A 72,089-nucleotide genomic window follows, 5' to 3' on the forward strand; every position below is an offset into this window, starting at 1 on the left:
CTGGAGTTGCCTGTGAGGGGCAGCCAAGATTCCAGGTAATCCATTCTGAAATCCTGCACCAGCAACGCTCTGGTAGTCTGTGACTGCATAAACTGACACCTTCACTAATTTTTGTGGAGGCAGCATCTGTGAAAAGAAAAACAAAACCTTTTCAGATCAGAAGTGAGAAAGAGGAGAAAATCAACACCTTTTCTTCCTGAGAAGATTGCGGAGATTTGGTAATTCAAGCAAACCAAACTGATGCTGATACTTTCCATGGTGCATCTGGAGAAGTTGGTAAGTTGGTGGATATTTGTGAATTTCCCTTACTCTTTGGAGGAAACAAATGTGTTGTTGTGCTTATTTTAGCCATAACTTCAATATGATTGGTTCAGGACATATTGTTGGTAATATTTATGCCTAGGACCTTGAACCATTTCTCGTTTCATCCCTAAAAATCTTACCTTCACCTTTCAACTGCTTATGTTTCTTTCAAAGGTTCAAAGGATCAAAGGTTCTTTATTAGTCACATACACCAATTGGTGTAGTGAAATGCATATTGCCATTGCAGCACATAAAAAAAATAATACAACATAACAATAATAAAGAAATTTAAACATAAAAAACGTCCCCCACAATGGTTCCCATTATGAGTGAAGGCGTAAAGTCCTGTCCCCATCCCCATGTCCACCCATAGTCGGGCCTATTGAGGCCTCCACAGTCGTCTTTACGGAGGCCCAATGTTCCAGGCCGTTTTCGCCGGATGATGGTGCTCCGGCGTCGGGAGAATCCTCTCAGCGGCATGGGTAACCTGGAACGGCCGCTTCCTTACCGGAGTCCACGGCTTCCGAAGCCGACAGGCCGCGCTTGTTGGAGCTCCACCTCTGGCGATCTCGGCGAGAGATCCCAGGCTCCCGATGTAAAGTTCAGCGCTGCCGCCCGCGACTGGCCGCTCCACAGACCTGCAGCTCCACGATGTTTCCTCGGCGGTCCCAGCGCGGCGACCCGGGCAAGGCATCGCCCGCTCCACAGTGGCGCTCCAGTTCTGTGCTGCCGCCGAAGCCGAGGTTCTGGCCGGTCCCCTCAGGAAACGCCGCTCCATGCCTGCTGGTAGGCCGCGAGGACGGGTCAAAGGTGCTGCCCGGACAAAAGCCGCCTCTCCGACCAGGTAGGGACCCTGAAAAGCAGTTTCCCCCTTCCCCCACCCCCACATAAAAAAGACTAGAACTCCGAAAAACAAAAACTCAACTAACTAAAAATTTAAAAAAGTGATGAAAAAACAGACTGCTGGGCAGCCATACCCATACAGGACGGCTATACCCCTATACCATATAGGCTTTCATAGCATGGTGACAATAATTATATGTAATATTCTAAGTGCTGTTTCACCAAAAATTTGATAATTTAACCTAACTTTCTTTATATTAAATTAAATCCACTAGAAATGAACAGTACCCCTTAATTGTTTTTTTTATGAACTTGCCAACTTTTCATAATGGATGTAATTGTACTGCAAAATTGCTTTGTTTCTTTGTCTCACCTGGACTGGCATCTAAATAATAGATGACTTGTCCATTTTTCCTATCAAATTACAGTTTTGTTCCAGCGTTGGCAAAAATGTAAAGAAAAATAATCCGGAATAGAACTAGACTTGAACAAGTGTTAATTAACTAGAGAAAATAAGAATATATTTGTTAAATACAATGGTATTCCAAAAAGGTGGAGAATTTTCATGAAGTAACAGTCTGTCAATGAGGGAAATGTAGTTGATGTAAACTGCTGTAAACCTCCGATAATCTGGCATGTGTGTGATTTTGATGGCAATGAATTGGCAGATTTTCTGGACTCTGGATGTTCTTCATATTAATAACCCAACGTTCAGGCATTCTAAATGAGAGGTTACTTGACATTCATCTTCATAATTATCTATGATGAACTTTATAAAGTCAATATCCTTGACATGGGCTCGGAGGGCATAAGGGCTTGTTTCTGTTCTGTATTTCTCCATGACAATGGATATGATATTTGTTCATTAAACAATATGCAAAATAAATGAACAATGCATTTACTTCAATCATTATGGGAACTTTTCATGCACAGACATACATATTTCCCACAATAACTGCAACAGTATCTACACTTCCATGCTACTTTTATTCGCACTGGTCTGAAATGAGATATTATGCTTTATTTTACAAATAGATAAATATAAATAAATGGGCATAAGAAAATCAAATGAAATTTGAAAAAAAAATCAAACTAACCATTTAGTAATTTTGAGAATCACGGGAAATACAGGATATGTTTCTGTTGTTATTTTCCAGTGGATAAGCAGAGGAAAATTATTCATCATTGCACATTGTATCATATAAAGTTTCCGCTATTTTCTGTTCCCAATGGTAAGGGATTTTAAAATTGAATGTATTTAACTGCCTTGCCTCCAGCATTCAAGTCGTGTTATGTCCAAATTTTGTTCAGTTTAAAGATACAATGCGGAAACATGCCCTTCGGCCCTTCGGCCCACCGAGACCACGCCGACCACCGATCCCCGCATATTAACACTATCCAACACACACTAGCGACAATTTACACATACACCAATCCAATTAACCTACGAACCTGTACATCTTTGGAGTGTTGGAGGAAACTGAAGTTCTCGGAGAAAAAACACGCAGTCACGGGGAAAACGTACAAACTCCGTACAGGCAGCACCCGCAGTCGGGATCAAACCCGGGTCTCTGTTGCTGTAAGGCAGCAACTCTACCACTACACCACATTGCACCAAATTGATGAATATCCTTGGTAAAAGAGTGAGGTAGAAAATAAATATGTATCCAACATTTTGATTTCCTGTGAATCCACATGGGTGAACTCTTATATTACGGAGATCATGAATCAACCACTAACTATTCCAGGAAAAAGGAGAACTGATTATTGACAGTGCAGATAATTTTATTGTTAAAAAGTAGACATTTTATTTATTATACCACTGCAGCAGATTATGATGTTAAAAACCTGGAACAAGTCCCAAATCTGAGCATGACACATCATTATTAACTGCATGTGCAAGAAGGAACTGGAGATACTGGTTTAAACTGAAGATAAACAAAAAGCTGGAGTAACTCAGCCGGACAGGCAGCATCTCTGGAGAGATGGAATGGGTGACGTTTCAGGTCGAGAAGGGTCTGAAGAAGGGTCTCGACACAAAACATCACCCACTCCTTCTCTGCAGAGATGCTGCCTATCCCGCTGAGTTACTCCAGCACTTTGTGTCTATTATTAACTACTGTTCACCTGTTAGTTAATGACCTGACAGGCTGTTGAATAATCATATGACACTCGTGGCATTGTTCAAGAACTCCCGAGTACAAATTATTGCCCTGGCAATACATTCATTATTACAAAGAGAACAAAAATTTTAATCACCGTGAATACACAACAGTTTAAACAATGAATATTGAGTTTACAATAAAACGTGTGTTTCTTCATGCATAAATGCAAGACAATTAATTATGTTCTAATTAGCATTTTCTTTCATGATTTTTGAAACGCTTGTTGCATTTTCTTTATCTAAATTAACAGATTGTGTTTGCTCCAAACCAGCAGACGCCTAAACCCTGACTTTTGATAAGCATTGTCCTTAATCGCTTGTGAGGGACCTCCATGTCGACTCTGAACTGATGCTAATGCTATTACTGATGAGATCAAAGTGCCTGCAGCCTATTGTGTTGCGGACTTCCTATCTTATCAGTTACATTTTGTCTTTCTCACATCTGTACAGGAGAGTGAAGCTTACCTTAAACAGCTGTGACACCCTTTGGAATCTGAATGGCAACTTAAACTCAACTTATTTTCTGGCCAAAGCACAATTTGTTTAACTTCCAATAGACACTCAGTTGTGACTTCTATGAAGACAATAAATTGTTTTTGAATGTCAATTGGATAACATGTTGGAGTAAGTGGTTATTCCCATTACTGCAACCAAACCAATTACTGGTCTATCTCCCTCATTGAACTGAACAAAAGTTTCCAATCGTTGACACTTCAAGTAGAATATCAGTACCACGCATTCCTAGTGACATTTAAAGACACTTTTGACTGCAAGCAGGTGTTTTCTAATATCATCAACCTCAGCAGTATCTGCTAGGTTTTGTGTCCAACTGTCATTTCAATTTTGTCAACGGGATGCCAGGAAATATGGTGGATAAAGTCAGTCAGCTATCTACTTTCCACCAAGAAAGCTATCTATTTTCCACCATGGGTGGCAAAATGGCACAGTGGGTAGAGCTGCTGCCTCACAACACCGGTAACCTGGATTCCATCCTGACCTCGGGTGCTATGTGCATGGAGTTTGCATGGTTCCCCTGTGGCCATCATAGATTTTCTCCGGGTACTCCGTTTTCCTTCCCACATCTGCAATACATATGGGTTTGTAGGTTAATTGGCATTTGTAATTGCCCCCAGTGTGTAGTGAATGGATGCAAAAGTGGGATAATGTAGAACTAGTGTGAACGGGTTGATGGAGGTTCAGAGTGAATTTGATGGGTTGACGGGCCTGTCCGTGCTGCATCTTTCAGTCAAGCAATGATTCAGTGACCAGACAAGCTGCAGTGGACGTGGGTGCTGTGTGAAGGGTATCAAAACAGAACAAAACTGTTATGTTGAAATATGCCTGTTATACTAAGTATGTCATGCTGTCTAACATAAATCTTATGTCATTTATATCTTCCATTCATTTTTACACTACTTTATTTATTGTTCCTGACCTCAGGAGTTACCCTTCCCTGCATTCAATTACTCTCAGAATTATTGAATAATTCATCACTCCACCTTTCACTCGTACACATTCCTGGTGTTAAAAATTGTATTTCTTAGTCTTGCGGAAGGGTGGTGGGGGACCAGGATACCCTGCTAACAGAGATGTCCTACTGAATTTAATGTCATAGAGCCATAGAATCATACTGCGTCAAAACAGGCCATTTGGCCCTTGAGTTTGTTAATGAAACCGAAAATCAATTTTTTCCAATCCCATTTTATTTTTCTCACATTTCCATAAACTCCTCGCTGATTCTACCACTCATTTCCACATCAGGGACAATTTACCCAAATTCTTGGGATATGGGGGAAAACCGATCACTTGGAGAAAGTCCATGAGAACACAAGGAGAACATCAAACCCCTACACAGAGAATACCAAAGGTTAAGATTGAGACTGATCACAGGAGCTGCGAGGCAGTACTCCAATAGTTCTTCCTCTGTGCCACCAGAAAGTGATATTTAAAAGTGTTTTTCTCTGTTTCTTTCTAGTAGCCTACCATATTGAGAAGATATCGTTTAAGTTGGAAAATCTGAACTGATACATCTCTTCTGTGGAGCAGAGAACAAAGGTAAAGTCATCAGGAGATTGAGGCCATTGCGATGAGATTGTGCATGTTGAAGTGATAGGCATTTACTACATTGATGTTTGTCAAGGACCATAGATCCTATGATTACAAAGGGATTATGAATATCCTAAGGTGAGGAAAAAACTTTATCAGGTTGATTGTGGAGACTCAATGGAAAGTGTGGACATTGGGTTAACCATTTAGCTGGGTTGGAGCAATATTGTGGAGATCTGAAGAGATCATGGGGTTGGTGGAGATTACAGTTTTGAGGAGCATTGTCATGGTCAGAATGGATTCTCAAAGAAATCATGGAGCCGAAGCAATTGAAGGGCAATTGTGTCAGGCCATTGTGGAGAGACTATGGCAGAGTGGGAGTGATGATGGGACTTTGCATTGTTGGGAAGCGGATATCTGTACAGAAGGAAACAGGTTTACATGGAGTGCTTGGGTGCTGTGGGTGAAACCCCCCTGCTTCGCTTGAACCACAAGCAGTGATGGAGACACACCTTTTAACTAATCCCACACTATCACAATTCAACATACAGGCTTCCTGAAGTTTTGGAAAACTGGACCAGAGTAAAAAATCTGAATGTATTCTACAATCTGAGGCCTGATTCTCATTTTGCATAATCAAATCTGAGCAAATGTGACATCCTTCTTCCAACCCCGCTCTGTTAAAATCAGTAATGGGTGTGTTCACGACAGGTGAATGACCCGGAATGTCTCAAAAGAACATTTCGACAGCGGTGTGACCCTCAGGCCAATCCTCTCATCGAGCGGGTGAAGTTCTTCTCACAAAACCATAATGAGGGTGAGACTATTGAATCATTTGTGTGTGCGATCAAAAAAGCTGCTGGAAGCTGTAGGTTTGGTGAGCTTCGGGATGAGATTATTAGAGACAGATTAATGTGCGGTCTTATTAACGACAAACTAAGAAGATAGCTTGTCCGTGACCCTGCCATAACTTTGGATAGGGCAGTCGCTGTCTGCGAAAATTACGAGCTGTCTGTCAGAATGCTAACAGAGGCGCAACATTCCACCATGGGAATTGTTAGTGTCCAGGCTTCTTTTCCAAGACGACCAAAGCAAGAGATAACAATGCAAGCACAGTTTGATATGCCTGTGACAAGATTTATTACAAAATGCACCAATTGCAGTGGTTCACATGTTGCAAGAAAGAAGAGTTGCCCCACTTTTGGCCAAATTTGCCATGGTTGCAAAAGGTGCAACTATTTCTGGAGATGTTGCAGACCTCTGCCCAGCAGAGAGAAGACAAAACAATCCGTGAATCTGCTACAGACGGAGCCTTTGTCTGAGTTATCTGATAGCAGCACTGATGATAAGCCTAAAGTGGATGGCGTGATTCTGCAAACACATTCCATTGTAAGACAAAATGTGCAAAATAGTGAGCCCATGGCCACTGTGAAGGTAAACAACAATGCGATTGAAATGAAGATCGACACTGGAGCGACATGTAATGTTTTGTCTAACGAGTAGTTTATTTATGTTCGGAATGCAGAGCAATTAAAAACTTGCAGTGCTACTCTCGTGGCCTATGGTGGAAGTGAACTTAACCTGGTGAGTATTGTAAAGCTGCAGTGCCATCTAGGGGTTCAATCATACAAGCTGGAGTTTGATGTCATCAACAGCAAGGTCATGCCACTTTTGGGCTATGACCTATGACCTGAAGGACTGGTTTCCTTCAGCAAGGCTGTGCATCTCTAACTCCCTGTGAAGGTTGTACCTATGGCGGCATCACCTGTAAAGAGTACTGCTGAGGGGCTGTACCGAACGCGTGCAGGACGGGTCTGCAAGCCTGTGATAAGATACAAAGACTTTGGCTAGAGGCAGATCCTGGACTCTAACTAACTATAACTGACATTACTCATATTGCATCCTCCGCCACTTTGCTCTAGATGATAGTTAACTTTATATCCTTATATATTATGTCTTTGCAACTTTTGTATTTAACCAATGGGAAAAGCCTAAGAAGGAGGATGTAGATCAATCACTATTGCTGATTTGATCCATGTCTGGTTTTGCTATTGCAGACCCAATCCATAATCCATGTCAGGTTTCCACTATGCCATCTTGTGGAAGGTGAGCAACCATGCTTTCAGTTTAAACTAAGACTTCAAGCCTAGAGTACCTATTTATATGGTTCCTGTATGTGTTCTCATTAAAGTACACATTATGAAGTTTTATGACGCAGTGTCAATAGTACTTTATACAATGGAGAGTCCGAGTGAACAGAACAACGGGAAAAGGAGAGGGCAGTGACAAACCACTAATGGTGTGGACACCTACGCAAAAGTAGAACATTTAAAATTCCCCTGAGCGTGTATATGGTTTTGCAGCAATAAGTTTTGTTACCCTTGATATAATTGTTAGTTTTCCTGGTCATGGAGTTGCACAGCACAGAAACAGATCATTTTCCCACCATGTCCATGCAACCTCTTTTGTCCCTCTATTCATATTCTTCTATCTTTGCCGATTCAGTACTTATATAAATATCTTTTAAAGAGTGGTTGTATCTGGTTCCACCATCTCCTCTGGTGGTGAGATTTTTTAGCTTTAAGATCATTTTGAATAAAGGCAGGATGGGCCCTGGAATTAAAATTCTAAATTGAGACAAGGTCAACTTTGAAGGTATTAGACAAGAACTTGCTCAAGTTGATTGGAGTAGGTTGTTTGCAGGAAAAGGAACATCTGGAAAGTGGGATGTTTTTATCTGTGTGCTGACAAGAGTTCAGGGCTTGCATGTTCCTGTTGAATGAATGAATGAATGAATGAATGAATGAATGAATGAATGAATGAATGAATGAATACGTTTATTGGCCAAGTATTCACATACAAGGAATTTGCCTTGGTGCTCCACCCACAAGTGACAACATGACATACAGTGACAGTTAAGAATGACATGTAAAACATTAAACATTAATAATAAAACATTATCAATTAAACATGTGAATTACATAAAATACCAGAGCAAAAGGAGGCTATAGATTTTTGGTTATTGAGTAGAGCAACAACTAGTGGAAAAAAACGCTGGTTTTATGTCTGGCTGTAGCAGCTTTGACAGTCCGATATCACCTTCCAGAGGGGTGATTCAAAGAGTATGTGGCTAGGGCTAGAATGGCAAGAAATGATCTTACCCACTCGCTTGCTGGCCCTTGCAGTGTACAGTTCGTCAATGGAGGAAAGGTTGCAGCCAATAACCTTCTCAGCTGATCGGACGATTCGCTGCAGCCTCCGGATGTCGTGCTTGGTGGCTGAGCATGATGGAGAAGGTGAGGACAGACTCTACAATGGCCGAATAGAATTCGACCATCATTGCCAGTGGCAGGTTGTGCTTCCTCAGCTGCCGCAGGAAGTACATCCTCTGTTGTGCCTTTTTGGCTGTGGAGTCGATGGTGGCCCCCCATTTAAGATCATTGGAGATGACGGTTCCCAGGAACTTAAAAGACTCCACAGATGTGACCGTGGTGTTGTTGATGGTTAGTGGGGTGAGGGGAGGGGGAACTCTCTAAAGTCTACAATCAATTCCACTGTCTTAAAAGCATTGAGCTTCAGGTTGTTGCAATAGCACCAGGACACCAGCTGTGTCACTTCCTTTCTGTAGGCAGATTCCACCCCATCCTGGATCAGTCCAATCAGGGTTGTGTCGTCCGCAAACTTGAGAAGCTTGGCAGAGGAGTCAGTGGAGGTGCAGTCATTGGTGTTGAGAGAGTAGAGGAGAGGGGCGAGTACGTAGCCTTGCAGCTAGACTTGAAGGTCAAGGCAGGTGGGCGTAAGGAAGCTTGGATGATGAGAGGAATTGGGGCTTCCATCAAGAATAAGAAGGAGTCCTGGGAAATGAGGCGTGTTACTATCATAACATTTCAGAGGTGCCAGAAGAGTGGAGGTTAGCAAATGCTGTGCCCCTATTTAAGAAGGGCTACCAGGACAAGCCTGGGAATATAAGAAGGTGAGTCCAACATCTGTGGTTTAAAAGTTACTAGAGATGTCTGAGGGATTATACAAGCATTTAGATAGGGCAGATTGGGGACAGTCAGCACAATTTTGTACATGGGAGATTGTCTCACAAATCAGATTGAGTTTTTTGAAGATGTAAGCAAAAAGGTTAATGGGGGCAGAGCTATAGACATTGTATATATGGATTTCAGCAAGGCATTTGACAAGGTTCCGCATGGTAGGCTGCTCTGGTAGATTACATTGCACAGGATCCATGGAGAGCTTGCTGATTGGATAAAAAAATAGCTTCATGGAAGGAAGCAGATGGAGATGGTGGAAGGCAGTTTTAAAGACTGGAGGCTTGTGACTAGTGATGTGCCTCAGGGTTAAGTGGTTGGCTCATTGCTTTTTGTCATCTACATCAATAGTCTGGATGAGAACATTGAAGGCATGACTAGTAGTTTTGCAGATGATATTGAAGTGGGTTGTACTGTAGATAGCAAATATAGTTATCAAAGGCTACAGCAGGATCTTGATCTGTTGGGTAAGTAGGCAGAGGAATGGATAATGGAGTTTAATGCAGATAAGATTCAAGATTCAAGATTCAAGAGGGTTTATTGTCATTACAGCCATATACACAGTACACAGTGCAATGAGATAACATTTCCCTCGAACCTCGGTGCTACATAGAACACAATTGGCCAACATGCTACATACAGTATATAGATGTACACATGGTGCAAAACCTTCCTTACTAAAGTGCAACAAAGTAAATAGAAAATGTACAAAACAGCAACGCAGGACAGTAGACAACAATGCAACAGAGTGCAATGCACACAAACCAAGCATGCCGAGGGTGCAGTGCAGAGCTTATATAGCAGCAGAGATGGGGGGGGGGGGGGGGGTCGGGGGTGTGTGTATTCAGATCAGTCCCTGAGCGTTGAGGAGTCGGATGGCCTGGGGGAAGAAGCTGTTGCATAGTCAGGATGTGAGGGATCGTATGCTTTGGTACCTTCTGCCAGATGGGAGGGGGGAGAAAAGTTTATGTGAGGGGTGGGTGGGGTCCTCCGCAATGCTGTTTTTTTTTGCGGATGCAGCTTGTGGTATAGATGTCTGAGATGGGGGGGAGAGAGACTCCGATGATCTTTTCGGCTGTTCTCACTAAGTGTGAGGTGTTGCACTTTGCGGTCTAACCAGGGCAGGCCAGTTAATGGCAGAGTCGCTGGGGAGTGTTGTAGAGCAGAGGGATCTAGGAATGCAGGTACATAATACCTTGAAAATGGTGTCACGGGTAGATAAGGTGGTCAAGAAAGTTTTTGACACATTGGCATTCATCAGTCAGTATAGAAGTTTGGATGTTCGCTACAGCTGTACAAGGTGCATGGTGCAGGTGTGGCCACATTTGGAGTATTGTTTTCAGTTTTGATCACCCCATTATAGGAAATATGTTGTACAGTTGGAAAGAGCACTGAGAAAATTTACGAGGATGTTGCCAGGACTCAAGGGCCTGAGCTACAAGGAAAGGTTGGGCAGGCTAGGATTGTACTCCTTGGAGCGTAGGAGGATGAGAGGCGTTCTTATATAGAGGGGAATAGATAGAGTAAATTCCTGAGGGGAATAGATAGAGTACATTTTTTCAGGGTAGGGTTTTTTACTTAGAGTAGGGGAATCAAGAACTAAAGGACATCGGTTTAAAATGAGAGGGGAAAGGTATAATAGGAATCTGAGGGGCAACTTTTTCACACAGAGAGTGGTGTGTATGGAGTGAGCTGATAGAGGATGTAGTTGAGTTTGAGGTTGAAACTATGACAACATTTAAAAGGCATTTGGACAGGTACATGGATAGGAAAGATTGAGAGGGCTTTGGGCCAAACACAGACAGGTAGGGCAAGTGCAGCTGGGGTACCTTGGTGGTCATGGTAAAGGAGGGCTGAAGGGCCTGGTTCTGTCTTGTATGTCTCTTTAATCAATGACTCAATCTAGATAGCTACCACAGTGCGTTAAAAAAAATGTTCACGTCAAATCCCCTTTAAAACTTGAGATACAAGATAATCCAGAAACTGGAAACTGGAGACTGGAGAATCTGGAAGCTGGAGCAAAAAATAAAATGGTGGAGGAACACAATCAGTTGAAGACCATCCATGGGGAGAACAATATTCCAAATATTTTGGGTTGAGGTCCCTTTAATATGCCTACCTTTCACCCCAGTCTCTGCCATGTTGATACCCTGGCCATGAAATAAAGAAATTGACTATCTATCATATTGATGTCTCTTATAATATATATTCCTCAATCAGGTTACCCCCTAAGCCTATCCAATCTCACCTCATATTTAATGCATTCCAATCAAAGCAACATCTTGGCAAATCTCCTCTGCACTCTCTCTCCAGTGCAATCATATCCTTGAATCAAAATGTCCCAGTTGGTCACTACAGATCATTTGCCCACATTAAAATATTAAAATCTCTGGTCCATTCCCGGGAATGGTTGATTACGTGGTCCATGTCCAATTTCTCTTGAACCTGGAAGTGGGTTTACTGCAGCAAACCAGCAAGCTGACTGTAATACCAGGTCAATGTTTTGTGAAAACATGAATTGAAAAGGCAGTGAAGATGGTTGTGAAAGATTGCAGCAGGCTCTGGATTGATTGGCCAGGTGGGCAGAGGAATGGTTGATGACATTTTATACAGAGAAGTGTGAGATGTTGCAGGTATACAAAAATGCTGGAGAAACTCAGCGGGTGCAGCAGCATCTATGGAGCGAAGGAAATAGGCGACGTTTCGGGCCGAAACCCTTCTTCAGACTGAGATGTTGCATTTTGGGATGTCAAACAAAGGCAGGACCTACACACTAAATGGTAGGCCTCTGGGTAGTGTTGTAGAGCAGAGGAATCTAGGAGTACTGGGGCATGGTTCCTTGAAGGTCGAGTTGCAGGTACATAAGGTGGTCAAAAAGGCTTTTGGCACTCTGGCCTTCATCAGTCAGAGTATTGAGTATAGAAGTCGGGAGGTGTCGTTGCAATTGTAGAAGACGTTGGTGAGACCGCATTTAGAATATGATGTTCAGTTCTTGGCACCATGTTATAGGAACGATATTGTCAAGCTTGAAAGGGTTCAGAAAAGATTTATGAGGATGTTGCCAGGACTAGAGGGTGTGAGCTATAGGGAGAGGTTGAGTAGGTTGGGTCTCTATTCCATGGAACGCAGGAGGATGAGGGGGAAAGTTATAGAGGTGTATAAAATCATGAGAGGAATAGATTGGGTAGATGCACAGAGTCTCTTGCACAGAGTAGGGGAATAGATGACCAGAGGACATAGGTCCAAGGTGAAGGGGAAATGATTTAATAGGAATCCGAAGGGTAACTTTTTCACACAAAGGGTGGTGGGTGTATAGAACAAGCTGCCAGAGGATGCCGTTGAGATTGGCTCTATCCCATTGTTTAAGAAACAGTTAGACAGATTAATGGATAGAACAGGTTTGGAGGGATATGGACCAAGCACAGGCAATTGGAAATAGTGTAGCTGGGACATTGTTGGCCGGTGTGGGCAAGTTGGGCCGAAGGGCCTGTTTCCACACTGTATCACTCTATGACTCTCTGACTCTATGACATGTCAGTTTATAAAATGGCCTCTTTGTTCTTCAAGTAGCTGAAAGCCACGTAGATTCAGCATCATTTGTGCCCTGAAATGGAAAGTGAACAAATTGTTGGCAAAAACGGCTGAGGTTTAGTTCCATTGCATCATGCTGGTATAGTTCAGTAGCATGAAGGATAAAATAATCCACCCTACTCAAACGTTTCAGCCCCAAGGTTTAATAATTCAAAGGTTGAGAAGGTCACAGCTGAAATTATCACGTGTGTCTGCTTTCTGATTGTCATTTCTTCAGCAACAATGTATTCTGCATTATGGTGGGAGAATAATGTAAAACAAAAACTTTGCTCTGCTCTCTGGTGAAGAGTGACAAAAACTGTTTAAACTTTTTTGTCATGGTTTTCATGTTGTGAGATGAAAACCATGAGACCCTGGCTGCAATGGGAATATCAATTTCACAGCAAGAAACATAAAATACACTGTTCACCACTGTCATCATCAGGTTGATAGTCTGACTGAACGGAAAACTGGTTTACATCACTGTTGCTGTTGACAACTCCAATGTCTTCCTGGGACAGTTGAATGTTAAACTCAGCTGACAGATTTCATTCTCTTAATATCTTATTGCTGTTACGATCACTTGTCAAACATTTTAACTGTATCTAGTGAACTGTCTAGCTAAGAAAAGCATTTCCATGTGGAAAAAAGGACTACTGTTAACTAATCTTTGCCCATCTCCATTTTCAGTCTCTTTTTCATTTCCTTCTTGTTGACATACTCCACAATATGACTGTCTCCTGTGGTAAAACATCTCAGAGAGTTATTCTGATCAGACCACTATACTATTACAGGGTAGGGAAAAAAAAACCCCATATACATACACATATCATGTTGTCCAAAATGAAGATGAATTACAAATGAACATTGCACTGGAGATTATTCACGGGGAACAATCTTCGGAGTCCAGTTGGAAGCAGAGAATCTCATATACCAGGAGTATTAATTAGGAATTTACCAGGATGTAGAATGTAATTATATTTTCCCATGAACACAAATCATTATTTTAGTTTAATATTGTCCAGATACACCAAAACCTCTAACATTATTTTAAAATGTATGTATTTTATATCCACTTAATTTCCTTACCTGTTCTTCTTCCAGATATGATGCTTTGTGCAGGGATATATCTCCACACAAAAAATAGTCATGCTGTGATACTGCTTACAATGAAGCATTCTTCATTGTTTAGTCTAACATCAAAGATATTTTATTTCCCAAATGTGAAGGTTGATACATATTTATACCATTAATCCATTGTGGTTTCTCATACCATAAAGGGGGCAGAGGCAGGGGCAGGGAGGAGAAAAAAATAGTTTCCTATGTTTGGTTGTTTTAATCTTCCATTCAGGTTGCCCCAGAATACTTTAAAGCCAATCAAATATTTTAAAGAGTAATTAGTGTTTGCAATATAGGAGACAGTGGGATTGCAGCATGTGAAAGCAATATTGTTTTATTTACTGCTTTGATCGATTCCTTTTTATTTTTTGAACAGAATAAAAATGGCTAATGATCAAATGAAGCACCATGGTTATTTGTAATATGTATTGATATGGAGATCCAGTGGTTGTAGTCTAAAATAAATGTTCAACTGATTACAACTCAAGATTATCAAATTCCCTTGTACATGGAAAAATGAATGATCATCTGCTTAATCATTTTGGTCTGATGTTGCATACGATCCTGCTTTACAAAAAGCACAATGGACAATTATATGTATTTCCTTAAAGTAATATGATTGAACAGCATTAAAACAAATTATTTAAAACAACTCTTTCCTAGACTTTCCTGATTAATCCCATTGCTTATTCTTTCTCACAATTGGCCAGCTGGGACTTACCAATGCGAGGCTGGCCGACTTCGGGGCTGTGGCGGCGTTGCGGCGGCGGTGACCCGACTTCGGGGCTGTGGCAGCGTTGCGGCAGCGGCGACCCGGCTTCGAAGCCTCGGAGGTCACAGGTTGGTGACCTGTTATCCGGAGCTCCCGCAACAACAGCTTCGTCCGCTGGACTGGAGGGTGGCAGCTTCGGCAGCTTCGACCGCCCCGTGCCGCGGAGTTTGAACCGGCCCGTTTGCGGAGCTCAGATTCAGCCACGGGACTTACTTGCCATCACCCGACGGGGTCACAACGTCGGATGCTTGGATCGCTTCAACGCAGAGGGAGAACAAGGAGGGGAGAGACAAGGACTTTAAGACTTTTGCCTTCCATCACAGTGAGGAGGGCCTGGTGGACTCACTGTGGTGGATGTTAAATCTGTGTTTATTGTGTGTTTTGTTATTTGATTCTATGTTATGACTGCAAGGCACGAAATTTTGTTCAGACTGAAAAGTCTGAATGACAATAAAGGATACTTGATACTTGATACTTGTATAATATTTCCTTCCATATAATCATCCAATTTCTTTTGAATATTGCCATTGAAATTGTTTCCAAGCTACAAACATACAAATATATATTAAAGTATAATGTTTCTCATTGTTTTACTAATCTTTTAATTTTGTTTTTTCTCGTTCTAGATCTTAAAACTGAGACTTGTTTCTTCTTCATTCGTTATTTTAAAAACATCTATAATTTTTTCTCTTAACTGCTCCTCTTTGACAAGAACAACTCCAGTGTTATTGGCCTCTCTGTATGCCAAGTGTACCTCAAACCTGATATATGTTCTGGTGAATCCCTTCTCTACCCTCTTAATGACATAGCTATCTTTCTTAATATAGCCAAACATAATTTTCCTTAAACAAATTTACACTGAGCTTTATTTATTAATCTGTGCTTGTCCAAATGTTCTATTACTTCTCTTGGAAATATTTTAATTCTGAAAATTTGGTTGAATTATCTAATCACTGTCAAACACTGTTTAATCCATTCATTTTAAGGATACAGGGGGGAAAAGGCCCTTTGACCCATCTAGTCCACACTAACCAGCGATCACCCGTTCATTAGTTCTACCCTACACACTACACACTAGGGACAATTTATAAAAAGCAATTAACCTACAAATCTGCATGTCTTTACTGCATTACTGGCTACGTGTAGATTCATTGATTAAGTGACTGAAGATTCACCGTAAGTATCAGTCCAGGGAAAGAAAAACAATAGAGAAACAGACTGAATGCAGCCTTGGTTCTTGCCCCTGCCCTATTTGGAGGGTTGCATTCAAAGTTAACCCCCAAATTATTATCTAATAAAGTGACGAGTAGTGGTCCTCCCACTTTGCAAACCAATTGGTCAAGCTACAAGAAGTTTCTGGAAGGTCACGACAGGTGTATAACTGCATTCCATCAGCAAGCCAGGACTGCAATAAGTCTATCTTAGTGGCCAGCAATGAAGAACCTCAACAGGACCCAGAAAAGCCAGCAAGGACCACAGCCAGCAAATACCAACTCTGAGAGCTTCAACCATGGGAGCAAAATCAGCACTGAAACCATTTGAGCCAGGAGACCAATCTTTGATACCTTGGGTGCCCGGAGCTCAGTGAAGACTTACATGGCCTAACCCAAATGTGCTGGATAGTGATTTGGGACTTGGATAGATAGTTAGAGCCTATGGTGTGTGTGATTAAATATGTTTGTGTGAATAAAAGTGTGTTTGCACCACGAGCTGACTTGTGTTCTTCTATTTGCCTCGAAAGTATAAACCCCCCGGATAATACACCCTTAAATAAATATTGGTTGAAGAGCTCTGAGGCAGAAGGAGCAACACTCTCTTCCAAGCTCCATATCATCCTAACGGTTCTACACCAACTTCTTAAAGACAATAAAGTAAGCAAGTAAGTAGTAAATGTTATTTATATAGCACGTTTAAATCAACTCGCGTTGAAACGAAAGTGCTTTTCATAGAAGAAAATATTAAGTTTACGTACATCCAAAGAAAAAGAAAAAAAAAAGAAAAATTACACAACACATTATGGAATTCAACATGAACGTCCCCCCACAACAGAATCAACATTTTCCACTGTGGGGAAAGGCATCAGAAAGTTCAGTCCTCTTCCTCTGTGATCACCCAAGGTCGGGGCCTATTTGTGGCCTCCACAGCCAGTCTGATGTTTTCAGGCCCTCTTGCCGGGAAGATGGAACTCCGGCGTCGGGTGAACACTCCTCAGAGGTTTGGAAATGTCTGGAGAGGCCACTTCCTCCCCGGAGACCGCGGCAGCCGAAGTCCTCAGGCCGTGCTGGTTGGAGCTCCGACTCTGGCGATCACGGTTCCCAGGTTCCGGGGTGTTTTAAATCCAGCGCTGCCCACGGCTGGATGCTCCGTAGCCACAGCTCCTCGGTTGTTGGAGTCGGCGGTCACAGCACTCCGGAGCTTACCGCAAGGCGACCCGGTAAGGAATCGCCCGCTCCGTGATGGTGTCCCAGAGCTGTGCCGCTGCCAAAGCTGTAGTCCTGGCCGTTCCCGACAGGAAACGTCACTCCAGTCCGATGGTAGGCCACGAGGAAGGGGCGAAGAAGCAGCTTGGAGGGAAGCTGCCTCTCCGACCAGGTAGGGACTAGGAAATAAAGTTTCCCCCTTCCCCTCCTCCCACCCACCACATAAAAGAAGACCTCCAACAAACATTTTGTTTTAACAGGACTAAAAATGAAAGTAAAAAAGGGTGAAAGGACGGACTGCAGGCAGAGCAGCCATCCTGCACTCGCGCCCCACTCCTGCAATCCGCCATCTTAAAGAAATAAAGAAACAACATTATATGTAAACAAGATCCTTAAACAGAGAAAACAAATAGATATGGTACAATACTTTATTCGTCACATATACTGAGGTAAAGTGACCTTCATTTTTGTATACGACACAAGGAACTGCAGATGCTGGAATTTTTGCATAGAATTCAAAGTGCAATCTTAACAAATACAATTTTAACTCTGATGTTTTCCGCTCTTCTTTGGTGAATTCAAATAACAATTATGCATTTAATACTTCATCAGTCTCTCTCCATCCACAGAATGTTTTCTTACTTTATTCCCTAACAGAGGACATCCTTCCTTTAACTGTGTTTTGCTATTAATTTCCAATTATCATACTTTCCATGTCATCTTTTTGATTTATCCCCTGAAGTTTGCTCATAATTTTTTTCACTTACTAATTCACATTTTTAGATCTCTTCTGAACATTTTACACCCAGCTTGGTTATTTATGAGGTTGTTTCCGATTGTAAGACAAAAGCATTTCCTTATCAGTTTGCACGCCTGGTTTCTCAGCTCTGCTATGGTCAGCATTATTCTTTTTTATCAGATATTCAAGTAAGTTTTAGTTTACCAAGGTTGCATTCTTTGCTGCTAACACATTCTTTTATATCTTCAAATATTCTGAGGAAAAAGAAAACCAAACACGTAGTCTAATATTAGCCAAGGTTCTATGTTCCCTGACCAAATAATTAATGGTATCAGCTACATTTAAAAACAAATCTAGTTTAGAAATATTGATAACATTCTCCAGATTGAAAAGCCTTCACTTTTTCTAGAGGTGAAGCCAATTAAGTCATGGTATAAAATTAAGAATTTTGGATCTTATTATATGAGGAAACATTTTAGAATAATCAAAATCATAATAAATTAACATCAAGAAGTTACTAGCAAGGAGGGTGATGGGTTGGCAGCAGAGATGAGATGTTGGTACAGCAGAAAGAATCTATTTCACTCAAGGTAAAATTAGTGATCTATTCCTTGTAGAAATTATGGCATGAAGTGGACTCTGGACAAGAAGCCCAGGATGTTGACCTCAAGATGACTGATGTCAATGATAATTCCACTGGCTAACAGACAGTTAAACAAAACAAAAAAATCACCTTGGGAGATTAGCTAAATTACATGATGCTCTAATCCTCTAAAAATGATGGACGAAATATTTACCCTTTTATCCCTCTTAATGTCATATTTTATATCGAAGTCACGTGAGTGACTACGTGAAGAGCCCGCCAGCCCGCATGCGCATCAATATGTCGACGCATGGCGCGAGAATTGGAGCAGTTCGAAACTGCTTCAGCAGGTAAGGGGAATATTTCTTTCAGGAACGGGCCGCTGCTCCGAAAATAGTGGCAACGGGCTCGGAGAAGCCGGCACAGCTTGTGCAGCTGCCGCAGTTGTCATTTTTCGGCTGACGGCGCGGCCGGGACAGCAACCGCCGCGGAGGCTCCATAGAGGAGCTGGTGGTTAATAATAGTGGCTGCTGGCGTGGCTGGGACATCGACCGCCGCGGAGGCTCAGCAGAAGCTGGCGGGTTAAAAGTAGCGGCTGCCGGCTCAGCCGGGACAGCGACCGCCGTGGAAGAATGGGGCTCTACAGGAGCAGGCGGCTGTTCGAAGCATCTGACAAGCAATGCCTATACAGACACCTCCGTTGGAGCTCCGAAAGGGAGCCAGCCAGAGGCCTGAGGAAGCAACACATGGTTCAGGGTTGCGTTCTATTCCTCCCCTAAGAAACTCCATTGAGGCTCCAGAAGGGAGCAAGGACTCGGAGTCACTAGCAGGCACAACCTGTCTAGTGAGTAAAATAAATAAATAAATAAATAAACAAACAAACAAATAAAGAAAGAAAAAAGAAATGAATGAATAAATAAATAAAATGATAAAAAGGAAATGTGCTCCTAGCTCAGGAGACACTTACAGGCTGTGTAAATCAGATGCCTGTGGGAGCAACACCTGGTTCTGGGTTGGAAAAAAAAGAGGCTGAAGGCTCGGCCGGTGCAGCTATAGCCAGCTGTTGATCCAGGCTTACAGCACTGGCAGGCGTGACCTGTCCAGTGAGCCTCGCTGAGACTCCGAAGGAGCAGCTGGCCAAACGAGCAGCCTGTCGATCCAGGCTAGGAGAAACTGGCAGCGCGATCTGCCAAAAAAGGCAGAAGGCTGTCGAATTAAGCTCAGAATACTAAGGCTCCGAAGGAACAGAAGGGGCCGAAAGGAGCGGCCTGGCTAACCAGGCTGAGAGTAAAACTGGTAGCGTGCACTGCACAGTAAGCTCCAGCAAGGCTCCAAAGAGGCTGTAGGCCGAAGGACCAGTCTGTCCTATGGGGTTCAAGATGTGTGCAGACTTGGTCTGCAATGGAACTTCGCTGAAGCTCCAACAAGGAGGGCGACCAGGGGTCAGAGACGCTGGCAGCTAAGGAATTTTGTTTCAGGAATGGGCTGCTACTCCGAAAATAGGTGCAGCAGGCCCGGAGAAGCAGGCACAGCCTGTGCAGCTATTGCCGTGGAGTCTCCGAAAAGGAGCAGGCAGCTAGAATCAATAGGCTGATGGCTCGGCCAGTACAGCTACCACCGTGGAGGCTCCGCAAAGGAGCAGGCGGCCGCATTCAATAAGCTGATGGCTCGGCCGGTGCAGCTACTGCTGTTAAGCTCCGAGTGAGAGCAGGTGGCCGGATTCAGTAGGCTGATGGCACGGCCGGTGCTGCTACCACAATTGAGGCTCACCTCCGTTTTTGGGCTCCAAGGGAGCAGGAGAGCTGACGGGTGCGGCCGTACAGGCACCTTCGTTGAGGCTCAAAAAGGGAGCCAGCCAGTTACCTATAGGAACCAACACCTGGCTCAGGGTTGCGTTATATTCCTCCCCTCTAGACTCCATTGAGGCTCAGAAGGGAGCAAGCCCGGACTCGGAGTCATTAGCAGGTGCGACCTGTCCAGTCAGTATATAACACAATTGTGCTCCTGACTCAGGAGGCACATACAGGCTGCTCCAGTCACATGCCTGTGGAAGCAACACCTGGCTCAGGGTTGCGTTATATCTCCCTCTCAGAAGAGGAGGAGCAATACCTGGCTCAGGTTTGCATTTCAATATCTCCCGCTCAGAAGTGGGAAGCAACACCTGGTTCAGGGTTGCGTTATTTTAGCTCCCACTCAGTAGAGGGGAGTGCTGGAGATTATTACATAGGTAACTCCAATTATGGGGATATCAACAAGGAATTCGAATCCCCTGAACTTATGGGGGATATGCTGCAGTTTAATCATATGAAGGAGTTCTGTCACTTGTCACATAATTTGCCATCCTTTCGCGGATAGAAGATCCACTGGAGAAGATCTGGCTAAGAGCATCAGTGATTTAACTTCTTATCAGCTAAGGAGGGGTATGCTGGATAGGGCTAGGAAATATGTCAGTCCAGACGAACTATCTGACATTGGAAGTTCCAAATGTCAATCTCACCATTTGGGATATCTCAGAGGTGATACGTGGGCAGAGAATTAAAATTTCAGCGTGTCCAAAAGACTGGTCACTGATGTCATTTTGGCCTTTGCAAGGGCAGTAGGTGGGTTCAGCTTTCTTTAGTGCAGAAGATGCATCAGCACTTCTATGTAATACGCAGTTGGGGCTAAATTGCCTTCGCAAAATGTGATAAGGCCTGAGGTAATTCCTAAAAAAGTTTGCTCATTTATGCAGGACCAGTAACATGCAGCCTGCAAAGTACCTCTTCAGAGAGGACTTATATTAGCAAGTTTAAGACTTGCAGGAAGAATTTTAGGCCTCTGCGGGGGTGGCAGAACCATCCTATGTGGCAGAACCATCCTATCCTTCAGTATTCCGGCGGGCATACCATCGCTATATATAACTAACTGCAGGAATCGTTACTCTGAGGCTGGTTGGAACAACGGGCCTACTCAATTCAGACCTAGCCAGGGGCCTTTTTTAGGCCAGGGCCATCGCGCTCACCTTGGTGAAGAGAATGTGTTGTGCACACTGGCGACTGAGATAGGTCGTTCCAGGCAGAGGACTGCAGCAGCAACTCCTGGTTCACAGTTGCATTATGATATTTTCCAATCTGAGGGTGATTCTGCCTGTGAGGAGTTGACAGGGAACTCATATTCCCACACCAAGTGGATGCTACGCTTCAATTCTAGTCGCATAAGAATCTGGTGTATGTTCTGATTCTGTCAGACACTGGAGGTTTGTAGGTTAATGCCATCAGTTGAGGCAAAATCAAAGTCGAAAGGCTTTAACCCCAGAACGTTTTGAGAATTCAGTGGACCAGTGGACGACATCGTCGAGAGCTCGCAGGTCACAGGTTGGTGACCTGTTTTTCCGGAGCTCCCGCAACTACTGCTGCATCCGCTGGACTGGAGGGCGGCATCTTCGGCAGCTTCTACCACCCCGGGCCACTGAGCTTGAGCCGGCCCGTTCGCGGAGCTCGGTTGAACCACGGGACTTACTCACCATCATCCGGCGGGGTCACAACAACGGAAGCCTGGGTCGCCTCAGCACAGAGGGAGAACAAGGAGGGAAGAGACAGAGACTTTAAGACTTTTGCCTCCATCACAGTGAGGAGGTGCCTGGTGAACTCACTGTGGTGGATGTTAATTTGTGTTTATTGTATGTTTTGTTATTTATTATTATATGTATGACTGCAGGCAACGAAATTTCGTTCAGACCGAAAGGTCTGAACGACAATAAAGGAATCCAATCCAATCCAATCCAATTCTCAGGGGAAGAAAAATGTAGCATGCCAAATCAAGTTAGGATTTGGCTAGTCTGATCATGTGTTTGGTTAACCAGTTTAACATGGATAATTGTCTTTCAGCAATTTAGCTGATTCAGAGGATTTAGGGCCTCAATCGGTCATGAAGATGCATACTTTTCCATATCTATGCATGAGAGGAACAGACATATCTGGTGTTTTTGATGACAAAGCCAGTGGCGGAAGGTTTAGGCTCTACCTAGGGGTTATATTCAGGCCTAGGCTATTTACAAAGATTCTAAAGCTAAATCTGCCCTACTCAGATCAAAAGGGCATCGTGTCATGGAGTTTATAGACGACATGCTTTTGTAGCTGATAAGACAGGTGTTTTTATCAGTCGATGCCTCTTACGATATTAATGATGAGGCGACATGAATTTTAATAGTGCCAATTTGGACTTTTCATTCAGGGTGTCCATTGTAAAAGGCGGCTGAAAGAAGCTCTTATTTACTCGAAGTCACGAGTGGTGGCTAGTTCAGCATATTTCTTGTGCAGCTAGCTCTGCACGGTTGTATGAGAAGTTTGTGAAGATGACACGTGAGCTACTTTTAAACAGATGTAGCAGAGGTTTGTGTTTGTTTCAGTTTGGGCTTGGAGAAGCGATTATGTTATAGCACAATTGACACTGCTTGTGCTCCTTTGTCATTCTCTCTAGTACCATAAGTGGGACAATAAATGATTGGTTATTCACCCACTGTTGACTAAAGTTATGCAAGGTATCTTTTATATGAACACTCCAAAGCCGAGACTCATAGTAGTGCGGAATGTGTATCAGTAAATTATTATGCAGATACTCATCTGTATTCCTAATGGGAGCAGTATCTTTTAAGTTGATTATGCTTTTAGCAACTGATTTCAGCACAAAAAACACAGTCTTTACTCAATCTCCGGCTCGGTCTCTGGGTCATAACTGACATGAGGGTAGCTTGTTATGGGAATTATCTCATAAAGCAAAATGGGCACGGTTGGGTACAATTTGGAGTTGACAGCATACCCACCAGATCGGAGATTGGGGGTGTTATTATGTATACAGGTACACTGAGCTTGATAGTATCTATGAGATGAAGGATAGTTTCTTAATTGTTATTTAATAATTTTCTCAAGAGATTGCTGGTGCAGACCATCTCAACATGAATGGAGTGTAAGCAGCTAATAGAGGGTGTAAATTCAAATAAATTCAAGTCTCATTCTTCCAAGGGGGCTGGCTCATTAACAGTCAATAGAATGGATATTCCCAATTGATCATCTTCTTGCAACAGCAGGAGGTGTAAGGGCCTGTCCCACTTACGTGTCCTTGGCACGTAAATTACGCGACCTCGTGGTCGCGTTGAGCCAAGACGGTCGAGCGAACGTCGGGCGCGATTACATGCTTACGCACAGCCATCTGGAGCGCGTGACGTCATTTGAAGATGGACACAAAGCTGGAGTAACTCAGCGGGGCCAGCAGCATCTCTGGAGAGAAGGAATGGGTGACGTTTCATGTCGAGATTCTTCTTCAGTCTGAAAAGAAGGATCTTGACCCGAAACGTCACCCATTGCTTCTCTCCAGAGATGCTGCAGGTCCCGCTGAGTTACTCCTGCATTTTGCATCTATCTTCAATTTTCTTGGCCCCGCTCTGGGAGTAGAAGTGGGGGCGGATCCGGACCGCAACGTTCGTGAGCCCCAGGTTGAGTTTGGCAATCGTTTGCCTGCTTCTGCTGCTGTTGAAGGTGAGATGTTGCGTTGCGCCAGGGTCTTGGGCCTGTCCCACTTTGGCCGTCAGTTCTGCGACAGGCCGTTGGCGCGGGAAGATTTTGGAACCCTGTGCAATGTCAGGACCGGCCCCGAACAACTCCATACCCCTCTGCGCTTCTAAGTGGGACCGGCCACGCGCGACCATACGGTGCCGTATGCCTCAAGTGACCACAAGGTTGCGTAATTTGCGAGCCAAGGACGCATAAGTGGGACAGTCCCTTTATATAGTGCACTTTCAGAAGTTATAAAATTTGGTTGAATATGCCTGGATGATTGCAGATAGTATTCTGAACAATGTTGCATGAGTTATTGTCTAACTCACAGCCAATTGGGACTGTGGTCCAATTAAGGGCAATGGCCATGTATGCAAGTTAGCATCATGTTGTTAATAACCCATGTCTTTTCTACCATTTATGGTTTATCTGTTTAAGTGTTTCACACACAGATTGGTTTACTGCATGAACCCAGAGAGCTTTGAAAGCTTCACGTAGTCACTCACGTGATTTCGATATAAAATAGAAAGATTAAACGAAAACTTACCGTTTGATGTTTGATCTTTATTTTATGAGAAGTTGAAATGAGGGACTACGTGCCCTCCACTCCCAACCCTGAATCTTATAAAGATCATTCAATAAGTCAACGGTTATTAATCTTTCTATAGTTTAAGTTTGTGCAAGTGGTCTGTGGTTTCATACAGTTGCACTGAAGATTGATGCGCATGCGGGCTGGCGAGCTCTTCACGTAGTCCCTCACTTCTACTTCTCATAAAATAAAGATCAAACTTCAAATGGTAAGTTTTTGTTTAATCTTTCTAGTTTTCTTTCCTGAATTGAGTGAATGTTGAACATTTTATAAGAAACTCATGCACACACCTGAGCCTTGCTAGCATGGAACTACAGGTATTTAGATGAATACTGGACCTGGCACAGAGACTGATGGAAATGTGCATGGCTACAAAAAGCAATTTAGCCCATCATGTTTGTGATGCCCAAAATAGATCCACTTGACCAAACCTTACTCTCGAGATTTTGGTCCATAGTTTTGAAAATGACAGTATTTCAGACACTTATCAAAGTACTTTCTAAGTAAGATAGTGGATTCTGCTCAAAGAATCACAACTTTTGTATTTACTCATCACTTTAGTAAAATCCTGTTTCACCCCACCTCCAATGGCAACCTCCTCTATTCCAAAGTTGTTCTCTGGAGCTAAAGTTCTCAGTCCTGCAAAAGCCCTGGTAAATTTCCTTTGTTCTCTAACTGCATATGTTGGAATAGGTAACCATGACATCTGCATTATATGAAGCACTAGAAGCAATTTAAAAAGAATAAGAGTCCAGAAGACTTCAGCAGCAATAAACAAACGTGCATAAATTCCAAAATATGAATGACTCCTTCAATTACTTCCATTGATAATTCTGTGATAATCGCACAAGGTTTTCTGGACTTGATCAAAATAATTCATTCTGTTTATACTCATGATGCTTATATACCATTCAAAAGCACATCTCAGCTTGCAGTTCCCATGGTGATGGGAAGTGATAACAGATGTCACTGTTATTCTCGATGATGGAAGGGAGTTGACTTTCTTATGACAACTCATCCCTTTCACCGCTTAAAAATCAGTAAATGTTAGAGTTTGTGATCTCCTTGACCTTCCGATCAATAGCAAGACCTTTAATGGCGTTGCCATTATCTCATCAACTTCAGGCAAACCAAACACTTAATTTCTCAACTGTATAATTTATGGGCGAGATTTCAAGATTACAGAATATGCTCTTAACTATGTAGTTGACATGCCATTGAGATGCATACACTTAAACAATTTATACGTTTTAGATTCTATTACAAAGAGATTATATGGAATGTTAAAGCCATTTCATTATTTATCATATTTCCCATCCAGTAGGTGCAATTTGTCTTGCTCATAAATAGCTTTATTTTTACTCCACCCAGTTGAAAAGAATAGGTATGATGGTTGTGCTGATCGATTTTGTTAGGGATTAGGAACATTCTCTGTTCCAGTCGTCGAACATCAAATATAGAACCCTACAGCACAAGAACAGGCCATTCAGCCCATAATATCTGCATCAAATATGATGCCAAGACCATCACATATCTATCTGCACATAACCTATATCACTCCATTCGTTGCATATCCATTTGCCTATCGAAAACTATTCTAAATGTCACTAATGTATCTGTTTCAACCATCACCCCCAGCAATGCATTCAATGCACTTACTATCCTCTGTGTAAAAAAAACTTACCCTGCATGTTTTCTTTAAACTTTGCCTCTCTCACTTTAAATATTTGCCCTTCAGTATTTGATTTTTCCATCTTTAGAAAAATAATCTGACTGTCTGGCCTATCTATGCCTCACATAATGTTGTATACTTCTATCAGATCTCTCTACAATTTCCAGTGTCCCAGAGAAAACAATCTAAATATGTCCAACTGCTCCCAGCAGTCTTTATTCCAGCAATTATTTTGGGTAAGCTTCCTCTGCACCCTTTCCAATACTGGCACATCCTTCCTGTAAAGAGGCGACCTGAACTGCACACATTACTACAAACGCAGCCTAACCAAAGTCCTATAAAACTGCATTGTGATATCCTTACTCTTACACTCAATGCCTTGACCTATGATATATATATATAACAAAAGCAGTAGTCCAAGCACAGATGCATGCCAAACTCCACTGGTCACAGACCACCAGCCTGAATTTTGACCTTCCGACATAGCTCACTGTCTGTATCTATATATATATTCTTGATCCATATGATCCATATGACCACTATTATTCCTGTGTAACTTAATCTTCTGGATCACCCTACCATGGGGGACTTTATCAAATGCCTGAATAAAATCCGTGTTGTGACAAGATCATCTGCTCTATCCTCGTCGATCACCTTTGTCGCCTCCTCAAAAAACTCGATCTAGATAGTGAAGCATGACCTGCCATGTGAAAAGCCATGCTGACGTTTACAAACCTCGGCCTCAGCTCACACCCATCCGCCCGGACCCCGGCATCCGCACCCGCCACCGGCCCTCACCCTCCCTTCTCTCTTTCCCTTCCCTCCCTCCCTTCCCTTCTTCCCTCCCTCCCTTCTCTCCTTCCCTCCCTCCTTCCTCTCTCTCTTTTCCCTTCTCTCCTTCCCTCCCTCCCTTCTTTCTCTCCTCCCCTCCCTCCCTGCTCTCTCTCCTTCCCTCCCTCCCTTCTTTCTCTCCTTCCCTCCGTCCCTTCTTTCTCTCCTTCCCTCCCTCCCTTCTTTCCCTCCTTCCCTCCCTCCCTTTTTTCTCTACTTCCCACCCTCCCTCCCTTCTCTCCTTCACTCCCACACACACACACATAATGCACAGACAACTAACACAAACACATCACGCACAGGCGGTACCCGGATGTGGCGCCGACAGACAAGAAGCCGAAGCAAAGACGTCGAAGCCAAAGAATGGAATGGAAACGAGGCCGAAAAGCCAATAAACTGAAAGAGTCCGAAGATGAAACGCCCACTAACCGAAAGGATGGGACGCCTAAATGCAAACTAACTGAAAGGGCGGGACGCCTAAATCCCAAGGAACCGAAAAGCTGTGTCGGCTAAAAGCAACCTTACTGAATGACCGCTCTGTCGAAATGCCACCTACTCAAAAGGCGGCGTCACCTACATCCCAAAGGACCGACTGCCGCTCAACAGAAAAGTCCAATAATGGACTTGACGTTGCCGGGAGGCGGGACATGTCAGCGATTGGTGCAGACCCCCGCGTCCATCACATCACTGTGAAGGTAAGAACATTGTCCCAAAGCTCTGATCCACCCGACCTGCAGCCCACGGAGGGTGGCTGTGGGAGAGTGGGGGCTGTCCCGAGTGATGCACACCTTCTGCCGCTTTCAACTTGGTGCTTGGGTTCAGATTGCCCAGTCACCTATAGCTTGTGTGGGAAAATGAACCCCATGCTCCCGTCTCCCCCTTCTCTCTTCCCTCTTCTTTCTGTCACCCTCTCTCTCCCCCTCTCTCTCCCCCTCCCTCTCTCCCTTCTCTCTCTCCCGCTTCTCTCTCTCCCCCTTCTCTCCCCCTTCTCTCACCCCCCTCTTCTCCCTCTCCCCCTCTCTCTCCCCCTCTCTCTCTCTTCCTTCTATCTCTCCCTTCTCTCTCTCCCTTCTCTCTCCTCTTCTCTCTCCCCTCTCCTCTCTCTCTCCACTCTTCTCTCTCTTCTTTTCTTTCTTCTCCTCTCTCCTCTCTCTCCCCTTCTCTCCCCCTTCTCTCTCTTCTCCGTCTCCACCCGCGGCAGCGTCCCACAGTCACCGAGGGAGGGGGCGGGGTCGGAAATCAACCTGGTGTGGAGGTTGGGGTCCAATGGCGGTGCATCGTGGTCAGTAACTGTGGGATGCAGAGGAGAGAGAGAGGGGGGGGGGGAGAGGGGAGAGAGAGAGAATGGAGAGAGAGGGGGGGATGGGTAGAGAAAGGGGAGAGAGAGAAGGGAGGGAAAGAGAAGGGAAAGGGGAGGAGGGAAAGAGAGAGGAGGAGATAGAGAAGAGTGGAGATAGAGGAGAGAGAGATGAGGGGAGAGAGAGGAGGAGAGAGAAGGGAGAGAGAGAAGGGAGGGAGAGAGAGGGGGAGAGAGGAGGGGAAGAGAGAGAGAAGAGTGGAGAGAGAGGAGGAGAGAGAGAAGAGTGGAGAGAGAAGGGAGAGAGAAGGGAGAGAGAGAGAGGGGGAGAGAGAGAAAAGGGGAGAGAGAAGGGGGAGAAGGGAGCGTGGAGTTCATTTTCCCACACAAGCCATAGTTAACTGGGCAATCTGAACCCAAGCACCAAGTTGAAAGCGGCCGAAGGTGTGCATCGCTCGGGACAGCTCCCACTCTCCCACAGCCACCCTCCATGGGCTGCGGGTCGGGTGGAGCTGAGGTTTGGGACAATGTTCATGCCTTCACAGTGATGTGATTGGCGCGGGGGTCTAGACCAATCGCTGACAAGTCCCGCCCCCCGGCAACATCAAGTCCATTATTGGACTTTTCTGTTGAGCGTCAGTCGGTCCTTTGGCTTGTAGGCGATGCCGCCTTTCGGGCAGGTGGCGTTTTGACAGAGCGCCCATTCGGTAAGTTTGCTTTTAGGCGACGCAGCTTTTCGGTTCCTTGAGTTTTAGGATTCCCGCCCTTTCGGTTAGTTTGCATTTAGGCGTCCCATCCTTTCGGGTAGTAGGCGTTTCGTCTTCAGACTCTTTCGGTTTATTGTCGTTTTTACCTCATTTCCATTCCGTTCTTTGGCTTCAACTTCTTTGCTTCGGCCTCTCGTCCGTCGGGGCCACGTCCGCACATGCACACAGACAACTAACACACAAACAACTAACATCCACACACACACACACACACACACACACACACATAACTAAGTTAGGATGGGGTAGAAGCCCAAAGGGTAGGATGGGGCTGAAGCTCAAACTTTAATGCCTGGACTGGTTTTTCACCAATGGTTTTTGGTTTTCCAGGATCTAGTTAATTAAATTACTTTTTTTTCATTTCACAGTCACTAAAACAAGTGGTATTGTACTATGTACTTTTCAGAGGTGATCTATACATTTTGTTTGTTGCCTGTAGGCTTACATGTATGCAATTTTTAATTAAAATATAGCTTAGATCTGTTTGGTCCATTAACTCGCATGCACTTTTTAAGCACACATTTTGATTACTTTCCATTCTACCATCTTCTTCTATATTACTAAAAGTCTGTTCTTGACCGGTCTTGACTTAGTTCCATGATGGCGGATGTGCGGGAGTGGGCGCCGTCTGTGTATGGCAGCCTGCCCGCAGTCCGTCTCTTCACCTTTTTTTTATTTTAAGTCCTGTCCAACATGTTAGTGGAGGTCTTTTATGTGGTGGGTGGGGGGGGGGAAGGGGGAAACTTTAATTCTTAGTCCCCTACCTGGTCGGAGAGGCAGCATCCCTCCGAGCTGCTTCTTCGCCCCGTCCTCGCGGCCTACCATCGAGACTGGAGCGGCGTTTCCTGTCGGGACTACAGCTTCGGCGGCGGCGCAGCGCAAGGACACCATCATGGAGCGGAACCACGGAGCGGGCGATGCCTTACCGGGTCGCCGTGCGGTAAGCTCCGGAGCGCTGTGGCCGTCGATCCAAACATCGCGGAGTTGTGGCTGCGGGCGTCCGGCCGCGGGCGGCGCTGGATTTGGAGTGCCGCGGAGCCAGGGATCGAGTTCGCCGGGGTCGGAGCTCCAATCGGCGCGGCCTGAAGTCTACAAGTTCTCCGGTCTCCGGGGAGGAGGCAGCCGCTCCAGACTTTCCAAGCCGCTGAGGAATTGTTTCACCCGACGCCAGTGTTCCATCTTCACGGCAAGAGGGCCCTGAAAACATCGGACTGGCTGCAAGGCCACAAATGGGCCCCGACCTCGGGTGTTTCAGAGGAAGAGGACTTAACTTTCTGCTGACTTTCCCCACAGTGGAAAATTTTGATTCTGCTGTGGGGGGACGTTTGTGTTGAACTCTATAATGTGTTGTGTCCATTTTCTTTCTTTATTTAATTTTAACCTTTTTCTATGGTTTGTATGTAAATTTATTATTTAATTTATGTAAAGCACTTTGGTGTCAATGCAAATTGACTTAAAATGTGCTATATAAATAAAGCTATTATTATTATTATCTGTGCTGCGATTTCCGAGAGAACACCGCCACCTACGGCCGTCATTTTTGGCCACCTCGCTCAGAGCCCCCCTCCGCCGCATGTGTACTGAGGGTTTTTCCCGTCGATTAAAAATGACAGAGATATTAATGTTTTTACAAAATTCCCCATTCTCTCTGCTGCCCCTGCTGGCGGCAGGGGGGAGGGACTATAAAACCAGGAAGCGGCGTGCCTCACTCACTCTTCAAGATGGAGGAAGGCAGAGGGTCACGTTTCTCTGAGCTGTGAATAACACTGAACACATGTCTACTCAAATGTAAGTGCCCTTAGTGGTTCTAAAATGCTTGCAGAATGTGTCTATTGGTTCTAAAGCGTGCAAAAAAATTTCTATTGGTTCTAAAGCTTGCAAAAAAAATGTCTATTGGTTCTAAAGCTTGCAAAAAAAATGTCTCTTGGTTCTAAAGCTTGCAAAAAATGTCTCTATTGGTTCTAAAGCTTGCAAAAAAGTATCTACTGGTTCTAAAGCTGGCAAAATATGTCTATTGGTTCTAAAGCTTGCAAAAACATGTCTATTGGTTCTAAAGCTTGCAAAAAAATGTCTATTGGTTCTAAAGCTTGCAAAAAAGTCTCTATTGGTTCTAAAGCTGGCAAAAAATGTCTATTGGTTCTAAAGCTTGCAAAAATATGTCTATTGGTTCTAAAGCTTGCAAAAAAATGTCTCTTGGTTCTAAAGCTTGCAAAAAAATGTCTATTGTTTCTAAAGCTTGCAAAATGTGTCTCTATTGGTTCTAAAGCTTGCAAAAATTGTCTATTGGTTCTAAAGCTTGCAAAAAAATGTCTATTGGTTCTAAAGCTTGCAAAAAAATGTCTCTTGGTTCTAAAGCTTGCAAAAAAATGTCTCTATTGGTTCTAAAGCTTGCAAAAAATATCTACTGGTTCTAAAGCTGGCAAAATATGTCTATTGGTTCTAAAGCTTGCAAAAAAATGTCTATTGGTTCTAAAGCTTGCAAAAAAATGTCTATTGGTTCTAAAGCTTGCAAAAAAGTCTCTATTGGTTCTAAAGCTGGCAAAAATATGTCTATTGGTTCTAAAGCTTGCAAAAATATGTCTATTGGTTCTAAAGCTTGCAACAAAATGTCTATTGGTTCTAAAGCTTGCAAAAAATATCTATTGGTTCAAAAGCTTGCAAAAAATATCTATTGGTTCTAAAGCTTGCAAAAAAAATGTCTATTGGTTCTAAAATGGTTCATACTAGCACTCCAGAAAGCACCCCCCCCCCCCCTCTTATCCTCCCTCCTCCCTCCCTCCCCCCCTGGTTGGCTTGGCTTGGGTGTATCTTGAAACTCAAAGGCACTACTTACTGCAAATGGGGGGCGTGGGTGCATTGGCCTGAAGTTGAAAGGCATTACTTACTGCAAATGGTGGCATGAAGTTGCCGGAAGTGGCGGCGCTGCCTTGCAGCTGCGGCTCGCCTGCAGTCTGTTTGTCTTTTCTGTTTTTTGTTTTCTCTTGTCCCGTTTTACAGTTTATTTCGGTTTATTTAGTTGTGTATTTGTGGTGGGGTGGGTGTAACATGTTTTTTGACTCTTCCTTCGGGGGGGGTGCGACCTTTCCTACCGTATCACCCGTCTCCGTGTCCGTCTGCGCTGAGGCCTATCGCGGAGTTCGCGGCCTCCAACTGCGACCGACCTCGAGGCTGTGGAGCAGAGCCAGGACTTACCAACGCGAGGCTGGCCGACTTCGGGGCTGTGGTTGCGGGGCGACCCAACTTCCGACCCGACTTTGGAGCCTTGGAGGCTCGGCCGTGGGCCAGTGGACAACAACATCGGGAGCTCGAGTTCTGTTTTCCGGAGCTCCCACAACTACAGCTGCGTCTGCTGGATTGGAGGACGGCAGATTCGGCAGCTTCGGCTGCTTCGACCGCCCCGGGTTTGAACCGGCCCGTTTGCGGAGCACGGATTCAGCCGCGGGACGTACCTACCATCACCCGGCGGGGTCACAACATCGGAGGCTTGGATTACCTCAGCGCAGAGGGAGAGCAAGGAGGGAAGAGACAATGACTTTGGGACTTTAAACTGTGTTGAGTGTTTGTTATTTATTCTATGTTATGACTGCAGGCTAAACCATTTCGTTGCACTGAAAAGTGCAATGACAATAAATTGAATCAAATCAAATCAAATCGAGACTTCCGGTTGGCGCCACGATGTGAGTGGAATCGCGCCATTACAGCTCCGAAAAAAACTGAATTTAAAACGGGGGTAAAAGGGTCAAACAAACGCACTTACCACAGGAGATCGATTGTGAACGGCTCCGGCAGCGTTTAAAAGGTGCGTGACGTCATCAGGCGCGCGATTTTAAGAAGAAATTATGACCCAGCGCTCCCCCACCCCCACCGCTGGAAAAAAAGCTACGAGAAGGGAAACTGGCCTCAGCTCGGGTGCAACTGCTGCTTCTCAAGAAGATGTCTCACAGAGGAAAGCTGAAATGGAGGAACTTAAGACTACCATTCTAGGTGAGATAAAGAAGCAGAGGAAGGAGTATATGGAGGAGATAAAGAAGCAGAGGAAGGAGTATATGGAGGAGATAAAAAGTTTAAAAGCGGATATGCTGGTGTCTCACGAGAAAAATAAAGAAGATAAAGAAGACTTAATAAAACAAGTTATAACGACGGTAAAAAGTATGATGGATGAGTGGAAGGAAAAGGCTAATGCCGAGTTACAAACTCAAATTGAGGATGTAAAGGAAATAGCTGCTGGGATGGAAAGAAAGCTGGATGACAAGATAGATCCTACTATAATTTCGCTAGACCAACAAGGCGAAGCAATTAAAGAGCTAACTAAAATTGCTGAAGTGAATACTAAGGAGACCGAAAAACTCCGTGCCGAGAACAAACGCCTCTTAGAATTATTACATAAAACAAACGAGAAATGTATCGATCTGGAGGGACGCCAACGCCGTAAAAATTTGCGTATAGTTGGTCTGAGCGAAGGTCGTGAGGGGAGTCAAGATCCTCGAAAATTTGTTGCAAAACTTTTAATGGATATTTTGAATTTGGATCATGAACCCCTGTTGAGCCGTGCACATAGGGCTCTAAGACGGGCCCCTGGGATAGGTTCATCGCCCAGACAAATGATTGTAAAAGTGGCCTTTGACCATGTCTTCGAAGAAATGATGAAGATAATAATAAAAAAGAGAAACCTGAAATACGAGGGAGACAACATCAGTATTTTTAGAGACTTCCCTGCAGAAGTGGCCAAGAAAAGAGCTCTATTTAAAGAAACAAAAGGTATTCTGAGGAATGTACAGAATACTAAGAATCTGAGATATGGCTTGATGTACCCAGCAATACTGAGAGTAACTTATGATGACAAGGAATATCGTTTCGTTAAGCATACTGAAGCATTGAAATTCGCCCGAGGCATACAGCAGAAGCCAGAAGATGAAGAGAGAGAAGATGCGGAGGAAGAACCCGAGGGAGAAGGAGAGGACTGAACTTTTATCATCGACCTGTGGCTATGAAATACTCACTTAGAAGGAAGTGGAATAATGGGCATTTAGTAGTAGTTCTGTATTAATTATTAGAAAATATTTAATTATTCCATGATAATAGTATTACATATTATAGTATTAAATACAATTGATATTAGTAATTAGCAAATAGTAATATGAATAATAGAAATAATTACTAAGTACTAAGTATATAAAGTTAGTACCCCACCCCAATATATATAGCATTTGAGATAGGAGCTGGTATAATCAACATCTTTTTTTTATTAAAAAAACGGAAGTCTTTAGATTAATGGCCACGTTAGTGTGGCTTTCACCTTCACATACTACACACTATACAAGTGTAGTTTCTTTTTTTTCTGAGCACCCTATTAACACCCTTTACTTTTTTTTTATTATTGATATTTCTTATTGTTTTTGTTTTTTATTGATCTTATATTATATATTATTTGAATGTAGATGTGAAGGATATTGTGTATTTAGTTTAAGAAGACATAGATGTGGATTAAGGTGGAAAGAAATTCTCATTGGATTGATGTCCGGGTGCAACGGGGAGCTGGGTGAGTCAAGAAGGCTACTCCAAAAAAAGCCGCCCTAATAGTAAAATGCATGATATAAAGGTGAAGACTGGGGGTGATGGAGTAACCTTCTGCAGTTGGAATGTAAAAGGCATTAATGAACCAATTAAAAGGGGAAAGGTATTAGCTCAGTTGAACAGATTGAAGACAGATGTCATTTTCCTTCAAGAGACTCATCTTAAAAAAGATGCTCAACATAGATTAACAGCTAAATGGATTTCTAAGGTGTATCATTCTACATTTATTCATAAATCTAGAGGAGTTGCAATAATTATTCGCAAAGGTATACCTTTCATACAAAGTTCTATTATAGAGGATAAAGAAGGCAGATATGTAATAATTACAGGGGAATTATATTCAAAAAAGGTAATTTTAATGAATATATATGCCCCTAATTTTGATAATCCATTATTTTTTAAGAAAATATTTAATAATATTCCTATATCCACTCAACACAATTTAATAATTGGAGGTGATTTAAATTGTACTTTAGATAATTATCTAGATAGATCATCCGCAAAAAGGAAAGCTGCCTCGAAATCAAGTAAATTCATAAATGCTTTTATCAATACATCTAATATTAAAGACATCTGGAGGTTAGATAACCCATCCGGACGAGAATATTCTTTTTTCTCGCCCGTACATGGAACCTATTCGAGGATAGATTATTTTTTAATAGATTCTAAATTACTTCCTTTTACGTATGATGCAAAATATCATAATATTATCATCTCGGATCATGCGCCATTAACATTTAAGATAAAATTAAAAGATATATCTAATAAAACTACTACCTGGAGATTTAACCCTCAGATATTAAAGGACAATGACTGTTGTAAATATGTGATGGATCAGATTAAATTATTTTTTGAAACTAATGATAATCCTGAAACTTCTCCATCACTATTTTGGGACACATTTAAGGCATTCATGCGTGGCGCAATAATATCCGCACAAGCACATCTCAATAAAGAAAATCGAAAAATAGAACAAAATTTAGAAAATGAGATAAAACGTCTAGATAATGAAAATATAAAACAGCCTTCCAAAGAGTTAAGTAATAAAATTGCATCAGTAAAATATAGATTAAATAAAATATATTCTAATCAAGTGATTAAACTTTTTCAACAAACTAAGCAAGTGTATTTTGAATTTGGAGATAAGCCACAAAAATTACTAGCACGACAGCTTAGAAAATTAGAAGATGAGAAGATGATACACGGAATTAGATCTGAGTATGGAAATATATTAATTACTCCAAAAGATATTAATGATAGATTTTTACAATATTATAAAAATCTTTATTCGTCAAAACTAACAGGACAAACAGATAGTATGGAAATATTTTTACAAGAATGTCAAATCAATAGCTTAGATCAGGAAGGTAGAGAATTGTTAAATGCTGAAATAACAGTAAAAGATATTATAGAATCAATTAGTTCGCTTAAGAACGGAAAAGCAGCGGGCCCAGATGGCCTGAGTGCAGAATTTTATAAAAAATTTCAAGATCTGATTTCCCCAAGATTACAAATAATGTATAGATATGCATATGACCAAGGAAAATTACCAGAATCTTTAAATGAATCCACAATTACACTCATCCCTAAAGTAGATAAGGATTTGGAAGATCCTGGATCATATAGAGCGATTGCCCTTTTAAATACAGACCAAAAAATATTAACTAAGGTCTTATCTAGGAGATTAAGTTTAGTGATCTCTAAATTAATACATTATGATCAAACAGGTTTTATCCCAAAACGTTACTCATCCCATAATCTCAGACGTTTGTTTAATATTATATATTCAAAAAGAATACGAGATACGGAACTAGCGGTTATATCACTAGATGCAGAAAAAGCGTTTGATCAGGTGGAATGGATGTATTTATTTAATATAATGGAAAAGTTTCAATTGGGGGATAGATTTTGTAAATGGGTAAGAATTTTATACTCGAATCCTATGGCAAGAATTTTGACTAACCAAATTTTATCAGCCAAATTCAAACTCTCTAGGGGATGCAGACAGGGATGTCCGTTATCACCCTTATTGTTCGCATTGGTGATAGAACCATTGGCGGAAAAAATTAGATCTGAACCTGAAATATATGGCTATAATACTGATACAACAATTAATAAAATTTCTTTATATGCAGATGATGTTTTGATTTATATTACAAAACCGGAAATTAGTATTCCCAACCTGCTAAACATTATAACTAAGTTTGGTGCATTTTCTGGGTATAGGATTAATTGGGATAAAAGCGAGATTATGCCAATAACAGGAATAAATCTTAATACATTACAACAATACCCATTAAAAGTAGTTACAGACAAACTTAAATATTTAGGGATTAACGTAACTAAAACTCATAACTCATTAATAAAATCCAACTATCCTCAACTATTAGATAAACTTAGAAAAAATATTTTATATTGGAAAACACTGCCTATATCCATGATTGGTAGAATAAGTGCCATAAAGATGGTATTTCTACCGCAGTTGTTATATTTGTTTCAGGCTATTCCTTTTTTTCTTCCGAAAACTTTTTAAAAAAAAATTGATAATATTGTCAATAGCTTTATTTGGGATTATAAAAATCACAGAATAAATAAAAAACATCTATGCAAAGCTAAGATAAATGGAGGATTAGCACTTCCAAACTTTTTATATTATTTTTGGGCTGTTCAGATTAAGAATATGAATTTCTGGTGGGTAAATATGGATCATGAACCGACATGGTTAAATATAGAAAAGGAGGACTGTCTACCTTTCAATGTAGGTTCGATAATTTTTGCACCAACGGAAGTACAAAAAAAATATTATAAAGACAACCTAATAATATATAATAATAGACGTATTTGGAAACAAATAGTTAAGACTCTACACTTGGATAATCTCTCATTTAGATTACCAATTATGAATAATCCATCGTTTAAACCTGCTATATTAGATGGGGGGTTTAAACAATGGGATGATTTAGGAATTACAAGGATAGAACATCTGTATAGAAAAGGAAAATTTCTTTTATTCCAGGAGTTACAAGATATTTATGGATTGTCTCCACAACATTTGTTTAGGTATTTACAAATTAGAGATTATATTAAATCCAATACACAAGATTATAAAAATAAAGAAGCAGGATTGTTAGATGAACTGTTTAATTTATATCCAAATACAGAAAAATTAATAGCCTATATATATAACATCATTTTGGATAAGGAGAATCCAATAACGGAAGTATATCGTCAAGCATGGGAAAATGAAATGGGATTGGCTATAACAAAAGAAAACTGGGAAGAAAGTCTACAACGAATACACCGGTGTTCATTAAACGCCAGACATATACTGATACAATTTAAAGTATTATATAGGTTACATTATTCGAAAACTAAATTAAATAGTATTTTTCCGAATCTCTCCGCTATTTGTGATAAGTGCAAGAAAGCAGAGGCAAATTTAATACATAGTTTCGTTACATGTCCTAAATTGAATTATTACTGGACAGAAATCTTTAAAGTTATTTCTGAAGTCATCAAAGTTAAATTGGACCCTAACCCAAAGCTAATAATATTTGGAATTCCGGATTTACATCTATCACTTACAGTAAATCAAAGAAATTTCTTTGATTACTGTTTAATAATTGGAAAAAAAATCATATTGAAATTTTGGAAGGGAACATTATCCCCCACAACCAAAATGTGGGCAACAGAGATGATGGAGACGTTACATCTGGAAAGAATTAGATTTGTCCTATTGGACAAGTATAATTCTTTTGAACAGATATGGTCTCCATATATACAGTATTTAGAGAAGTAGCTGTTCTTGGCAACACAGCTCGACGTGCACCCTGCGGGATTTGGTGAGAATAATTCATTTTTATATTGGAATTACATATATGTCTTTATTGATACTATCACTTGTAGTAGTGTTATTAATAATACATATTGTGGTTACTAAAAATGTTTTTTTTTTTTTTTTTTTTTTCGTTTCTCTTTTCTTTCTTATATATAATCAAATTATTATTTAATCACTCTCTTAATGATTTATTCTTTCTCTATTCTTTCTCTATCATTATTTCTAAAAAAACAGTAGATAAGTATTACTAGTGTTTTACTTAATGCAAATTGAATTAATTTGATATAAAGTTGTTTGAAGCATTGTAATTGATTACCTTTAATAAAAAAATATATTATAAAAAAAAAAAAAAAATCAAATCAAATCAAAGTTGAAAGGCATTACTTACTGCAAATGGTGGCTTGGGTGCTTTGGCTTGAAGTTGAAAGCACTACTTACTGCAAATGGTGGTTTGGGAGCTTTGGTTTGAAGTTGAAAGGCACTATTACTGCAAATGGTGGCTTGGTTGCTTTGGCTTGAAGTTGAAAGGCACTACTTACTGCAAATGGTGGCTTGGGAGCTTTGAAGTTGAAAGGCACTACACTGCAAATGATGGCTTGGGTGCGGCTTGGGTGTGGCTTGAAGTTGAAAGACACCACTTACTGCAAATGATGGCTTGGGTGTGGCTTGAAGTTGAAAGACACCACTTACTGCAAATGGTGGCATGAAGTTGAAAGGCACTACTTGCTGCAAATGGTGGCTTGGGAGCTTTGGCTTGAAGTTGAAAGGCACTACTTACTGTGAATGGTGGCTTGGTTGCTTTGGCTTGAAGTTGAAAGGCACTATTACTGCAAATGGTGGCTTGGGTGTGGCTTGAAGTTGAAAGGCACTACTTACTGTAGATGGTGGCTTGGGTGCAATGGCTTGAAGTTAAAATGCATTACTTACTGCAAATGGGGGCGTGGGTGCATTGGCTTGAAGTTGAAAGGCACTACTTACTGCAAATTGTGGCTTGAAGTTGAAAGGCACTACTTACTGCAAGTGATGGCTTGGGAGCTTTAGTTTGAAGTTGAAATGCACTACTTACTGCAAATGGTGGCTTGGGTGTGGCTTGAAGTTGAAAGACACCACTTACTGCAAATGGTGGCTTGGATGCAATGGCTTGAATTTGAAAGGCACTACTTCCTGCAAATGATGGCTTGGGTGTGGCTTGAAGTTGAAATACACCACTTACTGCAAATGGTGGCATGATGTTGAAAGGCACTACTTACTGCAAATGGTGGCATGGAGTTGAAAGGCACTACTTACTGCAAATGGTGGCATGAAGTTGAAAGGCACTACTTACTGCAAATGGTGGCTTGGGTGCTTGGGCTTGAACTTAAAAGGCACTACTGTAAATGCACTTATTTCCTGTTTGCACTGTATATTGATTTTCGATAAAACGTTACCACATACGGCTGTGATTTTTGGCCGTCTTACTCAGTCCCCCTCTGCTGAGCACGTGCAGAGAATTCTTCCCATCAATGAAAAATAAAAGTGTTATTAGTTTTTTTTAAAATGTTGAGAATCTCTCTCCTGTCAATCACTCCATGAAAGCCACACCTTTTCCGGTGGGGGAGGGGAGGGGTTATAAAACCCGGAAATGTGGTTGTGCCTCAGTCTCTGCAAGATGGAGGAGGGAGAGGTCACGACTCGCTGTCTTTAGTGGCTTTGCACCCTACTTCAAATGGTATGAAACTGCTCTTGAATTTGGTGGCCTTGCACCCTGCTAGAAGTGGTAAGAAACTGCACTTGAATTTGGTGGCATTATACCCTGCTTGAAATAGAATTTCAAGGATTAGCCGTGAGTCAATTACCAGCCCACCAGCCGTGAGTGAGTGAGTGAGTTGCCAGCACAACAGGCTTGATTGACTGAGACGCCAGCACAAGAATCCATTTGGCGCACAATTTACATACTAGCCCTCTGGAAACCAGTCCCTTCAGCCCATAACACCCATACTAGCGCTCCAGAAAGCCCCCCCCCCCCCAACTGGCCACCAATATTAGAATTGGTGGAGAGGTGGAATATTGCGTTTAATGACCAGCCCTCCTGTGTGATGCTGGGATCCAACGGGTCCCACTCAGTCTAGTAGAGATATAAAGTCAATAATAGACTTAATTTATATTTCTACGATTCTACAGGCCTTGGCTGGGAACCTGGGGCTCACCAAAATTGTTCCCAATTGGGGCCCGCACCTCCTAAGGCCGGCCCTGTCCCTAATTAACTCATTGTCTTCCAAATGGGGGTAAATCTTATCCCAAAGAATCCTCTCCAATAGTTCTCTACTACTGAGGCGAAACTCATTGGGCTCTCTCTGGATTGGATTCACTCTACTTCACTTCTTAAATAAGGAAACAATATTAGCTTCTCTGCGGTCCCCTGGGACCTCCCCAGTAGCTAGAGAAGATGCATAGATCTTTAAGACTTCCGCAACCTTCCTTCTTGGTTACTTAATAAGATGGGATAAATCCCATCAGGGCCTGGGGATTTATGCGCCTTAATGATCTTCAAGAATGGCAATGATCTTGAAGAATGTTTCTCTGTGTGTCTTGTGTGGGGGGAGGTGTGGGGGGGTAAGGGGGAAACTACTTTGATCACCTCCTCCACGGAGAAGCGACATTTTCCATGTCGCCGCCCCCGTGACTAAACATCGAGGATCGGTGCGGCCTTTCCCAGGGACATGCCCGGGGCTTCAGCTGCGGGCACAGAGAGGACGCTTTCATCGTGGAGCGGGCGAGCCCTCCCCGGGGGTCGCCGGTGGGGAGCGCTCCATTCTCTGGCCGCGGCAGCCTGAAGCCGCCTTCTGCAGAGCTCCAGCTGGTGGCGTCTGGGCCTGAGATCCATCGTTGGGGACCCGGGAGGAGAAGAGCTCCGACCGCTGGCTCGCGGGCAACTTCTACCGTGGGTGTGGCATGGACGTACCATCCTGAGCGGGGTCCCTCGCCGGGGATCCCTGGAGGGGAGCTGCGACCACCGGCGCTGCGGTCTGCGGTGCTTCTGGCTGCGGCACAGCGGGGACTTTAAATCTTCGACTGCCGGCCTGCGGCCTACACCAACTTGAAGCCACGGTCTCTGGTGGGTAGGCACTGATTCAGGCCTTATCTGGACTTACCTTGTCTGAACATCTGGACGCCCGCTGTGGTGACTGCGGAGGGTTGAGGACCCGACCACGGGGGAATATGGAGGAAGACTGGCCAAATGTTGTGCCTTCCACCACAGTGATGAATGCTGTGGTGGATGTTTGTGTAAATTTTTATTGTGTATTGTGTGTTCTTTTTTTATTGTACCGCTGCTGGCAAATTCATTTCACTTGCACTTTATGTGCAAGTGACGAATAAAACTTGACTTGACTTGACATCTCCTTCTTAATCTCAAACTGCTCTTGCATATTAGTATTCTCCACACTGATCTCACTGTCCTCCATATTATTCTTCTCCTTGTTGAAAAAAGATGCAAAGTATTTGTTTAGTATCTCACCTACATCCACAGACTCTGAGCACAAAATCTCTCATTTATCCTTCTCCCTGATTATTCTCTTGCTTTTAAAAAAGTAGGTATGTTGCAAAACTTACCTTCAGCGGCGCTGCAGTTCCGCCACTGCCCGTGTGCGTGACTTTGGCGCCTTTGAGGGGGGCGGGTTTAAAACGCGATTTTCTCTAGGCTATAGAAATCGAGGTTGATCAGCCTGCCTAGTTGCTGATGAAAAATCGCTGCGAGGTTCGTTCGCTGCAGATATTTTTAAACTAAATTGGGTTATTTCATTGTTATAGTAGATTAAAAATCATCCTCTAAAGCCGCGAACGCCGACACCTGGACGGATCTCATGTAGGGGACAAGGCAAGGTAGGTTGTTTATTTTTACATTAAAAAGTGCTTCTTAAGATCCCTTTATACAAAATGTTATGTTGCGAGTAGCTGACTTGGGGGCCCATTCAATCCCACAGTATCTTTCATGCCATATTGGCTTCAAATCCACCACAATGGCAACGTTCCAAACCAGCGCGTTCCACAGAATCCCACTCGCAAGCTGATTTAAATGGCCAGTAATTTACAGCAATTGAACACTAAATTCCTTCCATTTGGCCTATAAATTAATGTCAATGAGATTTAAAAATCATTTTTTATTGTGAATACTTGTGTGAGTGTTCTTTGGACACTTAGGCTATTTAAAAATGTTAATCTTTCCTTAAGAAATTGATAGATGTTTAGATCTAGTAATTGAGTTTTGGAATTAGCTACAATTGGGTAACTAACTAATTATATTCGATTTATAATTATAATTATATTGCAGCCGGTTCGAATCCCGCTTGGAGTGCATACTGTCGTTGTGTCCTTGGGCAAGACACTTCACCCACCTTTGCCTATGTGTGAATGTGTGTGAATGTGTGTGAGTGACTGGTTGTGGTCAGAGGGGCCGTAGGCGCAGATTAGCAGCCACGCATCCGTCAGTCTGCCCCAGGGCAGCTGTGGCTACGGAAGTAGCTCACCACCACCGAGTGTGACTGAGGAGTGAATGAATAATGTGATGTAAAGCGCCTTGACTATCTAGAAAGGCGCTATATAAATCCCATCCATTATTATTATTATATGCTTTAATTTCAGGTCATCCAAGTAAGATTGTTTAATATTTGTTTCAGAATGCTTCAATCTATAATAACTGAAAATTTCTTTCAGTTCTCTTAATTTTTAATAAAGTTATGGGCTTTTGACTGTTCTCGATCACAGCTTTTGTGTTAAGTCAATGGAAAATCAATAGGGAACAAGATGCTAATTTCCGAGTATGAAAATGGCCATACGTTTTTAATACTGAAGATATGAAAGTGAATTAGGTGTCAAATTAAACTTCTTTTTATGCTTTATCTGATTGCATAATTGCAGACTTGATTTTTAAAATCTCAAAATTTTGTAACTTTGCTAAAAAAAGGTATTAAAAGTTTGGAGATGTCTGACCCACCAAAGCCATTTTATGGTCTATTTTGGCACTTCTAATCACTCACCAGAGTTATTTCCTCCTTTCTTTATATTCCTCAAAGGCCCTGTCAGAATTTTATCTATTATACCTTGTACGAGCTTCCTTTTTTACTTTTTGACATAATTTACAGTCTTCGGTCATCCCGTACTTTGCCCTCCTTATCCTTGCTCCTTACTGGAACAGCCGGTTCTCAACTTAGATGAACTGGCCTTTAAAGAACTCCCACTTGTCAGATGTGGATGTACCCAACACCAATTGCTCCCAGTGTATACTACTGCGCTCCTGCCTAATAACATCGTATATTGCCTTATTCCAGTTTAGCACCTTTCTGCAAAATCCAGCCTTCTCCGTATTCAAAACAATCTTAAAACATAGAATTATGATCATATTACCAAAATACTCTTCCACTGAAACACCAGCCACCAGGTCAGGTTCATATCCCAACACAATGTTTATTATGTTCCATTCTTGGATTGTATTATCCACATACTACTTTAAAAATCCTCTTGGATACCCTCACAAATTGACTTAACCTTTGGCACTGGGCAAGTCACAGTCAATATGGGAACGTTTAAATCACCCACTAAGACTACCCTGTTGCTTTGGCATCTTTCGGTAACACATATCATATTCAGTGTCTACATATCTGTTCCTCTATCTCCTGCGTATTATTGGCGGGGGGGGGGGGAGGGGAGGGGGGCTATAATACAATTCCATTAGAGTGCTTTCACCTTTCTTATTTCTAAGCTCCACCCATTCCACCTTACAGCGCCAGAGACCCGGAGTTTGTATGTTCCCCAGGTGCTCCATTTCCTCCCACACTCCAAAGACATACAAGTTTGTAGGTTAATTGACTTTGCTAAAAATTGTAAATTGTCCCAAGTGTGTAGGATATGGATCGTGTATAGGATGATCGCTGGTCTGTGTGGGCTTGGTTGGCCAAAGGGCCTGTTTACGCGCTGTATCTCTAAACTAAATTAAACTGAACTAAACTAAACTAAAACAATAATCTGCTGGAGGGGCACAGTGGGTTGAGCAATATCTGTGCCAGGAAAGGAATTGTTGCCATTTTGGTTTGAAACTTTGTGTCAGGACAAATTGAAGAGGACAAATATCGAATGTAAAGAGCAGAAGGGGAGGGGTGAAACAGGAACCAGTAGGTAATTGGTGGATTGAGGAGGGATGTCGATAATAGGCAGATGGAGACAGGTAGGGGGAGGGGGAGGGTGATGTTAGAGGCAGCTGGGATGGTGATAAGTGGGAATGCAAATACTACCAATGCTGGAAACTGTTAAGTAGGGAAGGGGATAATGGGAACCATGAGGGAGAGGTGAGGACAGATGGATCAAAATAAAATTGGTGAGGGGGAGAGCTGATTGGTAAATGTGTGGGTAGTAGGGGATGGAACCAGGAGTAGTAGAGAGATGAAAATGGGTGATGGGGCACTGGAGAGGAAGGCCTGGGGACGAAAGAAAAAAAGGGAAGACGGTGGATCAGAAGGAAGGGAGAGAAAACATGCAGGAGAAAATGGTTACCTGGAACTGGAAAATTCAATGTTCACACCATTGGGGTGTAGACTTCCCAGGTGGAATATGAGTTATTCCTGTAGCATAGATTGGGCCTCATTCTGGCTGTGAAAAGGCCAAGGACTAACAGGTTGATATGACAATGGGAAGGGGAGTTGGACATGGAGTTCAGGAACGCCTATTCTGCATTTCTCTTTTTATCTCATAATGCACACATTCGATTGCGATGAAAGTTTAACTATTGGCTTTAATGAGCTGAAATTGCTCTTAACAAAAGGTAACGTTGTATCTCATGATCTGTGCGGGAAGTCTTTTTTTAATCAATATTTTGTGATTTAAACAGTGGGGCAACTGATAGCGCTGCACCCTCATAGCTCCAGTGACCCAGATTCGACCCTGACCTCCGGTGCTGTCTGCAGATTTGCATATTCTCCCTATGACTACTTGGGTTTTCTTGGCTGCTCCAGTTTCCTCCCACATCCCAAAGAGATGCGAGTTTGTAAGTTAATTGGCCTCTGTAAAAATTGCCCCTCATGTCCGGAAGTGGTGGCGCTGTTAACAACTGCGGCTCGCCTGCAGTCCGTCTGTCTTTACTTTTTTCTGTTGTTTTTTTTTTGTCTTGTTTTGGTTGTTTTAGTTTGTTGGGTTGTGTTAGAGGGGGTGAAACATGTTCTCTGTCTCTTCCTTCGGGGGAATGCGACTTTTTTGTGTCGTATCCCCCTTCTCTGCCTCCGTCTGCGCTGAGGCCTAATGGCGGAGCTGGCGGCCTCCAACCTGCGACCGACCCCGAGGCTCCGGAGGCAGAGCCAGCCAGGACTTACCAACGAGAGGCTGGCCATCTTCGGGGCTAAGGCAGCGGTGGCCCGACTTGCTGGTGCGGCATTCTGGCTTTCGGCGGCGGCCTGGAGCTGATGCAGCGGGGCTCGGAGCTGAGGCTGTGGGACCCAGAGCTGGGCAGCGGCCCGGAGCTAAGGCGGCTGCCCGGAGCTGGGGCGGCAGCCTGGAGCAGAGACTGCGGGACCTGGAGCGGCGACTGCGGGACCTGGAGCTGGGGCAGCGGCCCGGAGCTGGGGCAGCGGCCCGGAGCGGAGACTGTGGGACCCGGAGCGGAGCCTGCAGGACCCAGAGCTGGGGCGGCGGCCCGGAGCGGAGACTGCGGGACCCGGAGCTGGGGCGGCGGCCTGGAGCGGAGAATGCGGGACCCGGAGCTGGAGCGGCGGCCTAGAGCTGGGGCGGCGGCCCGGAGCTGGGGCGGCGGCCTGGAGCTGGGGCGGCGGCCCGGAGCGGAGACTGCGGGACCCGGAGCTGGGGCGGCGGCCTGGAGCTGGGGCGGCGGCCCGGAGCGGAGACTGCGGGACCTGGAGCTAGGGCGGCTGCCCGGAGCTGATGCTGTGGCGGGCCGTCTCGGAGCGGAGACGGCGTTCCGGCTTTCGGCGGCGGCGACATCACCACGGAGGTCCACTGGACTGGAAAGTGGCATCTTCGGCCTGGATCGATCGCCTCAGCGCAGAGGGAGAACAAGGAGGGAAGAGACGGAGACTAAGACTTTGCCTCCATCACAGTGAGGATGTGCTTGGTGAACTCACTGTGGTGGATGTTTAATTTGTGTTTATTGTATGTTTTGTTATTATTGATTCTGTGTATGACTGCAGGCAACATAATTTCGTTCAGACCGAAAGGTCTGAATGACAATAAAGGATCTATCTATCTATGTGAAGGGAGTGGTGGCAAAAGTGGGATACCATGGAACTAGTGTGAATGGGTGGTCAATGGTGGGCTTGGACTCAGTGTGGCAAACGACCTGTTTCCATGCATAGCTCAAAAGTAAACTAAAAATTAAACTGATAATTTAATGATTCTTCTCTCCTATTTAGCTCTTCCCCCTCCTGTCAAAAACACTTTATATTAATGAGGTAGAGAGACCTCCGTCTTTTCCTCATCTTTATTCTATTTTGCCTGTGAAATAGCATGCTTCTGTGCGCACTCTTGCTGAAGAGCAATACAAGTTTCTAGTTTGCTTTGTCCAGATAACTAGACTTCAAAATGCCAGTAGTATTCTACATCATACATTTTACTGTCCCATGGGGCTCATTATCTGTTGTTCCCAATCTATCTGCAGATTCTGTACTGAATTCATTAGCCATGTGGGACAGAGACATCCAATTAACCATCCTGATACTTGACTTTGTCTCATCAGTGCTGATATGGTCGACTGACACTTAATGAAAACACCATGACAGAATAACATTTAGAAAAAAGGTGATCGACACCATGCACACAAGTAAAATGAAACTCCTTCGTATTGATGAAATTCAGACGGATTGTCAAAACAGATTTTCAAGAGCTTATTTCTAAGATCAACCACTCTTGGACCCTAGCCTAAAATATTGGGCTGCTTATTCTCTTAGCTTTATTGCTTCCATGAGAAAATAATAAATAGATGCTCACTTGCAAAGAGTAGGGTTGGTCACCTTCGTAGTTGGTGCTTGAAATGTGACAATGGTCATTTAAAGCAGCATTGAAAAAGGCAACATTTCCATGTATTGTCAACATTGATTGCTGCTGAATGCTATGTCTCTTATTAACATGGACTGCAAGACATCATTCAATATCTTCCCCAACTGCCCGGATTTCCCACTGCTATTGTGGATGGAGCCATCATCCTTGTGTCTTCTGTATCCTGCAGTTCTGCACTCACTCCTCCTCCCTCAAATGGAACAAGGGTAGATTTCCCCTAGTCCTCACCTTTCGCTCCACCAGCCTTCGTATTAAACGCATCATTCTCTGACATACAGACATAGAAAATAGGTGCAGGAGTAGGCCATTCGGCCCTTCGAGCCGGCGCCGCCATTCAATATGATCATGGCTGATCCACCATCTTCAATGTGATCCCACCATTAGTCATATCTTCCTATCTTCACTCCCCTCCGATTCCACAGAGACCATTCTCTCTGCAACCCCTTGGTTCAGTCATCCATTTCCACCCAACCCACCCCCTCCCAAGGCATGTTCCCCTGCAACTGCAGATGTAATACCTGTCCCAGCACCAGCTCTATCACTTCCATCCAGGATTCCCAGCAGCTCTTCCAGGTGAGACAGAAGTTCATGTGTGTGCCTCTTCCAACCTCACCGGCTGCATTTGGTATTACTAATGTATCCTCATTTGCATCGCGACCAAGAGTAAACTAGAAGACTGTTTCACAAAACGCACATTCTGTCCTCTAGAGGACAGCTAGAGCTCACAATTTCCGACTATTTTAACATCCCTTCCCATTCCCATACCCATATCGATATTTATATCCTTGGCCACATGCATAATCAGAGTGAGGGCATGAGCAAACTGGACAAGACCGGCACAGTGGCACATATAAATATAGAAACATAGAAACATAGAAAATCGTGATCATGGCTGATCATCCCAAATCAATAACCCATGCCTGCCTTCTCCCCAGATCCCTTGATTCCATTAGCCCCTAGAGCTCTATCTAACTCTCTCTTAAATCCATCCAGTGATTTGGCCTCCACTGCCCTCTGTGGCAGGGAATTCCACAAATTCACAACTCTCTGGGTGAAAATGTTTTTTCTCACCTCAGTCTTAAATGGCCTCCCCTTTATTCTAAGACTGTGGCCCCTGGTTCTGGACTCGCCCAACATTGGGAACAGCTTCTAGCTTGTCCAGTCCTTTTATAATTTTACTTCTGAGTCACGTGAGTGATTCCGTGAAGAACACGTTCAGCACGCATGCGCGGCATTACGTCCAGCAGAGCAACAGCGGCACAGCGGGAGTCGGGCTCTCCCGCTATGGAGGTGAAAGAACGGACCGTCAGGTAAGCTGCCGTCAGTTTTCTTTCACAGGGAGCCTTCTGCTGTCCAGCAGAGAAGAAAGGCTCTGCAACAAACCTGTCCCCCGCTCGACTCCACGGAGGAGCCTTCCATCGCGGGGGCAGCAACAAGGCGGTAGGACCACTTACCCGGCGCTCCGCTATCCCGACACCGCGCCGAGCCCAGCCCGCTAGCGCCTCAGCAGCGGGCTGGAAGTAACGCCACGGAGACGTCCAGCTGGTGGCTCCGACTTATCGGATGGGACGTCTTTCCACCCACACGGGAGGAAAGACTGCCGCCTGCACAGACCTGCCCCACGCTCGACTCCATGGAGGAGCGCTTCATCTCACGGGGGCAGCAACAAGGCGGTAGGACCGCTTACTGGGCGGTCCGCTACCCCGACACCGCGACCGAGTCCAGCCCCGCTAGCGCCTGAGCAGCGGGCTGGATGTACAAGCCAAGGAAGAGGCGTTTCCGGCCGGTGGCTCCGACTTATCGGACGAGGCCGTCTCTCCACCCAGGCGGGGGAGAGACAGCCGCTTGAGCCGCCTGGTGCGGCTCTTGGAGCAGGAGCTCCAGCGAGGTGCACCCCAGGAGGGGCGCTCTCGCAGAGGGGGGTCAGGCACTCCCTCCACAGTGCCTTGTGCACTGTCCATTGCTTCCTCCTTTCCAGAGGATAGCTTTGGTGACCAGGACTGGGCTGGTCAAGAACAGGGGCAATGGCTGAAGATCTCGGGAGTATGCAAGGGGTGCAGGAACAGGAAGAGCTGCTAGGTGTGGTGGACAGCTACGTGGAAACCCCACGTGCAGGAGGCCGTTAAAAGCCTGACGACAGCCATCACATCGTTTTTTCTCCTCGTTCCATGGATAAATACGGAGATGACCACAACCTTCGTAAACAAGTCATAAGACCTGCCATAAAATCCTACATTGCGGGGTTGTGCATACCCCAGCCACTGAGCCAGACCCACTGCTCTTTGGGGGGAAAAACCTCACAAAGCATATGAAGGACATGCACGAGGTTTACAAAACTTTCGGCTCATGAGGGCAGGGCCGGGACGAGTAACCAACAACAGTAATTGCTACGCAGCAGCACCCTATCGCATCCATCAGTCAACGTCTACCATATCGGACTGATGAAAGCTCGGGGTCCGCATTCTATCACCGAAAGTCTTCTTTAGACCAGGGCCCAGAGCGGATCCCATGGAAAATGTGCCACCCCCCAACGTCACTGCCACGTCAGACGACGTGCAACACTCGTTGGACCGGCAGGAAACAGAAGAATACCCATAACCATGGAGGTAGGTGGGTCTGGTTCCTGCCAGTATATAGAGTAATACTAACACATGGGAGTCTATCACGAGTGATCAGTATATACTCAATGGCATTAGTGAATACAATTCATACTAGAAAAATTGCCACCAGGTCAACATTCACCCCAGAGGGTATTTTTCCCCTCTCCATTAAAGAAACAAGAGGGACAAGCTGAACTGGTGGGAATATTACAAAGGGGTATCATGGGAAAACCTGAACCCTTGCAATTCGTATCAAATATAATCACTAAACCCAAAAAAGATGGTGGATGTCGCATCATCATTGACTTAACTTCACTAAATATGTTTGTCAAGTATATACATTTCAAAATGGAACCGGTTGTTACTGCCAAACAACTAAATTCCAAAGGATACTTCATGGCAAGCATTCATCTTAAAGATGTTTACTATTTAGTACCATTCACTAGGATCATCGCAGATACCTGAAATTTACCTGGATGGGGCAGCTATAGCAGTTTAAAGCGTTACCCAATGGGCTCACATCAGCCCAAAAGTGTCACCCAGACACTAAAACCAACTCTGGCAATATTCAGAAGACAAAAACATATTGTCATGGCATATCTAGATGATATCCTAAATGTTAGGCAAGACCATGAATTTGACTTTGTTAGCTGTTTAGCTACCAAACAGTTATTCAAAACCCTGGGGTTGTCTTACATCCAGATAAATCTAAGTTGAAGCCATCCTCTATCATGGACTACTTGGGCTTCATAATTAATTCAGTCTACGTGACTGTAACATTGCCAAGAGACAACATAGTTGAATTGGCACAATCATGCAACAATTTAATGGTCAACAAACTACCAACTACTCGACAAGTAACAGAGTAATTGGGAAAATGGTAGCAGCATTTCTGGCTACATAATTCGGACCTTTGTACCAAAAACGACATACAGGTCATTATTGATCGTTTCATGAAGTTACCCACTGAAGTAATATCAGAACGGCAGTGGTGGGCAAAAAAAGTTTGACATAGTTTCAGCCTATTATTATCACTAACCCTACGTCAGTTATCCAAACAGATGCCAGTACTCAAGACTGGGGAGCAACTAGCTCTATATCCAGCACAAGTAGTAGATGGACTAACCCAGAATCATCGTTACCACTTACACTGGCCATTAATTATCTAGAGATGTTTGGGTGACTTTTTATGGTTTAAAAGCATATGCATAAATATGCATCACTTGCATGTACGGTTATAAATAGATAATACTACGGTGGTGGTCTACATTAACCATATGGGCGGCATAAAATCGGTATCATGAGGCAAGTTGGTCAACACAATTTGGCAATGGTGTGTCCAAAGACATATTTGGCTATCAGTAACTTATCTGCCAGGTAAGCTAAATACAGTGGCAGACACCAGGTCACATAAATTTAATGACAACATCGAATAGATGTTAAAAACTCCCAAAAATGTTTCACAAAAGTTATCAAGCAATATGGCACGCCAAATATCGATTTATTTGCATCAAGGCTAAATCACCAGGTACCTATGTATGTCGCTTGGGAACCAGACCCTGAGGCAGCAGCGGTAGATGCGTTCGCGCTGGATTGGGGAAATTCTTCTTCTATGCATTTCCTCCCTTCTGCCTCATCAGTCGGGGACTACGCACAGTACAAATGGACTCTGCTTCAGGTATTTTGATAGTACCCGACTGGCCTACACAGCCATGGTTCCCAATACTCCATGACATTGTTGTTGAAACTCCGATGGTATTCCCCAGTGAACCAGAGTTGTTAACACCCAGTGTCGGGCACAAGCCACCCGTGCCATGAAAAAATCAAACTCCTGGGTTGCAGATTCTGCACAAACCACTTCTGGGACTGGGATTATCATAACAAACCGTCGACACCATGTCAGCATCCCACCGAAAATCCACTGAAAAACAGCACTTGTCCAGCTTCAAAAAATGGGAGAAGTACTGCTTGGATACAGGGACCACCTATTCAACCGCTACAGTTACCAACGTACAGGAATTCCTGGTGAACCTTCACCACAATGAAAGACTTCAGCTACAGAGCCATCAACACAGCTAGAATTGCCCTGCCTGTCTATTTCAAAACCAGCTCCAGGACAACAGGCCATGGGGTCCCACCAGCTGGTGGTCAATCTAATGAAGGGTATTTACAACTCTAAACCCTAGACCAAGGTACACCCATATATGGGTTGTCAGTGTGGTCCTGACATACCTCAGGGGATGCCCACCAGCCAGATCCCTCAACCTGAAACCATCTAGGCTCAAAACACACATGTTGATGGCACTTGTAGCTGCACAGAGGGTCCAGTTACTACACCTATTGCGACTGGACACCATGCTCACAGCTCCAGACCAGATCTCTGTCGTTGTCCAGGGAATGGTCAAAAAGAGCAGACCAGGAAAACCTAATCCAGTCGTGTAATTCCGGGCTTACCCGCCAGAAACACGGTTATGTGCCATGACCCTATTATCCTACATAGGCACAACCAAAATATTCGAGGGAGATGAAAAGCCTTGTGGGTCAGTCATAAAAAACCTTATGGTCGGGTGACGAGCCATTTCGAGATGGCTCAAGCAGGTGCTAAAAGCTGCTGGGATAAAAACTAACATGTACAAAGTTCATTCCACCAGGGCAGCATCCACGTCGATGGCTACAAGAATGGACGTGCCTATAAACCACATCCTGGCTACAGCAGGATGGTGGGGGGAAAGACCGTTCAGAAATTTTATAATAAGCCGTTGGCAAAACCTGTTTTATTTGCAGGAAAGATTTCCAGACTGCAAATATTTAATTTAAGCCCAGGGGAGCAATTTAATTTCTTTGTTGTTATTGTTAAGAAATACCATTTTGTTTTTCTACAAACAGATTCATTGGTTGATTATGATAACACACTTCCTCCCTCAAAGACTTTGGCAGTGATGTAGTAATAACTGTTACACGGTTTGAAATCACAGAGCTTTGAAATCTTCACGGAATCACTCACGTGACTCCGAAGTAAAATAGTAAGATTAAACGAGAACTTACCAGTTTGAAGTTTGATCTGTATTTTATGAAGAGTTACGATGAGGGATTACGTGCCCTCCGCTCCCACCCTCAATAATATGGGTCAAATTCATAAACTGATGTCTCCTTATCTTTACTATGTTTACTTCTATAACTGTGTCTATCTGTGATTCCACACCGCTGCTTTGTTGTATGCCGCGCATGCGTGCTGAACGGGTTCTTCACGTAATCCCTCATCGTAACTCCTCATAAAATACTGATCAAACTTCAAACTGGTAAGTTCTCGTTTAATCTTACTATTTTATATGTTTCTATAAGAGCTCCCCTCATCTTTCTAAACTACAGTGAATACAAGCCTAGTCTTTCCTCATATGACAGTCCCACCATCCCAGGGATCAATCTCGTGAAACTATGCTACACTGCCTCAATCACAAGGATGTCATTCCTCAAATTAGGAGACCAAATCTGTACACAATACTCAGGCTACCCCCACCGCAAATGCGCATTGGTGGGATGGGACACAGTGGGTCCCCCCTGGTCAAGTCTATCTATATTTAAAACTCTGTGTGTGTGTGTGTGTGTGTGTGTGTGTGTGTGTGTGTGTGTGTGTGTGTGTGTGTTTCTGCCTGTCTTGTGGTTGCCAGCCTTTGATTCGTTGCTATGCCAACACCAGACCCACAAACGCCCAGATTTTTTTCCCATTTCGGTAGAGATTTCACTTTTCATTCCAAGTATCCACTCCTCAATAAATTTCGTCATGTTTATGTACACATTTTTAATAAAATCCTTCTCCCCCCCCCACTCACTCATTTTGTCGCCTCCTGCTCTGACTATAACGGCTGCTGGCGCCCGCCTCTCGCCTCAAAGACGCCATTTAAAAACAGCCGCACTGCTGAGTGCTCGAATCTTCAGTTGGAGGACCACGTCTCCCATGGGGGCTACGGGTAGGGAACTGCTGCGTTGGGGGAGCAGACCCAACGGGTCTGCACTTGGTCTAGTCGCTATTAAAACTCTGATCTTGTATGTGGATGTGCATGTGTGTGTGTATTTATTTGTTCGTGTGCGATCACATCTTCTCAAAAAATGACGCGCTAATGGTAAAATGTTTACATATTCCAGTAGAGATTTATCCCATGAAGTCAAAATAGCTTTTTCTGAAAAATTCATGCATTATTTCACGAGTTATTAATCAAAATGTTCAAAAATCCGATGAAAGTTGGAAACAAATAACTGCTTATTCCCTGTTCTTACAGGTGCGATGTCACAATGGGTTTGTGGCCTGCTCGCAACATTGTTGCCACCTAAGTACACTGAGTCCTGCTCGCCCTAGCATATGCAAATGTGTTTTATTTAAAGTCACAGTACACTGAGTTCTGCTAACTAGCAAGTGCAATTGCATTTTTTTTTGTTTAAAAATGAGGGAGGGTGCATAAGGCGAAACGAGCAGCCCCTGCGCAGATGTCCGCTATGGGTGAGTGGTGGAATATTGCGTTGGGGAACGGGTTGCGTTGGGGGACCAGGCCTCCTGTGTGACAGGGACCCAAAAGGTCCCACTATTAACATTCTCGACTTGCTTGTGTGTCTGTCTGTGATCTCAGGAGCTACACCAAAATGGTACACAATAGCGCAAACATTGTTTGCAGAATCTTACACAGCTTTTTCCCGTGGTCATTCGTATCAAGTATCCTCCAGATTTGATTTTATATTTCACACGTTATTGATATTTAAAGTTGAAAAAAAAGCCAACTTTGAGAATAATAACTGACTGTCAGAGTGAGACTTTTCTAGCAGCTTCCAATGATGATGTCACAATGGAATCTCACACCCCTCCAATCACAATGGGATCTCATTTACACAAGCTGCTGTGAACATTCCGACAAATGAAAATGACATCACTGTAGTGGGGACTCCAGGAGTCCAGCCAAGAATGAGGCAAAAACAAAGTTATTTGAATAGAATGTGTGTTTAATACTTTCACCGTGCTGCTTCCAACACCAACCCCGTGACCGAGCATGACCCGACCTTAAATACCTCGTGTCAGATCCCATGACCAAACGCCTCCCACTCCGAGACACTCAACTACTCCCTGCTGAGCCGAGGGTTTGCTATGCCCGTGGCTAGCCACCAGGTGCCGCCACATGACCCACCCCTAGAACCGGAGGCACTGAAACGGACGGGGTGCCGAACAAGCAGCCTGACCGCATAAACACATCCGCCCGAACAGAGTCCTTGACCCACCTGGAAGAACATACAGGAACCCACGACGGCAGGCACCCGAAACGAGGTGGCTGGGCCACGCGAACCGGCTCGCTCAAGTCCAAATGGGCCGGCTTAAGGCTCGCCACAGACACAGTCTCTTACCGGCCTCCCTTGTCCAGTACAAATGTTGCTGTCCCGTGCCACAGCAACCGAAAGGGACCTTCATTGGGCCGTTGCAAAGGCGACCGGTGGGTGTTGCGGTGTAGAAAGACGAAAGGGCAGTCCGCCAGCGCCGGTGGCACATGGAAAGGGGCCATGCCATGCCGAGAAGTTGGGACGGGAGACAGGGTGCCGACCCTCTCCCGCCCCGCAAGCACGGAGGACGGGTCCCATCAGCGGCCGGAACGAACTCTCCCGGGACGGTAAGCGGAGTTCCATACACCAACTCCGCCAAGGATGATGCCAAATCCTCCTTAGGGGCAGTACGAATCCCCAACAACACCCATGGCAGCTAATCCATCCACTCCGGGCCCGTAAGGTGAGCTTTCAGGGCGGCCTTGAGATGGCAGTGGAACCGATCTACCAACTCATTCGACTGGGGATGGTATGCTGTTGGTTGGTGGAGCTGCGTCACCAGCAGGCAGACCAATGCAGACCACAGCTCAGATGTGAACTGGGCACCCCTGTCCGAAGTGATATCCAGGGGAACCCCGAAGCGGGCAATCCAATTTCCCACAAGGGCCCAAGCGACTGTGTCTACGAGCGAGATGGCCTCCGGTCAGTAGATGGTCAGTAGATGTGACACATCTCGGGATGGTGGCTGCGGCCCTATGATATCCACGTGCACATGGTCAAACCACCCGTGTGAGAGTTGACGCAGTGGGGGATGGGATGAGAAGAAATGTTATTTTAAAATTGTCTTTAGTGGGGGAGTCCAAAAGGGGAGAGGTGAGGGATGGGCGTAAGGAGAGGGAGGGGGAATGGGATCAGCTTCAAGGGGAGTAAGGAGAGAGTGAGAATGTTGCCCCCCCCCCCACGTGGGAAGGATTGATTGGCTCAAGGGAGCGCCGACGCCAACCCAAAAGTTGAGTCCATTCATTGGTTCTGGGAAGTGCCAACTGCCCTCCCCCCAACGTGGGAATGATTGATTGCGTTGGGGGAATGGTTTGCGTTGGGGGAACGGATGAGTGGTGGAAACTAGTTGAGTTGGTGAAACGGGTGAGTGGTGGAATATTTTGTTGGGGAAATGATACTCAATGGGTCAAGGCAGTAGGGAGGGTAGAGGGGTTATGGAGGGTGGGAGGGAGGGACTGAGGGTAGGGGAAAGGAGAGGGAGGGAGAAGTGAAGGAAGGAGTGGAGGAGGTGAGGGGACAGAAGAAGGAGGTAGGGTGTGGGGGATAGAGGGAGAGGAAGGCAGTTGGGGAAGTGAGGAGGGAGAGTGGGGGAGTGGGTTAGGGGAGGTGAGGAGTGGGGGAGCAGGGAGATAGAGGGAGAGGAGGGGAGTAGGGAGGGAAGAGTGGTTATGGAGGGAGGAAGGGTGACTGAGGGTAGGGGAAATGAGAGGGAGGGAGAGGTGAGGGAGGGAGTGGGGGAGGGGAGGAGGAGAGGGGAAAGAAGAGGGAGGGTGAAGAGGAGGGGGAGGGAGTGCTGGGGGATGAGGGGTGGATGCAGGAGGATAGCTGTAGGAAGAGGGAAGATGAGGCACAGTTGATGGAGGTTTGCCGTGACTCGCGTCGCAACGGAGATCTCTGGTATCACAATGGGAACCTCTCAGCCGAGCCTGCGCAGTTGGGGGCTATGGGTCAGTGGTGGAATATTGCCTTGGGGGGCAGACCCAATGGGTCCGCACCTGGTCTAGTTGAATCCTAAAATTACAAGTAATATCCCCAATACCCCATCTCTCTTTCCCCTGCCTCACCCATCATCTCTGGTCCGCACACATTTTACCCACCATCTCTTACTACCCTAGTCACTCTGCTCCATTTCCCTCCTCCATATGCACACCCCTCATTCCCATCCGATACTTCATTTTTATCCCCCATAGCCCTCCCTTCAGATTCACTGTTCACTCCTCCCTTTTTTGTCCTTACCTGACCACCCTTTTGTTTCCTTTTCACCACTATCCATTGTCACTTCACGGATCTGCAAATCAACTACCCTCCCTCCACCTGTATCCACCTAATACTTCATAGACTTTGCCTCACCACAAACTCCCTTTTCAAGCTTTATCCCCACAGTCTGAAGAAAGGACCGAACCCAAAACTTTGTCTGTCCATTCCTTGCTTAGTTGCTACCTGCTTTCCTGAGTTCCTCCAAGAATTTGTATTTTGGCTTAAGATTCAAGCATTTGTTGTTTCTTTTTGATTTCTTCCAGTATTTGATGGGCTCTGGAAGAATTCTATGGACACTGTGTAATAGCAGTATAGCACAGGAACAGGTCTTTCAGCCTATGATGCCAAGACCATATCTTATCTGGCTACACATCTGCCATACCCCTCCATTCTCAGCATATCCATAAGCTTATCCAAAAGTCTCATGAATGCCATTATCATATCTGCCTCAACCACCACCGCCGACAGCACGTTCCAGGCACTCACCGCTCTCTGGGTAAAAAAATAATTCCTGCACATCTCCTTTAAACTTTGCCCCTCTCACCTTAAAACTATGTGCTCTAGTATTTGATTTTTTCATCTAAGGAAAAAGATTCTGATTGTCTACATTATCTATTCCTCTCATTATTTTCTATACTTCTATCAGATCATCTTTCATGTTTCAGAGAAAACAATCCAAGCCTGTCCAACCTCTCCATGTACTGTAGCTAATACCCCATGATCCAGTATTAATTCTAGTAAACCTCCTCTGCACCCTTTCCAAAGCCTGCGCATTCTCCCTGCAAAAGGGCAACCAGAACTGCATACAATATTCTGAATATGGCCTAACTGAAGTCTCACAAATCTGCATCATGTATGCCTGACTCAGAATTTTACATACTTTGATTAGGTCTCCCCTTTGCCTCCAATACTCTAGAGAAAGCAATCCAAGTCCGTCCAACCTTTCTCTGTAGCTAATATCCCCAAATCCAGGCATTATTCTGATGAACCACCTCTGTACCATTTCTAACGACTCCACATTCTTCCTATAATGGGGCGACCAGAACGGCACGTAATGCTTCACAGGCAATTTAGAAAATGTAAATGTACTCTGGATACTGGAAACAAGCTTTTTGTGATGCTGAGATTGGTATAATTTTCAACTGTTTTTCAAAATGAAATTTCTCCCCAGTCCTGAACCACCAATCAAGTTTCAACTCTTTTACATAACACAAAGTGCTCGAGTAACTCAACAGATCAGTCTGCATCTGTGAATGGAATGGACAGACGATGTTTGTCAGAAGGGCTCTGACTCAAAACATTATGTCCATTCCCTCCACCGATGCTGCCTGACCCATTGAGTTACTCTAGAACGTTGTGTTTTGATCAAGATTCCAGCGTCTGCAATCCCTTATGTCTACAACTCTCTTATGATCCTTCTGCCAAGTCTGTATTTTCTAATCCATCGCTGAACAATGCAAATCCTTCTTGATCCCCCAGACAATACACTGTGTCTGTGCTATTCCCTGTAGCTGCTTCCTTTGCCTTTCCTATGTTAGTGTTCTCAACCATTTTATAGTGACATGTAGACTGAACAAAATTGGCTGAAGACTGGCTTCTGTGATTATGATAATATCTGGAGGAAGCCGACCTTGATCATCCACTTAGGACTTCTGGCTAAAGGAAATATTCAGCTTTGCCTTTAGCACTCACATGGAAGGCCCCATTCTTGCTCAGGAAAGGAATGTTGTTGGTGCCACCTCCTCCTTTTATTATATGTTTTTATACCCATCCAATTAAAAGCCAGATGTAGCAGTACTGCAGAGCTGTGAGTTGTCATTTGTTGTTTAGCATGGGTGAAGTCCTGGTTCATTAGCCTCACCAAGTTGACAGCTTATTCCTTATGAATATCATTATCATCATCACTCCTCATGATACCAAGGTTGATACCTGGACTTCATTGGATGAAATAGTGAGCAATATGTTGGGACATGAATTTCCAGATTATGGTGATCATCATATCGAGTGCAGATGGTCATCAGAGCCTCCTGGATGAGCAGTTTTTAGTTTTCAGTTCATCCACCCAAACAAGATTACTGTGCAACACAACATGATGGAGGGTGTCCTTAGTATGAAGATGGTATTTTACTCCACAATGACCATGCTTTAGTCACCTCTACAAAAGGTATCATAAACAGGTGTATCTTCCTTTAAAAGATAGATGAGGACCAGATCCATTTAGTTAACAATACCTGCTTCAAACCCAATCTCTCAGCATATGTGGTTTGGCCAGCTCCAGTGGTGTGAAACAAAACTATTCTTGGAGGTGAATATTGAAGTCCCATTCCATAGTATATTCTGCGTTTCGATACTTTCATCCTCTGCCAAAGTGTTGTTCAACTGGGAAGACCACCACGAGTCCACAGGTGTGCAGGGGGACTACTTCACTGACCCTACAAACGGCAGACGTGAGGCGGTCCTTCAAAAAGGTCAATGATCGCAAAGCTCCAGGCCCGGATGGTATTCCAGAGTGGGCTCTCGGGGCGTGCGCTGATCAACTGGCAGAGATGTTCATCAACATCTTCAACCTCTCCATGAGTCAGTCTGTGATTCCCACCCCCTTCAAAGCATCCATCATTGTTCCTGTTTCAATGACTACCGTCCTGTTGCACTGACATCTGTCATTATGAAGTGCTTCGAGCGGCTAGTCAAAACTCACATCTGCTCCTCTCTCCCTGACACCTTGGACCCTCTTCAGTTTGCGTATAGACCAAACAGGGCCATGGACGATGCCATTGCCAAGGCAACTCACACTGCGCTCACCCACCTGGATGAAGGGAATACATATGTGAGAATGCTCTTCATTGACTACAGCTCGGGATTCAACACTATCATTCCCTCAAAACCCATCCCCAAGCTCCTTGATCTTGGGCTGGAGACCTCCATCTGCGGCTGGATATTCGACTTCCTGACGGGCAGACCCCAGGTGGTGAGAATTGGCAGCCACACCTCTTCCTCACTGATCCTCAACACAGGCGCACCACAGGGCTGTGTGCTCAGTCCTCTACTGTACTCACTGTTCATGCATGACTATACTGATAAGCAGAGCTCCAACATCAACTTAAAGTTTGCTGATGACACGACCATCCTGGGCCTCATCACAGACAATAACGAGACAGCCTATAGAGAGGAGGTAAAGGCATAAACAGCTGGTGCCAGGAAAATAACCTCGATCTCAATGACAGCAAAACTAAAGAGATGATCGTGGACTACAGGAGACAGCAGGGGAGTGGACACCTCCCCATCCACATCGGTGATGCTGAGGTTGAAAGGGTCAGCAGCTTCAAGTTCCTCGGTGTGCACATCACTGACGACCTCACTTGGACACTGCACACGGGCGCAATAACTAAAAAAGCCCGCCAGGGTTTCTTTTTCCTGAGAAGACTGAGGAAGTTTGACATGAACACCAGCATCCTCACAAACTTCTACAGTTGCACCATCGAGAGTCTGCTGACGGGCTGCATCACAGTCTGGTACGGGAACTGTTCTGCCCACAGCTGCAAATCACTACAAAGAGTGGTGAAGGCAGCACAGCACACCATTGGCAACTGTCTCTGGCCATTCAGGACATTTTCCATAGGCGGTGCCTGCAGAAGGCACACAGCATCATCAAGGACCACAGCCACCCAGCACGCAGACTGTTCTCCTTGTTACTGTCAGGCAGACTATACAGGAACATGGCTGCATGTACCACCAGACTTAAGAACAGTTTTTTATCATCATGCCATTGGGCTTCTGAACACATAAACACATCATATATTTTGATTATTTTATTTATTATTGTCTTTTACCTACCAATGTCACTTTTATCTTAGCTTTTTTTACCTTAATTTTATCCTTGTAATATCAATGCTGAGGTGACCCATTGTATTGTCAAAAACATTTCATTGTACCGTTGACCCTGTGTTAACCTACATATGACAAATAATACTGGACTGAACTGAACTGAATTCATAGATAAAGCAAGGCAGAAGGTGATATTTAGCAGGAAGTATCCTTGTCCATGCTGTTGGATAACAAGAGTCTACACCGAATATTGAAGACTCAGCGCTACTCCCTGTCACTGTATATTACCCTCCCACCTTTTCTACAGCCTGTCATATTGGTGCGACAAGATGCATACAATAATGTGATGGAGGTGAATGGTGTATAGTATCAGTAGTGAGTAGGACTACATCAAACAGTTACTTGCCTAGTCTCTAAGACAGTTTTCCCAATTTAAGCATTTGTCATCAGACATTTGTGAAGAAGACTTTGTGAGGCATGGGAGGAACATTGCCATGTTCAAATTCAGGGCCTGGGCGCATCCTGCTATCGCCATTTTCTCCCTAACATAACATTTCTGATACAATTGAGTCACTTGCCATGCCAGAGCAGAGGACATTTAAGAGTTAATTGTGTTTTTCCCAGTTTGGTTCATGATCATGAGATTAATATACAAACTTAAAGCACATGGTATTGGGGGTCCAGTATTGATGTGGATAGAGAACTGGCTGGCAGACAGGAAGCAAAGAGTAGGAGTAAATGGGTCCTTTTCACAATGGCAGGCAGTGACTAGCGGGGTACCACAAGGCTCAGTGCTGGGACCCCAGCTATTTACAATATATACTAGACTAAGTGGGACCCATTGGGTCCCATGTTCACATGGGAGGGCTGGTCCCCCGACGCAATATTCCGCCTCTCCACCAATTCCAATATTGGTGGCCTGTGGGGGGGGCTTTCTGGAGCGCTGGTATGGGTTCTTGGGGTGGCAGCTCAGTCCCTCAAGCCTGATGTGCTGGCAGCTCATTCACGGCTGGTGGACTGGCAGTTGACTCATGGCTATTCCTTGAAATTCCATTTCAAGCAGGGTGCAAGGCCACCAAATTCAATTGCATTTTCCTACCATTTCATGCAGGGTGCAAGGCCACCAAATTCAAGTGCAGTTTCTTCCCACTTTGAGCAGGGTGCAATGCCACCGAATTCAAGTGCAGTTTCATACCACTTTCAGCAGGGTGCAAGGCCACCAAATTCAATGCAGTTTCATACCATTTCAAGCAGGGTGCAAGGCCACCAAATTCAAATGCAGCTTCATACCATTTCATGCAGGGTGCAACGCCACCAGTTTCAAATGAAGTTTCATACCATTTTATGCACGGTGCAAGGCCATCACATTCAAATGCAGTTTTACACCATTTCAAGCAGGGAGAAACCACCATAAAACCACCAAAAAACCACACAAAACACCAAACTCAGTTCAGTAGATATTCAGTGTGTTCAGTTGATTCACAGCTCAGACAGTCGTGACCTCTCCCTCCCCCATCATGCAGAGACTGAGCCACACCCACACTTCTGGGTTTTATAACCCCTCGCACTGGAAAAGGTGTGGCGTGATTGACAGGAGAGAGATTCTCAACATTTTTTAAACACTAATAACACTTTTATTTTTCATTGATGGGAAGAATCCTCTGCACCTAAAAGAGCAGAGGGAGACTGAGTGAGATGGCCAAAAATCACAGCCGTAAGTTGTAGCATTTTATCTAAAATCAATATAGAATGCAAACAGCAAGTTACCCAAAGCATCCAAACCACCATTTGCAGTAGTGCCTTTTAACTTCAAGCCAAAGCACCAAAACCACCATTTGCAGTAAGTAGTGCCCTTCAACTTCAAGCCAAAGCACCCAAGCCACCATTTGCAGTAAGTAGTGCCCTTCAACTTCAAGCCAAAGCATCCAAGCCACCATTTGCAGTAAGTCGTGCCTTTCAACTTCAAGCCAAAGTACCCAAGCCACTATTTGCAGTAACTAGTGCCTTCCAACTTCAAGCCAAAGCACCCAAGCCACCATTTGCAGTAAGGAGTGCCTTTCAACTTCAAGCCAAAGTACCCAAGCCACTATTTGCAGGAACCAGTGCCTTCCAACTTCAAGCCAAAGCACCCAAGCCACCATTTGCAGTAAGGAGTGCCTTTCAACTTCAAGCCAAAGCACCCAAGCCACTATTTGCAGTAAGTAGTGCCTTTCAACTTCAAGCCAAAGCACCCAAGCCACCATTTGCAGAAAGTAGTGTCTTTCAACTTCAATACAAAGCACCCAAGCCGCCATTTGCAGTAAGTAGTGCTTTTCAACTTCAAGCCAAAGCACCCAAGCCGCCATTTGCAGTAAGTACTGCTTTTCAACTTCAAGCCAAAGCACCCAAGCCACCATTTGCAGTAGGTAGTGCCTATCAACTTCAAGCCAAAGCACACAAGCCACCATTTGCAGTAAGTTGTGCATTTCAACTTCAAGCCAAAGCACCCAAGCCACCATTTGCAGTAAGTAGTGCTTTCAACTTCAAGCCAAAGCACCCAAGCCACCATTTGCAGAAAGTAGTGCTTTTCAACTTCAAGTCAAAGCACCCAAGCTGCCATTTGCAGTAAGTAGTGCTTCAACTACAAGCCAAAGCACCCAAGCCGCCATTTGCAGTAAGTAATGCCTTTCAGCTTCAAGCCAAAGCACCCAAGCCACCATTTGCAGTTAGTGCTTTTCAACTTCAAGCCAAAGCACCAAGCCGCCATTTGCAGTAAGTAATGCTTTTCAACTTCAAGCCAAAGCACCCAAGCCGCCATTTGCAGTAAGTAGTGCCTTTCAACTTCAAGCCAAAGCACCCAAGCCGCCAATTGCAGTAAGTAGTGCCTTTCAACTTCAAGCCAAACCACCCAAGCCACCATTTGCAGAAAGTAGTACCTTTCAACTTCAAGCCAATGCACCCTAGCCACCATTTGCAGTCGTGCCCTTGAACATCAAGCCAAAGCACCCAAGCCACCATTTGCAGTAAGTAGTGCCTTTCATCTTCAAGACAAAGCACCCAAGCTGCCATTTGCAGTAAGTAGTGCCTTTCAAACTCAAGCCAATGCACCTGCCGCAGTAAGTAGTGCCTTTCAACTTCAAGCCAAAGCACCCGCCGCAGTAAGTAGTGCCTTTCAACTTCAAGCCAAAGCACCCAAGCCACCATTTGCAGTAAGTAGTGCCATCAACTTCAAGCCAAAGCACCCAAGCCGCCATTTGCAGTAAGTAGTGCCTTTCAACTTCAAGCCAAAGCACCCAAGCAGCCATTTGCAGTAAGTAGTGCCTTTCAACTTTAAGCCAAAGCACATAAGCCGCCATTTGCATTAAGTAATGCCTTTCAACTTCAAGCCAAAGCACCCAAGCCACCATTTGCAGTAAGTAGTGCCTTTCAAACTCAAGCTAAAGCACCCAAGCCGCAATTTGCAGTAAGTAGTGCTTTTCAACTTCAAGCCAAAGCACCCAAGTCGCAGTAAGTAGTGCCATTCAACTTCAAGCCAAAGCACCCAAGCCACCATTTGCAGTAAGTAGTGACTTTCAACTTCAAGCCAATGCACCCAAGCCACCATTTGCAGACAGTGCCTTTTTACTTTAAACAAACCATATTTTCTTTTTCAAACCACATTAAGGGGACTCACAGTTGAGACATTTGTTCGGTGTTATTCAAATCTCAGAGAAACGTGACCCTTTGTCTTCATCCATCTTGCAGATACTGAGTGAGGCACACCACTTTCTGGTTGTATAGTCCCTCCCCCTCCCTCCAGCAGGGGCAGCAGAGAGAATGGTGAATGTTTTAAAAACATTGATGTCTCTCTGATTTTTCATCGATGGGAAAAATCCTCCGGTCCCGGAAGGGGGAGGGGGGCTCTGAGCGAGGTAGCCAAAAATGACGGCCGTAGGTGGCGACGTTTTCTCGGAAATTGCAGCACAGTAAGCCAAAAGCGGTCAAGATCAGACTTTTTGTAATATAGATAGATTAATGATTTAGACGAGGGAATTGAATGCAACATCTCCAGGTTTGCGGATGACACGAAGCTGGGGGGCAGTGTTAGCTTTGAGGAGGATGCTAGGAGGCTGCAAGGTGACTTGGATAGGCTGGGTGAGTGGGCAAATGCATGGCAGATGCAGTATAATGTGGATAAATGTGAGGTTATCCACTTTTGTGACAAAAACAGGAAAGTAGACTATTATCTGAATGGTAGCCGATTGGGTAAAGGGGAGATGCAATGAGACGTGGGTGTCATGGTACACCTGTCATTAAAAGTAGGCATGTAGGTGCAGCAGGCAGTGAAGAAAGCGAATGGTATGTTAGCATTCATAGCAAAAGGATTTGAGTATAGGAGCAGTGAGGTTCTACTGCAGTTGTACAGGGTCTTGGTGAGACCACACCTGGAGTATTGCGTACAGTTTTGGTCTCCTAATCTGAGGAAATACATTCTTGCCATAGAGGGAGTACAGAGAAGGTTCACCAGGCTGATTCCTGGGATGTCAGGACTTTCATATGAAGAAAGACTGGATAGACTTGGCTTGTACTCGCTAGAATTTAGAAGATTGAGGGGGGATCTTATGGAAACTTGTCAAAATTCTTAAGGGGTTGGACAGGCTAGATGTAGGAAGATTGTTCCTGATGTTGGGGAAGTCCAGAACAAGGGGTCACAGTTTAAGGATAAGGGGGAAATCTTTTAGGACCGAGGTGAGGAAAACATGTTTCACACAGAGAGTGGTGAATCTCTGGAATTCTCTGCCACAGAAGGTAGTTGAGGCCAGTTCATTGGCTATATTTAAGAGGGAGTTAGATGTGGCCCTTGTGGCTAAAGGGATCAGGGGGTATGGAGAGAAGGCAGGTACAGGATACTGAGTTGGATGATCAGCCATGATCATATTGAATGGCGGTGCAGGCTCGAAGGGCCGAATGGCCTACTCCTGCACCTATTTTCTATGTTTCTATGTTTAGGCCAAACTGATTTCATCCCTTTGACCTGGATGGATTTTTATGACAATCTGTAATATCACGGTTGCAGTTCTTTTGACTAGGATTTAAAATTCCAGATTATTAATTCAGTTCAAACTCCATGACTGACAAGATGTGATTGGAATGCACATCTCTGGATCATTGGCCCAGGCCTCCGTGTTTTTCACATGGTAATTTAACTACTGCAAAGGACATCTTTCAGGTGTTATAGAAGAGTGGTAAAGCCAGTTAATAGAAACAGCAACCATTCCAAACTAAAATCTGTTCATAATGTCACATCCATTGATACTCTACACACAATTGAACCATCCATTCGACATAGAACATTCTGATTATTCACACTTGCAACTATACAGGGGTATTGATAAATATATATGCTAATTATCCCTCATTGAACTCCCAGGATGAAATCAGGAAAGGAATTAAGTGGCCATCTCCTGTATCAACACATTGTTAAAGTCATATTCTTGCCACTTGACATGTTTTGAAGACAGTTTAGTCAATTGGTATTCTGGAAGTTTGTATATCCAGGGAGATATCCATCATCTATGTAATAAAATAACAATATTCTGGGTGTCTGGAGTTTTGTGGCCAGCCTTTCAAGCCAACCACAGGTGTTTAGATATTAATAAGTGTCTTCTCAGTTGAAATGTGGCCCATTTCTAAATATGTAATTCTATAAAGTCACCTGTTTACACAGGAATGGTGGTCAAGTAAGTAATTATAATAATTGAAATGGTATTTCTAATCACATAGATATTGTGTTTAAAGGGCATAAACCTTACTGTACTGCGGGGAGTCCCCTGAGTTTCCCTACAGTTTCCAAGAGAGAGGCATCGCAAACTTGTTTGTCATGAAGCAATGATCTTTTACATCAACTGCCCAGACTCCATTTGGCTCACTCCATGTGCGGACGTGGCGTCGAAGGATGAGAAGCTGAAGCAAAGAAGTGGAAGCTAAATCAATGGCTGAGTGGACCTCTTGGCCAAATGGCCTAATTCTGCTCCTATCACGTGAACTTATGAAAATATAATGTCTTAAATTGCTGGCAGATCAATTGTGAAACAGGAATACTAACCATGAACGGGAGTAAAATACAGCAAAATAGAATATCCCTATATGAACTCAGACTTTAACCTAGCTTCATTCATGGGATGATAGAAGGAGCACATTGCATTGCTTTAAACACTAGTGTGTGAGAAAAGAGACAAACAAGGATAAAGCAGCAGATTCACATCAAAAATATCTGCTTTACAAGGCATACATCAGCCAGACATCTCACTCATGCGGAAGCAACAAAGTTGACTCGGCCAGGCAGTGCATCATAAGTGCCGCAGATCACACGTCTCAAATGCTGCTATTTCAGGCAAGCTTTCTTCTTGTGGCTATGACTGATAAGACTGTTCACTCTGCTTGCTAGTGCAGTAATGATCAAATCGTCTATTTTTTTAAAGTAAGAGCAAAATCTGTTTCTGGCTGGGCTCACAGTTAATAATATTTAAGCTGTTTACCAAATAGAATCACCACGGCCAAAAGGATCTCCAGGATGGCTTCATTGATTTAGCATGAAGACAATGGTACTTGATTTTACTGTCCTAGTTTCTCCAATTATATCTACCTGTTTCTTTGTTTCTCTCATGAGATTATTATATATATTTTTTAAGTGGGCTGCAATTGCATTTCCAAGTAATTCATTCAGATCTTTATGGCTAAGTCAAGAACTTTACATTTATAACAACTTTTAGACTTGAATCTTGAATAATGGTGCTAAAACATGGTGACTTGTATACTGTCTCAATGTATTATTCCTATCCACTTGTCTTTAGCTAAGATTATGCTTAAATATAGTAATACTTTTACTGTACTGTATGCAAAAATGTAATTTTACTGTACCTCGGTATGTTTGATAGTAAAGTACCATTGAACCATTGAGTTAGTAGTGTAAACATACCATGTTTAATACAACAATGTTTCCAACTTAGCTTATGACATTTTATTCCATTGGCTTTAAATTTTGTTGAATGATCCATGTTCGGCCTGACTCCACATAAGTTTGAACTTTGTATTGAGTACTTTTGGCATTGAGTATGACGCAAGCATTGTAAATTGATGATTATTACCAGCTTACTACTACTTGATAGTAGGAATAACCTAGCACTGCAAAGGATGGTGGAGGAGGGAGATCCTATAATGGTAGTTCAGAGGCTTGTCGACAGGTACATGGATATGCAGGGAATGGAGGAATATGGATCATGTGCAGACAGAAGAGAGTTGTTTATTCTGACATCATGTTCGGTGTGAACTGTGGACCTTAGGGTCTGTTCCTGTGTGGTACTGTTCTGCATTCTATGTTTCATGACTATTACCAGAAAATTAATAATCATTTAACTTAGCTTCCAGATTTTAGAGTGAGATGTATCTATGGGAACATCACGTGATGAAAGAAGGCACTCAATCAACATATCTCACTTATCCTACAATCTACGTCTAGCTGCCGCCAGGTCCCATCACCGTACTGTTAACAACTCGTCTCAAACCTAGAAGCTTGTGGTGCTGGTACTTACCGCTATTTGTCATTATGACATCCTTTCACTTTGTTTCATCCCTTCACTGCATTCTCTCCTATTCAAAATTAAGCTAGAATACAGTTTGATTCTCCTTTATCTAATTGTGGACATTGGATTTTGTCTCTGGAACTGTCATGTTATAATGCTGAGTATGTTTATCTTTACTCTACTTATTGTACTTGAGTTTGTCTTGATTTTATTTAGATAGTATTATCTGATTTGATTAGATAGCATGCAAAATAAAAACTTTTCCTTGGTACACGTGACAACAATAAACATAAACTTAACCTAAACCATCTTTATCTTCAATTCCAGTGAAGGGTTGCAAATCTGAAAGGTTGACTTCTCTTTCCACAGATGCTGCCTGGTGTGCTGAGTTTTTCTTGCACTTTCCTTTCTTGCACCTTACTGGTCAGTCTACTTTATCTAAGCAGGAATGGTCTGTAAAAAGAAAATGGATATCATGTTTGATTTCACATAGACTGGTTTTAATGAATGTAGTTCATGCCCCCTGCTGCACTACAAACCAGAATAGCCCTCAACACATATTTACCCCCTAATTTACGTTCAATGAGTCAAATGCCTTTTTCATGCATGGGCCTTTGATGTTTAATTTTTTGCCTGCAACAACATGAAACTGTAACGGGTATAGCTTGGACACAATAGCAACACAGAATCAGGCAGGTATAGTTGGTAACGAACTTTATTACAATACTGTAACACAGAGTAGAAACACAAGAATGGGTACACCGGGAGGCTCACACAGAGGCTCAGGATTGAGCGAGGGTTCCGAAGAGGGGCAGGCAGGAGACGTAGTCGGGGTAGCGGAAGGTCCGGTCACCAGGAGATCCAACACACGATGCAAACAAATCAGCGAGGGACAGACGAAAGGAGAGTCGAAGCCAGGCAGGAAGTCGGGAAATCGCTGGAGAGTCTTGCATGAATGCTGAGAACAATCTGGCAATGTGTGAACGGTGAGGAGAGTCTATATACTGGGTTAATTGGTGATCAGAGGCAACTGAGTGCAACAGGTGAGGAGAGTTGGGCTGATGAGAGGGGAGTGGCAGGCAGGCAGGTGAAGTGGATGAGAATGAGGAGAGGGCAGACTGTGACAGAAACGTGGAATGTCTGCGCGGGTACCCAATTCATGCCTGTTAACATAGAGGCAAGTCTTCAAAAATCAAGAATACCCCTCCCTTGTTTGTAGGTCTTGGCACCTTAATTATGACTTCAGCAGAGCAAGAATTGAGAATCATTGTATGTTTTGACTTCCTCATACAAATTATCCCCATGCCCTTTTAATGACATTTTGGCTAGAGATGCACAGTTAGACAATCCATATTAATGTTTATTTTCTGATGTGATATTAATTAATATGGAGACTGCATTTTGAACTATTAATATTTAAATGCTATCATTCTAATCTAGATAACAATTATGTAATTTATTATGCAAAATAGTTAATTAAATTTTAGAATTACTTTTTACATATACATATTTACACACACGCGGGATTTGAATATATTCAAATTACTGTACCAATTAATCTCACAGTGGAATACTACTCACAAACTATGAACATGTATCTTCAAATAGAATCCTTTTATTATCTTCTGCCTTTGAAGCTTTAACTGGAATTCTGGGTACAGAACTACATGTGAATGGACCAAATTTCTATTATTGATCTGCCTCATCATTGCATAAAAGAGGATTGTTCTTTTGAAACCACTTGACATTTTATTTGGAGTTAACCAGCCAGAGTTCTATAAACTTTACAAATCATTTCCATTCTTCCATTTCACAAACTATTTATATCCATTTCTCTCAAAGTAACAAAACTGCTACATTAATCAAAATGAATAGCTAATATAATGAACCTACAATTCAATGTTATATTGAAATTAATTAATTGCATATCTGCAATTATAGAATTGAAAGCAATTCATCATTATGTAACAATACCAATCTGTATATTGTGATTTCTCCTTACATTCTTACTTACATGTAATTGTACTTTGCTTTTCTTTTTGTCAAATCTACACGAGTAATGCACTGGTGCTACTAAGAACATGGATAATGGGCTTCTGACCAAGCCTCTATCGATGCCACTGTGAGATCTACTGTTGTGAGAAATGCTGGAGTAACATGGAGGAGCCATTTTACCCTATCATCCTGAGACGAAGCATTTGATTTTTATCAGAAGTTGAACCATCAACAAAGGTTAATTGGGTGGGGAATTAGGATCATGATTTCTTCATATCATGGGGTATTTGTCAGCTACTTTCAACTACAGTACTCTGATGGTTTTTAAATGTAAGTGCTGTTCAGAAAATGTATCGATAGGTCAAGAAGAAAATAGACACCGCTACACAATTTACTAGGAACAAATACTGTGTTTTATGTGGGGTGAGGTCCATGTTTATAGCGACAAGCTACAATTATATAATTTGTTTTAAATGGTTAAATAACTGCATCAATGAAACAACTCTAAAAACTAACTTGCATATATGTTTTTGCGAACCAAAGTTTGGAATGGCACAACACAGAGTTATAACAAATCGATTATTGACTTAAAAAAAAGATGTTTCTTACCAATTTAGCAGCCAAAGCTCAATATTTACCTTAAATAAAAAATATATGTATTGTTCTCTGATAGCAGATAATTGTGAAGAGTGTAAAAGTCAGTAACAGGACCAGAACATCAAATTGCCAATTTATAGACTTGTGTTTCACTTAAGAACAACTTTCTCCCAACAGTATGTGGGTCACTGAACTTATATTATCATTTATATCACATGTAAGACATTCACATAATTCACATTATTCACCTTAAAATTATCAAACTTACATGTGACATTAATAATTTAATGTTTAAATTCACTGCAAAAAATTGACCTTCTGTAAGTCATGTTTCTACGAAGCAGCTGTAGATGCATAATTTCTGTTAGGTCCTTCTTTGCCAAAATTGTGTTTAGTCAGAATTTTGTTTACATTTCAATGTCGGAAAATTTCATCTGAAGCTGGGAATTACAGACCATATATTTGTCT

Source organism: Amblyraja radiata, chromosome 6, assembly GCF_010909765.2.
Source record: "Amblyraja radiata isolate CabotCenter1 chromosome 6, sAmbRad1.1.pri, whole genome shotgun sequence".
Taxonomy (NCBI): domain Eukaryota; kingdom Metazoa; phylum Chordata; class Chondrichthyes; order Rajiformes; family Rajidae; genus Amblyraja; species Amblyraja radiata.